At 43.5% G+C, this 59,107-nt stretch overlaps 2 protein-coding genes and 1 non-coding gene across 5 annotated transcripts in view; all 3 read right to left on the reverse strand.

The window, feature by feature from the left end:
• The window catches only part of SLAMF6 (SLAM family member 6), a 33,429-nt gene extending 24,055 nt beyond the window's left edge, over window positions 1–9,374 (reverse strand). Inside the window, exon 1 of one of the 2 annotated variants that reach the window (XM_035009943.1) lies at window positions 9,095–9,374. In XM_035009943.1, the coding sequence (XP_034865834.1) occupies window positions 9,095–9,143 (49 nt within the window). In that variant the 5' untranslated portion in view covers window positions 9,144–9,374. The remainder of the gene's footprint in view (window positions 1–9,094) is intronic. The other variant, XM_035009944.1, reaches the window with a different exon arrangement.
• On the reverse strand, window positions 2,915–3,021 carry LOC118014657. Its single transcript, XR_004680348.1, has one exon. It is a non-coding gene; the product is annotated as a U6 spliceosomal RNA (small nuclear RNA).
• Window positions 9,375–30,696: 21,322 nt separating the features above from the next.
• Window positions 30,697–55,149, reverse strand: CD84 (CD84 molecule). 2 transcript variants are annotated; one of them, XM_035009946.1, is made up of 8 exons: window positions 54,957–55,149; window positions 42,836–43,183; window positions 38,235–38,486; window positions 37,774–37,893; window positions 37,084–37,116; window positions 35,988–36,085; window positions 34,905–34,959; window positions 30,697–33,015 (listed from the first exon to the last, which is right to left on the reverse strand). In XM_035009946.1, exons 1-8 carry the CDS (start codon window positions 55,000–55,002, stop codon window positions 32,969–32,971), a joined length of 999 nt encoding a protein of 332 aa, XP_034865837.1. In that variant the 5' UTR covers window positions 55,003–55,149; the 3' UTR covers window positions 30,697–32,968. The 2 variants fall into 2 exon arrangements, with proteins under 2 accessions (XP_034865837.1, XP_034865836.1); XM_035009945.1 differs by having other exon boundaries at window positions 34,900–34,959; window positions 54,957–55,148.
• Window positions 55,150–59,107: the final 3,958 nt, after the last annotated feature.

The raw sequence follows: 59,107 nt of genomic DNA on the forward strand, positions 1-59,107 counted from the left end.
CTGCCTTTCTCTCTCGCTCTGTCTCTCATGAATTAAAAAAAAAAAAAAAATCTTTAAAAAAAACAAAAAGTAGAAGGGGTGGTGCCTTGGATCCCCGACTCTGGAGTGGGAAAGTCACCTGCACCAGCAACTCGGCAGATGAGGTGCTACAAGCAACAGACGACAGCAAACACACCCGTGAGTCACTCTCTGACCTGAAACTTGTGTTCCAGGGACACGCAGTTAAGTAAAACCCCAGTGGATGGGACACTCAGATCTCAACTACCGTGATTTCAGTCCACACAGCGCTAGTCTGCTGTTCTGTCTCGCTGCCTTGACGAGATTAAGCCACTTTCCCTGTAACCGTTCAGTGAGAAATGCCACCGCTCATTGCTAATACATGGTTAAAATGGATAGTTTTCAAGTCCTCTTTGCCTTGCTCACCAGCTTCCAGAGGCCAGGTACCGTGTTCCAGCCCTTAAGATCTTAGTGTGAACACTATCCTGATATTAATTATTGTCATAGAGGTTCTAGGAATATCTCAAGGTACAGACACACCAGAGCACCCTTGGGAACTGAACTCCCTGGGGAATCTAAGTAAACTCATAGCAGAGGGAAATAAACTAAAAGGCTGTTGGACGTGTCACCAACACCCGCAGACTGAAATCGGATGGCTTATACACCACCCAATCCAGAGGGACCCTAATGTAAGTTTTTTTTTTTCACATCAAGAAATAACTTTATCCAATGGGAATTCAAATGGGAGATATATATATTTTTGAAGATTTTATTTATTTATTTGACTGACAGAGAGAGAGAGCACAAGCAGGGGGAGCGGCAGAAGGAGGGGGAGAAGCAGGTTCTCCACTGAGCAGGGAGCCTGACATGGGGCTCCACCCCAGGACCCTGAGAACATGACCTGAGCTGAAGGCAGATGTTTAACAGACTGAGCCATCTAGGCACCCCTACGTGGGAGATATATTTAACATCAATTCATATATTGGCAACTTATACACTTATTATCAAGTATGACATATTAAAGCACAATATAGTCTCTTGCACTCTCAACCCAACTTCTGGCCTCGCTTATGTGTCACTCCCCTGACTACCAACCGTACACCTAAAGAGACTAGGAAACATTTATTGAAGATGGTTTTCCAGGACGTTGATAAAATGAAAAAGGCAAAATATATCCAATAAAACATAGACAGCAACGGGGCCCAGAATTTACTCTGGAAAGGCTGCCTAAGGCATTACCAAAAAAATACCTATAAATCCCTGATCTGACTTTGTAATTTCATGATCCTAAAAATTTCAATTTAAAGCACAAGGTGACATGACCATGCTAACTGGTATATTATTTCCTCAGTAAAGTCATATGTGAGAAATACTATGTCTGTCCAGGACACTGTCACCCCAATATGTGTTTGTAATACAGTTGGTTATATAAGGTGAGAAAGTCAACTTGGTTATTTTTTAATGCATTTTAAGAACTAACGACACAATGGGAAAAGGACTATTTTTACATAAAACAATATTAAATCAGCATGTGCTGAGGTGAAATGGGGAGGCTGTAAGAATTTTACAAAATAATAATTTAGAAGTTGTAAATGCTTTTGTTCAAAACTGCAAAAAAGGCATCAGTTATCCTCATTTGCTGGAATCACAGTTCTTCCGAATAACAGCATCTACTGATGAACCTGATTAAGAATGAATAAAAAAATTAATTTAAAAATTGGAATGAAAATAAAATACAAATTGGGATGATTCTGACTGAAACCAGAATACAAAATTATGAAAACCAAATCAATCTGACAGTGGTGACGGAAGTACTGTTATTTGGCTAATGAGAACAGGAATGCTCCTGACCAGTGGTTTCCAAGAGCCCCGTGCAGATGATTCAGGTGCCATCAGGAGCTGGTTTAGGAGAGTTAGCCCAGTGAGTAGGACTCTGGACCCTGCTCTGGACCCAGAGAAGCTACTTCTATCTGTTTTACCATACATTGAGAATGTGTGAACATCTTTTTTTTTTTTAAGGCTTCATTGTGTTAAAAAAAAATCCTGAAAACCACAGTAAAATATATATATATATGATATAATGATATAATGATATATATATGATATAACTATATATCATATATATATATGCTGTTTCTAAGCACACAATTGAAAAAAAAGAGAATTGAAATCAGGACATCTGAGACCACAAAGGCTCCAAACTACTGAAAGAATAATCAGTTTTCTTTTCACTTAATTAATGTTAAAATGACTTGTCAACGGAGATATGTTGTGTAGGTACCTAACTAGTAACAGACTACTAGTTAAGTACCTTCAGGTCAATAGCTCATACGCAGAGGCGAGCTAGCTAAGTGGGAAAGTGGGGACGGCTCACATGAGCTGGGCAACCACAAGGGTAAGCAGGTCTCCTCTTAGCCTGACCTTGGCAACAAGCTGTTTCCGAGAAGCCAAAGTTCTTCATGGCTGAGCGCTCATGTCCTTTAGACATTTCAGAGAACAAGCGATATGAGCTGTGGTGTAAGTTTTCAATGAGACTGAAAGGCATATCAGTGAGGTCCGGCTACCTCCACTTAGGGCTGTATGACAAACACACAATTTTTAACATTAAGTTGTTAGAGATGACCGGCCAACATATAAATACGCATAGTACTTGGCACACAGATCCTTTAATAAAATGCTACTGAATCCTTTCTGAAGATGTCCTGTTTGCTAAGTGATACGTTCTAAAGGATAAAAATCAGAAAAAAAAAAAATTTCTGCTCTTAAAAAAAATGTTGGATGTGAAATCCACTCTATTCTAATGCAGCAGTGGCGAATCTTTTTTTAAGTTATAACAGGTTTTATGCTTAATACATACATTTTGGGCTTAGGAAATAACACATAATTACAATGCAAAATTTGATTTCGATTAATACATAAAGATAGGGAATGCTTCACGGATGTGCGTGTCATCCTTGCTCAGAGGCCATGATCATCTTCCCTGTATCATTCCGATTTTAGTGTATGTGATGCCGAAGCAAGAACTAATGTAAGTTTTTTTATGGGCTCCCGAATTCCTTTAAAAATTCTCATTCCAGGGGTGCCTGGGTGGTTCAGTCGGTTAAGTGTCCGACTCTTGGTTTCGGCTCAGGGTTGTAGGATTAAGCCCAGAGTCAGGCTCTGTGTTCAGTGGGGAGTCTGCTTGAGATTTTCTCTTCCTCTCCCTCTGCCCCTCCCATTCATGTTCTCTCTCTCTCTCAAATAAATAAATAAATAAATTTTAAGAATAAAGTAAAATAAAAATTCTCCTTCCATAGCTATACAGCTGGGTCATTCCCATAGAGAAATTCTGTGTGTAAATCTTACCCCTGTTGTTAATGATACTGGGAGGAGAGGGGTGCTATACCCAAATTGTACGTCAGCGCCCGGCCCTGCTGTGGGTGTACCCCTGAGACATCCACAGCCCCTCAACGTCACTGAGGATTGCTTTCCAAGTGAAGCTCATTGGTGTCCAGTGAAGGGATGCGACAACACTAGAGGGACGTGGGAAAGTCAGTGTAAGGCAAGGACAAGACTGACCAAACCTAAGGGGTGCTGGAGACATACCTATTTATATAAACAGGCCCCTGGAAAGGCAGCCATGGGTCCAATCAATTACACAGCCTTGTGGAGCGGACCTTTGTCTCCTGAAGGCAATGGCATCCCCGAGCTGGGGTCCCAAATTGCTTAACTGGTTTAACTCAGTGCAGACTCACTGAGCCTGCACACCCCAGGATATGTTTTTATTTGTGGATCATCCCACCATAGGCACCCAAGGGACTCATCTCCAGCTGGGATTTTTATCTCCCTGCTTCTTGCTGTTGCTCACGTGTCCATTGACGATGTCCAGCTCACTGGGCAATGTACTGTATGCTTCATGGGTCCTGTGAGGATGACCTTACATAATCCTACTCAATCTTCCCATCGGGGAAAGAGAGCCCTGGGACTGATTCTGGCCAGCTTTGGATTGGCCATCACATCAACCGCCCCTTGGGGAGGTTTTATATCATGAAGCCACCCTTCAGGAATTGGCACAATAGAAACATGGGCTAGAAATACAGGCAGTGCCCTCAAGAAATTAAAAATTGTCCTTGACTCCTTAGCTAATGTAGTGTGAGATAATAGACCAGCTCTGGACTACTTGTTAGCAGAAGGAGGGGGGAATCTGTGTAATAACTAATACTTCATGTTGTACCTGGGGTAATAATACCTCAGATGAAGTAGAAGTGGATATTAAAAAACTCTTTGATCAGGGGGCTTGACTGCGTACCTTCGACCAGAGGAGGATCTTCCGATTAAGTCTGGCCGACTATCAAACGGCACGACCCAGTATCACAAATCTCCTCTCTTTCCTGCGGCCACTAATAATCCCGCGACTCATTACTTTTTGGACCTGCATACTTACCTGTTTGGTACAGTTTGTGACCAAGCATACAGAGGCCATACAATTACAGATGGTGGTAACGCAAGGGTATGAACAGCTCAGAGCTGAGCCTGGTGACTCACATATCTCAGACTAGTTAGAAAGAGGTTCTGCACCTCTGCTGATTCCCACGATGATGCCCACATCCAGCAGGAAGTAACTACAGAAGATGATCCATTGTCCCATGCCCCCTCAAGAATGAGAAGCAGAATAAAACTCGAGAAGGGATTTTGTCACCAATGAGATGTCCTAGACTCAGGAAACTCCTTCTCCATAGGCAGAAGCTTCTGCCTATGAATTTTATCTTTTAGAAACTAACTAATGAATTGCTGGAACAGGAAAAGAAACCTTTTGAACACCAACTCCAGGAGAGTGATCATCATCATCATCATCAGAAAGTAAGTGCTGGTAAGAATTAATAAGATAAATAATTATTAAGAAAATAAGTGCTGGAGCAATGTCCACAATAGCCAAACTGTGGAAAGAGCCAAGATGTCCATCGATAGATGAATGGATAAAGAAGAGGTGGTATATATATACAATGGAATATTATGCAGCCATCAAAAGGAATGAGATCTTGCCATTTGCAACGACGTGGATGGAACTGGAGGGTATTATGTTGAGCGAAATAAGTCAAACAGAGAAAGACATGTATCATATGACCTCACTGATATGAGGAATTCTTAATCGCAGGAAAAAAACTGAGGGTTGCTGGAGTGGGGGGTGGGGTGGGAGGGATGGAGTGACTGGGTGATAGACACTGGGGAGGGTATGTGCTCTGGTAAGCGCTGTGAATTGTGCAAGACTGTTGAATCTCAGATCTGTACCTCTGAAACAAATAATGCAATATATGTTAAGGAAAAAAAAGAAGAAGAAGAAGGTAGCAGGAGGGGAAGAATGAAGGGGGGGAATCGGAGGGGTAGACGAACCATGAGAGACGATGGACTCTGAAAAACAAACAGGGTTCTAGAGGGGAGGGGGGTGGGAGGATGGGTTAGCCTGCTGATGGGTATTGAGGAGGGCACGTTCTGCATGGAGCACTGGGTGTTATGCACAAACAATGAATCATGGAACACTACATCTAAAACTAATGATGTAATGTATGGGGATTAACATAAGAATAAAAAAATAAAAATAAATTAAAAAATAAAAAAAAAGAAAAGAAGTGCTGGAGAAATTAAAACCTTCATACATTGCTGGTCAGAATGTAAACTGGATCAGCCACTGTAGAAAACTATTTGTGACTCCTCAGAAGATTAATCCTAGAATTATCATATGATCCAGAATTGGATCAGAATTGAAAACAGGTACTCAAGCAAATACTTACATGCAAATCTTCATCACAGCACCATTTACAAGAGCCAAAAGGTGGAAACAAGCCAAGTGTTCATCTATATAGATGAGTGGATAAATAAAATGTGGTACACACACACACACGGAGTATTATTGAACAATAAGAAGAAATAAAGTGCTGATACATGATACCATATGATGGAACCTCAAAAACATTATGCTAAGTGAAAGAAGTCAGACACAAAGGTCACACATCATACCATTTCACTGGTATGAAATGTCCAGAATAGGTAAACCCACAGAGACAAAAAGCTAGTTGGTATTTGCAAGGGGTGAGCGGGGCTTGGGGGGAGGGGCAAATGGGAAATTACTGCTTAATGGACATAGAGTCTTGTTTTGGGGTGATAAAATGTTTTGGAATGATAAAAGTGGTGGTTGCACAACACTGTGAATGTACTAAATGCTACTGAATTACATACTTTACAATTATTATTTTATGTTTTGTGAATTTTACCTTAATGGAAGAAAGAAAGAAAATCTGCCTGTAGGTGGAGACCCAGCTGAGGCTAGATGGGCATTGGGAGGCTGGAAGCTGAGGGGCACGGGAGGCTGGAGGTCACATGGGACAGACCACGACTCTGAGAAGTGGAAAAGTACAGTTGTCCTTGAGGATAATGTCAAAATGCAAAACAACTCCTTGCCCGTGGTGAGCAACAATAAAGAGGAACAATAAACATTGGAAGGTGTGGATGGTGGGTAAGAGAAGTAGCTAACACTGCCCCCGAGGAAGGGAGCCGTTGGATACAATCTCTTAGCAGAAAAGTTTTGACTCAGGACCTCAGAATCATATGGCTAACTCACATGGATTGGCTCGGCCTATGCTTGCAGGCACTTCTCTCCTCAACATTAGAATACCCGTATCTGCTTCTGGCAAATATACGCAGAGTTAGTCCCTATTTCTCCCTCCCTTCAACCCCAATATGACTAGAATCCCGTGAAATCTAGATCCTTGCTGCTCAGTGTGTGGTCCACGGAGCAACACTGGGGTTACCAGGGAGCTTATTATGAATGCAGAATATTTGTCCGCATTCAGAAGCAGTATTATAAGACTCCCTAGTAATTTGTATGCATGTCAATGCTTGATAAGTTTCCATCTAGGAAGAATAAAACGGAGAAACTAATGAAATTTATTTTCTCCAGGGCATGATGATGCCCGATTCGGGTTATACCTACGGGAATTATTTCTCAATATGGTTTATCTTTTCAGCTAACTTTTTTTAAAAAATAGCAAGTTACAGTGTCTGACCCACTGGAAAGAAGTTTGGATGGCATGAGTCATCTTCCTTCATGCTTGTTTTCAAAATTGACTTGATTTGTGCCAGATCCTTGCCTCAGCAGATTCCTTTCCCTCCCTTAAACTTCTGACCCCAAGCAAAGCAGATCCCCTTGTTTTTCTGTTTCATGGTACCCTGCTGATTTTCTTCCTGGTGTCACATTTTGTAATTATATATACATTCAATTATATGAATGTAGCTATGTGTAAACTAAGTAGCATAGCCAGGTGATTATGAGCACGGACTCTGGAGCCAGGCTCCCTGATGTCCAACCTTGGCAATCATTGCTCCTCTCCTGGGCTTCAGAACACCTGCAAATGCATTCCCATGTGTTTCTTTTTACGGTCCCACCCCAACCCATAATTGTGTGACACGAAGCACGTTACTTAAGTGTCATGTGCCTTCTTTCCTCCTCCCTGAAGTGGGAATAAGGACAGTGTCTATTTCATAGGGTATTTACGAGAGGGATCGATGGAAATGGGGAGGAACAGGGGAATTTTAACCTGAGCACATTCAGAATATTTCATTTTAGGGTGGGTTCGGTTTTGTCAGAGGTAAAAGTGAGGCAAAGATGCAGGGCTTTGCCACCAAGCCAGGGAGTGGCTCTCGAATATATGAACAAATTCTCCCTCTTTCTGCACCTTACCCATATTGCCCAGGGTTCTGTCCTCCTTGCACTTTCTCCTTAGCTTTGTTTATTAGTTCCGTGCCATGACTCCCAAGCCTCCAGCCCCTAGACCTCAATTCCCAGCTGCTCTCTGGAAATCTTCTCATGGATATCACACTGATGTCTTAAAATCAGTAGGTCCCAAACTGAACTCACCTTCTCCATGGCTGCTCCCTCCTCCCCTCCCCTTTTTCACCCAATTTCACCACCTTTGGCTACTCTGTCTGAAATTTCCCTGCCCCTTCCACCGTACTTCATACCCTCCTTCCCTGCTTGCCTTAGTTATCATCGATTTCTGTGCAATATGCCATTTCACTTATTCATCTTGTTTCCCCTGCTCAAATGAACTCGGTAAGGATGGGGGTTTTTGCCTGCTTTGATCACATCACAATACTCCCCAGAAAGTAGAAAACCAACCAGCCTTTCCCCTCACTCCTGCTGCCAGTCAATCTAGTTAATTCTACATCTGTGGTGACTCTCTCACTTCTGTCTTTTCTCTTGTGCTAGGGCTGTGCTTGGTCTCAGAAATGTTGCAACTGTTACAAGAGCTTTCCACCTGCTAGCTAATGAAATTTGGGCAAGTTCTTTAAATCATCTTGGCTCCTCATTTTAAAATGGGGTCAATATAGTACAAACTCCCAGGCCAGTCCTGAGGCTTACGTATATAATGCATGTGCAGCACTTCGCCCAGGGCCCAGAACAGAATACCTTCATGTTTTCCATGTATAATGGACAGGGGGAACCGTTCCTTTCTCTGTGGCACCTAAAGTCCTGTTGGACTGCCCAGACCCTGGTTTGCATGAGAGGATGGGAGATGTCTCTTTTTACAGTAAGCAAAAACTAAGAGGACTATTCTAGTGTCGTCTCTGTGCCCAGAAATTGTGGGTACGCTGAGCCATAGATCTTCAATCTTTTCAATAAGGATAGTGAGGTTCAGGCAGAATCAGTAACCTACCTGAGGTTCCAGAGCAAGATAGTAGCTAATTTGGGAAGAGAACTCACTCTCCTAATCTCAGGACTCTTCATACCACAGCATGCTGGTTGTAAAGCCCAAGTAGTCTGGTCTTAGAAGAAGTTCACCTCCCATGCCCCGCAGAGACTTCCCTCAAAGGCAGACACAGGTGAAACCGTGTCTTAAATACATAAACATCTTAAAATTTTTTAAGTGTGAAGGAGCGAGGGCACCTCATGTGCTAAATTGAGAGGAGGTGGCAGTTTCTCAGGCACAACCGAGAGTGTCCCCCCCCCCCCCCGTCCGATGGCAGAGACAGACAGACAATATGCGCAAGTGACTTAGATCGAGCAAGCAGCACAAAACCAGGGCGTCAGTGAGTGGCTACCTGAATCTGCTGCAGCATTTACCTGGGCTGAAGGAGAAGACAAGCGTGAGGGGCAGAAGCAACCAGAGCATGCTGTCAGCGGCAGAGGCTGGTGCTGGTGGCCTCCCGGTGCCTGGCGTCTGCTCTTCTCTGCTCTGTCATAGATGAGGTTGGTTCTCACAGAGACTTCCCCTTCCTCTCAGAGGTGTGGTAAGCCCTCTGACCACATGCTGCAGGCCTGATTTTATTACTACTCCCTTTACTTTTTTTTCTGAGCGAAGCACAAAGAACTTAAGTGTGCACTGTGAATTGGCATTTTCGTTTTCCATCTAGATTCTTTTCTCATTTTTTGGTTTTTTTTTTTTGTGTGGTGAAATGGCCTAAATGACATGTCGTGGTGTTGTAAGCTGAAAGTTACTGTTTTAGGGGCGCCTGGGCGGCTCAGATGGTTAAGCGTCTGTCTTTGGCTCTCAGGTCGTGATCTCCAGGTCCTAGGATCGAGCCCCACGTCGGGAGTCTGCCTGTCTCCCCACTCCCTGCCATGCTCGTTCTCTCTCTCTCAAATGAATAAATAAAATATATATTTTTTAAAATTACTGTTTTAACTGTTCAATTCAGTGAACCAACATTACAGGCATACCTTGTTTTATTGCGCTGCACTTTATTGAGCATTGCAGACATTGTGCTTTTTACAAACCGAAGTTGTGGGGGAACCCTGGGTCGAGCAAGTCTCTTGGCACCATTTTTCCAACACTTACTTGCTTTGTGCCACATCTGGGCAATGCTCACAATATTTCAAAGTTTTTCATTATTATTATATTTTTACGGTGATCTGTGATCACTGATCTTTGATGTTACTATTTTTTTTAAAGATTTTTATGTATTTACTTGTGAGAGAGAAAGAGAGCATGAGAGAGGGGAGAGGCAGAGGGAGAACCAGAATCCGGCCGGGAGCCCGATGCGAGGCTCGATCCCAGAACCCTGGGATCATGACCTGAGCTGAAGGTGGACGCTTAACCTCCTGAGCCACCCAGGCGCCCCTGATGTTACTACTGTAATTGTCTGGGGGCTCTGTGAGCCACTCCCGTATAAGATGGTGAACTTAATCGATAGATATGTGTGTGCTGATTTTCCCACCGACGGCCATTCCTCCGTCTCTCTCCCTCTCCTCGGGCCTCCCTATTCCCTGCGACACAACAGTATTGAAATTAGGCCAGTTAATAATCCTACGACGAACGGCCCCTAAGTGTTCAGGTAAAAGGAAGAATCACACATCCATTGCTTTAAATCGAAACCTGGCAGGGATTAAGCGTAGTGAGGAAAGCATGTCCAAAGCTGAGACAGACTGAAAGCCTAGGCCTCTTGCACCAGTGAGCCAAGTTGTGAATGCAAAGGAAAACTTGTTGGAGGAAATTAAAAGTGCTATTCCAGTGAACGCACAGGACGATGAGAAAGCTAACTGGTCTGTTGCTGATGTGGAGAAAGTCTGCGTGGTCTGGACCTTCTTTACCTGCCTTTTTTTTTTTTTTTTAAGATTTTATTTATTTATTTGAGAGAGAGGATGAGAGGAGAGAGAGCACATGAGATGTGGGAGGGCCAGAGGGAGAAGCAGACTCCCTGCCGAGCAGGGAGCCCGATGCGGGACTCGATCCCGGGACTCCAGGATCATGACCTGAGCCGAAGGCAGTCGCTTAACCAACTGAGCCACCCAGGCGCCCTCTTTACCTGCCTTTTATCTTCTGTTCAAAACCATGCTCACCTTGAAACTAGGGATCGTTTGGTTGTATCTGCAAGTCTGTCACGGTACATAGTACAATTTCACATACAAGATATCATCTCCTTGGAAAACTTTCCCAAACCTCCTGAAAACCGGGTGAAGTGATTTGCTCTTCTTATTCAAATCATAGCATTTCTCACATGGTTCAGAATGTTTCCTTGGCCTCTCTTCTTTATTTCTTTATAATTTAATTGAGGACACGAAATGGGTTGATTACCATTCTTTTTTTTTTTTTTTTTTTTTAGATTTTATTTATTTTTTTGACAGAGAGAGATATAGCGAGAGCAGGAACACAAACAGGGGGAGCGGGACAGGGAGAAGCAGGCTTCCGGCAGAGCAGGGAGCCCGATGTGGGACTCGATCCCAGGACCCTGGGATCATGACCTGAGCCCAGGGCAGACGCTTAACGACTGAGCCACCCAGGCGCCCAAGATATTATTTATTTATTTGACACAGAGAGACACAGCGAGAGAGGGAACACAAGCAGGAGGAGCGGGAGAGGGAGAAGCAGGCTTCCCGCAGAGCAGGAAGCCCGATGCGGGGCTTGATCCCAGGACCCCGGGATCATGACCTGAGCCGAAGGCAGACACTTAACGACTGAGCCACCCAGGCGCCCCTCTTCTTTATTTCTTTATAATTTAATTGAGGACACGAAATGGGTTGATTACCATTCTTACCCACAGCCTAACACAGTACCTAGGACTATAACAGACACTCAGTAAATATGAAGTTAATGAGTAAATGCAATGCAATGTATTCCTATGTAAGGGCTACAACAATATGTTCTTTTTTCTTTTTTTTTAATTGAAGCGTTGTTGACTATATTGACTATAATTGACTATAAAACCAGTATTATTAAGGGCGCCGGGGTGGCTCAGTCGGTTAAGCGCCCAACTCTTGATTTCAGCTCAGGTCATGATCTCAGGGTTGTGAGATTCAGCCCCGCATCCGGCCGGCTCCTTGCTCAGCGTGGAGTCTACTTGAGATTCTTTCCCTCTGCCCCTCTCCCCGTGCTCTCTCTCTCAAATGCATAAATAATCTTAAAAAAATAAAATAAAACTGGTATTATTAGTGTCAGGTGTACGACATAGTGATTCCACATTTATAGGCATTATGAGATGCTCACCACTGTAAGTATAGTTACTGCCTGTCGTCGCACAAGGTTAGCACAATTTATTGGCTATGTTTCTTCTTTTTAAAGATTTATTTATTTATTTGAGAGAGAGAGCGAGCACGCAAGCAGGGGAGGAGCAGAGGGAGAGGGAGGAGAGAAGCAGACTTCCCACTGAGTGCAGAGCCTAAAGCAGGGCTCAATCCCACGACCCTGAGATCATGACCTGAGCTGAGATCAAGAGTTGGACGCTCAACCGACTGAGCCACCCAGGGGCCCCTACTGACTATATTTCTTATGCTGTACTTTTCATCCCCGTGACTTAGAACTGGAGGTTCGTATGTCTTGATCCCATTCACCTATTTCACTCATGTCCCTACCCCCTTCCCTCTGGCAACCACCAGTTTGTTCTCTGTATTTATCAGCCTGTTTTTATTTGTTTGTTTTGTTTTTTAGATTACATGTATAAGTGAAATCATATGGTATTTATCCCTCCCTGTCTGACTTATTTCACTGAGCCTAATACCCTTTTGGTCCATCCATGTTCTTGCAAATGGCAAGATTTCATTCATTTTTATGACTGAGTAATATCTAATTATATATGTCACATTTTTTATCCATTCATCTATCAGTGGATGTTCACTTCTATATCTTGGTTATTGTAAATAATTCTGCAATAAATGTAGAAGTGCATATATCTTTTTAAACTAGTGTTTTTGTTTCCTTTGGATAAATATCCAGAAATGGAATAGCTGGACCATATGGTATTTCTATTCTTAATTTTTTTGAGGAACCTCCAAACTGTTTTCCATGGTGGCTACACCAGTCTACATTCCCACCAACAGTCATGAGGGTTCCCTTTCTTCCACATCCTCAATAATACTTGTTATTTCTTGTCTTCTGTTACTAGTCACTCTGACTGGTGTGAGGCAACATCTCATTGTGGTTTTGATTTGTTTTTCCCTGCTGATTAGTGATGTTGAGCATCTTTTCACGTATCCAGTGGCTATCTGTATGTCTTTAGAAAAATGTCTACTCGGGGTGTTGGGCTGGGCATGTGTGAAATAGGTGAAGGGGTTTAAGTACACTTACCATGATGAGCATTGAGTAATGTGCGGAATTGTTGAGTCGCTGTACTGGACATCTGAAACTAATATAACACGGTATGTTAACTATACAGGAATTAAAATAAAAACATTTTTGAAAGTAACAAAATATCGTGAATTAATAGAGCATCCCTTTATGTTCCCCCATTCCCAGAGGCAACCACAGTCTTGAATTTGGTTGTTCTCCACATGTTATTTAAATTGTTTACACATTGTGTGTGTTTGTGTGTGTGTATAAGAGGCAACAATAAAATGCCTCAGTTGGAGAAAGGATAAAGAAGAAAAAGAAAAAAAAGAAAAATGTCTATTAATGGGGCGCCTGGGTGGCTCAGTTGGTTAAGCATCTGCCTTTGGCTCAGGTCATGATCCCAGGATCCTGGAATTGAGCCCCTCATGGGGTTCCCTGATCCATGGGGAGCCTGCTTCTCCCTCTCTCTCTGCCTGCCGCTCACCCTGCTTGTGCTCTCTCTCTCTGTCAGATAAATAAATAAAATCTTTAAAAAAATGTCTATTCAGGAGCAGGATAGCCATAAAGTGTGCAGAGCATGGATGCTCTCGTGTGTAGGTGCGTGTCTGTTTCTCTAGCAAGGGTGAGACCACAGCCTCGTCCTTCGCTCACCATTGGACTGTGACCACTGTAAAACTCTCAGGGCTCCACGTGCCACCCAGGGAGGTGGCATTAAGACATGCTTCTACTCAGAGGAGCCACGAAAGGGAACCTTCCCGGAAAGTGGAAGCGCACGGTCATTGGAAGTATAAATGTGGCGACTCCAGTGTGGTCCAAGTGTGTGTATCCTGTGACCCAGCGAGTCCACGCCCTAGGGAAACCTTGTGTGTGTGTACCCAGAGCCACGCACAGCGACCTGCGTTAACAGCACGGAAAATGTGGCACATCCACACCTGTGTGCCTCTGAAACAAGACTGGGCAGCAAACAACACAGAAAAAGACAAGAGTAGGATTCCATTCACATACAATTCCAGTGCAGGCAAAACCAAACAACAGTGTTTAAGGATGAGTCCATTCTGTGGTCAAGCTATAAAGAAATCAAGGGCATGACTAACGAATCGGGACAGCAATTCCCCGTGGATGGGGAGGGCACAGGGATAAGACCGGGGGCTCAGGGGAACAAGTATTGTGTTCCCTTCCCCACGTTATATACTTATGTGTGCTCCACTTAAAATTTTAATTTTAAAGAGGAAAACAGTTCATTCAACCCCATCTTCATCCTGCCAGGCCTTGGTGGAGGTGGAGTCTATTCCAGGCCCAGGCAAAGGCGCTGTTTGGGCAACTTCATTCATTCTGGCTGGAGAACAAAGCAAGGAGGAAAACAACCAGAGACGGGGGGCCAGGGGGGAAGCTACGGGCAACCTGGCCTTGAGCCTATGGGCAAGGAGAAGCCGTGGACAGGTTTCAAGCAGGAAGTGAGTGACAGAATCAGGTTTGTCCTAAAAGGACACAGAAGATGATGTAGCCCCGGCACCTGGCATGTTGTAGGTACTCGAATGTTTCCTTCAACTCTGACTCTCTCCCTCAGACTGGAGAAAGAGGGATTTCAGTGGGGGAGAGGGTGGGCATTCCCACATGCAGGGAGCTTAGGAGGCAAATGCGAAAGGATTTCCCCCTTGAAGACCTCTTTCTTTTGGGGGGTACGCGGGTTCTTTTTCCCTGCACACAACCCCCTGCACCTTAGTATATTCCCAGAGCTGCACAGTCTAGCTGTAGAACATTCTCATCACCCTACAAAGACCCTCAAGCTGAACGCCTCGTTGCCTGGGGGCTGGGGAGACCATCCACACAGAGCTGAGAGGCAGAACATTCCCAAGGTTGCGGGGCACCAGCCTCCCATCTCCCAGTGCTTTAGTCTATTAGAATGAACAAATATGACACTGTAATTTTCAGATTACATATGTAAAATGTTAATTCACTTCGAGTTCCTCTTTACTTGCTCCTTAAGAATGTCTGTCTTGACTGCTGAATCTCAGATCTGTACCTCTGAAACAAATAATGCAATATATGTTAAGAAAAAAAAAAAGAAGAAGGTAGCAGGAGGGGAAGAATGAAGGGGGGGAAATCGGAGGGGTAGATGAACCATGAGAGACGATGGACTCTGAAAAACAAACTGAGGGTTCTAGAGGGGAGGGGGGTGGGAGGATGGGTTAGCCTGGTGATGGGTATTGAGGAGGGCACGTTCTGCATGGAGCACTGGGTGTTATGCACAAACAATGAATCATGGAACACTACATCTAAAAGTAATGATGTAATGCATGGGGATTAACATAACAATAATTTTGTTTTTTAAGATTTTTATTTATTTATTTATTTGAGAGAGAGAGAATGAGAGACAGAGAGCATGAGAGGGAGGAGGGTCAGAGGGAGAAGCAGACTCCCTGCTGAGCAGGGAGCCCGACGCGGGGCTTGATCCCGGGACTCCAGGATCATGACCTGAGCTGAAAGCAGCTGCTTAACCAACTGAGCCACCCAGGTGCCCCAATAAAAAATTTTTTTAAAAAAAGAATGTCTGTCTTGAAAGCTAAACTATGCACTCAAAAGCTGTTTATATTTTATCAGTATTTCTAGATGCTCTGTAGTGGGAAAATTTGGGGGATTGTCTAGCCTGCCATGTGGTCTTAAATACAGGTCCTCCCACCCCCATTAGAATGAAACCATCTCAAACCAGTCACGTCTAGATTATCTTGAGCAGGCATTACACCTTTGTCCCACACTGAGATCAATAAATGAGTCCAAAGGGGAGTGTCTATAAATGACTGTGTAGCAACTATAAATAAGGTTCTTGGCCACAGGACGTTCAGTGCTGCAGACACGCACATGCTTCACTACGGTGGGCACCCTTGCCTAGGACCCTCTAAATGCTTAAAATCAAAGCAAGATCCAGGCCAAAAACCTGTAAATCAAATTCTCAGGAGTATAAACAGCAGATCCTGGAAAATGAGGACTGGGCCACACAGACAACGTACCTCCAGGAAAAGCAGACTCCAGGTGCTGAATCCTACATCCTACTCCCTCACCTTAACTTCTGATGTCTGCTTGTAAGACCAGTGTTTGAATGATCTTACTGGCTTTGACAAACTTACTCTAACTCAAATTCTTGTATCATCTGATTACAAGCAGACTGAGCATCACTGGCAAAACACACATGCCTACATGAATAAGCAATCTAGGTTTTCACTGAAATTGTTTCCCAGATTGACCGACCGCTCGTCCATGTCGCCCACAGGTGATCGAGGATTTAGTGGTTTTTTTAATTTTACAGTTTTAAAGCAGGGTCTAAAACCGTACTCACCGCTTGTTTTGCCTCAAGAATAGTCCTTGTCTTCCTGATGAGAGATGTGTCAAATGATTGGACAGTCACTTACTCCACCACTGCATTTCCACCATAAGGGTTGTACATGTCATCTGGGAACTGAAGACTTACTGGCATTACTATGAATTGCGAACATGCACTTACTCAAATAATGTTAAAGCTGTGCACCTAAGAGAACATACACTCGCCTACTGGCTAATGAAATGCGCTGTCTTAAAGGTTTGATTATGTCAAAATATTCAGAAAAGTGTTCATCTTCAACATATATTCAAATGTTTAAAATAAAATTAAGAGACAAGTTGTTGGCACGTAAAATGGGGGAAGGGAAGTAGGAAAGGGAAATGAAAATTTTCCTAAGTGGTCTCTGGTTAATCACGAACACCTATAAAGTTTAACTCACGGAAGAGCTGCAGGTGAGCAACTCCAAGGGCAGAGAGGAACACGCACTTATCACGTGTCTCTTCAATGTCTGGTTCTGTGCTCAGTGTTCTCCTCCCATGATTTCATAGGGTTGATGGGGACAGTTTCGGTTAGGAAAGAAGACAGTTCTGGCAATGGATGGTGGTGACAGTTGCACAACAATGTAAATGTACTTAATGCTACAGAACTGTACGCTTAAAAATGGTTAAAATGGTAAATTTTACTTTATATATTCTCTGCTCGTTTTTTAAATTGGATTGATTGGGTTTTTTTTTTTTGTATCAAGTTGTATGAGCTCTTTATTTTAATATAAAGTATTTTTAAATGAATGTGTGTACTTTTTTTTAGACATACTCCCATTGCATATTCAATAGATTACAATTTGGTATAAACATAACTTTTTAGGGGCACCTGGGTGGCTCAGTTGGTTAAGCGACTGCCTTGGGCTCAGGTCATGATCCTGGAGTCCTGGGATCGAGTCCCGCATTGGGCTCCCTGCTCGGCAGGGAGTCTTCTTCTCCCTCTGACCCTCCTCCCTCTCCTGCTCTCTGTCTCTCATTCTCTCTCTCATATAAATAAATAAAAAATCTTAAAAAAACAAAAAAACAAAAAAACCAAAAAAAAACGTAACTTTTAAAAAAAGACTTCTTTATTTATCTGAGAGAAAGAGAGAGGAGAGAGAGAGAGAGAGTGTGTGTGTGTGTGTGTGTGTGTATGTGTGTGAACAGGGGGAGGGGCAGAGGGAGAAGGAGAAAGAGAAGAATCTCCAGGAGACTCCCCGCTGAGCAGGGAGCCCAATGCAGGGCTTGATCCCACAACCCTGAAATCATGACCTGAGCCGAAATCAAGAGTCCGATGCTTAACTGACTGAGCCACTGAGGTGCCACAGTATAAACATAACTTTTATATGCACTGGGAAACCAAAAAATTCACTTGACTTACTTTATTGTGATATTCACTTCATTGCAATGCTCTGGAGCTGAACCTGCAATATCTCTGAGATATGCCTGTATCTATTTCCAAAATGTTTTTATTATCTGTGATAATGTGATTTATGAGAAATATGTATTTGGTCACTCATTTCTTATATATATTTCATCTTTGCCCATGGTTCCTGTCTCACAGCTCCCAAGACCCTTGGAATTTCCTCAGTGATTAGAGTAATGGGAATATCTTTTGTTATAATATTTGGTCTCTTGTCCTCAGTTCCTAAAATCTCTTCAGAGCTTTAAGAGAGAAATGGGTGTTTTGTTCATAACAAACCTTTTCCACCACAACTGGATTTATGTTAACAAGTGGCTTTTGGACTTCACCTTAAGATGAGGGTTGGTTGCCAGGGGAACCAGCCATGTGATTAGAGGGCTGGAAACTTTAGTCCTACTTCCTGACCTCCTGGGAGGGGAGGGGCCTGGAGGTTGAATCAGTTACCAATGGTCAGTGAATTAATCGATCATGCCTACATAACAAAATCTCCATGAAAACCCAAAAGGAGGGGGTTCAGAGAGCTTCTGGGTTGGTGAAGATGTGGAGATTTGGGAGAATGGTGACCTCAGAGAGGACCTGGAAGCTCCTTTCCCTTTCTCCACACCTTGCCCTGTGCGTCTCTTCCATTTGGCTGTTCCTGAGTTACATCCTTTCATAATAAACTGGAAATCTAGTAAATGAAGAGTTTCCTTGAATTCTGTGGGCTGCTCTAGCAAATTAGTTGAACCTAAGGAGGGGGTTGTCGGAACCTTCAATCTATAGCCTGTGGGTCAGGAGCCCTGCATTTGTGACTGCCATCTGAAATGGGGGTGGTGGGGCAGACTTGTGGGACTAAACACTGAACCTGTGGAAACTTATGCTATCTCCAGGTAGATGGTGTCAGAATTGAATTGAATTATAGGACACCCAGCTGGTGTTGGGAAATTCCTTGTTTGTTTGGACACCCACCCCCCACCAAAACACACAATGGGATTGGGTGCAAAACCTTTTATTATCCCAAACAGAATCTCTATAACCATTAAGCAATGAATCTCTATTACTCCTTTCCTTCAGCCCCTAGTAACCTAATCTACTTTCTCTCTCTCTGACTTTGCCAATTCTAGATACCTCATATAAGTGGAATTATATTTGCCCTTTAGTGTCTGGCTTATTTCACATAGCATAATGTCTTCAAGGTATATGCATACTATAGGATGTATCAGAATTTCACTCTATTTTTTATGGCTAAATAATATTCCATTTTTTGAATATAACACATTTTCTTTATTCATTCATCTATTTGTGGACACTGGAGTGTTTCCACCTTTTGCACATTGTGAATAATTTTGCGACGAACATTGGAGTATATGTATCTGTTTGAGGCCCTGCTTTCTATTCTCTTGGATATACACCTAGGATTGGAATTGCTGGGTCATATGATAATTCTATGGTTAGCTTTTTGAGGACCCACTAAACTGTTCTCCATTATGGCTGCACCATTTTACATTTGCACCGGCAATGCATAGAAGTTCCAGTTTCTCTACATCTTTGCCAACATTTGTCATTTTGTTTTTTGATAATAATCATCCTCATGGATGTTAAGTAGTATCTCATTGTGGCTTTGATTTGCATTTCTTTAATGATTAGTGATGTTGAGCATCTTTTCATGTGCTTATTGGTCATTTGTATATCTTCTTTGGAGAAGCACCTATTCAAGTTATTTGCCCCTTTTAAAGTTGTTTGGGTTTTATTGTTATTGAGTCGTAGGAGTTCTCTATATATTCTAGATATTAATCTCCTATAAGATACATGATTTGCAAATATTTTCTTCCATTCTGGGATTGTGTCACTTGATAGTGTCTTTTGAGGCACAAAAGTTTTAAATTTCGATGAAGGCCAGTTTACCTGTTTTTTTTCTTCTGTTGTTTATGCTTTTGGTGTTATATTAAAAAAATAATTGCCAAATCCAATATTATAAAGATTTTCCCCTATGTTTTCGCCTAAGAGTTTTTTAGTCTTAGCTCTTATATCTAGGTCTTTGATCCATTTGAATTAATTTTTGTGTATGGAATAAGATAAGGGTCCAACTTCATTCTTTTGCATGTAGAGATCCAGTTTTCCCAACATAATTTGTTGAAAAGACTGTCCTTTCCCTATTGAATGTTCTCAATATCCTTGGCAAAAATCATTTGAACATTTATTCAAGGGTTTGTATCTAGGTGCTCTATTTTATTCCATTGGTCTGTCTTATGCCTGTGCGGCACTATTTTTGATTACTCTAGCTTTCCCATAAGTTTTGAAATCAGGAAGTGTGAGTCAAACAACTTTGTTCTTCCTTTTCAGGATTGTTTGTCCATTCAGGGTCCCTTGACATTCTTATGAAATTTAGGATGTGTTTTTCCATTTCTGCAAAAAACATTGTTGGGATTTGATCAGGGTTGCATTGACTCTGTAGATCATTTTGGATGGTATTGTCACCTTATAATATTAAATCTTTCAATTCATGGACACAGAATGTTTTCCATTTATTTTTGTCTTCTTTAATTTCATTCATTAATGTTTTATAATTTTCTACATTTAAGACTTTTGCCTTCTTGGTTAATTTTATTCCTAAGTATTTTATACTTTTTAATGCTATTGTAAATGCAATTGTTTTCACAATTTCCTATTTGTGTGGTTCATTATTGGTGTATGAAAACAACTGTGTTTTGTGGGTTCATTTTGCATATTGCTACTTTGCTTAACTCATTTATTAGTTCTAATAGGTTTTTTTGTGTGTGTGGAATCTTTAGGGTTTTCTATATATAAGATCATGTCATCTATGAACAGAGATCATTTTACTTCCTCTTTTCCAATTTGGATGCCTTTTATTTCTTTTTCTTGCCTAATTGCTCTGGCTAGAACTCCAAATACTATGTTGATTAGAAATGGTAAAAATCAGCATCCTTGTTTTCTTCTTTATCTTAGGAGGAAAGCTTTTAGTCTTTCACCTTTGAGTATGATATTAGCTGTGAGTTTTTCATATATGGCCTATTATGGGGCTGAATTACAGGTGTGTGACTTATGGATACAATTAATCATTTCAGGGGAAGCCAGGGATAGAGATGGGGTTATCCAGGAACAATCTGGGAAGGACCTTGTTGTCTGATGGTGCGGGCCTCTGTGAATTGCACAGGAGACCAACAAGGCTTTTGGGAATTTTATACCAGCAGAAATGCTGTCAACTTGGACTGAAGGAGACAGAGACAAGACTAGATTAAGGAAGGCCGTGGGATTTCTGGAATTCTACAGGATAGACCAATAAAGTTATCCAGCTGCAAACATGTAATATCACTGCAGAAATGAGAAAAAAGCCAGGGCTGATCCTGCCACCATGGGCTCTAAGGCACAGCTCAGGGGTCAGGGTTGCTTTTGGTTACAGAGGGGTGGGGCCACTGCCGAAGGTGGAGACGATGAACCTGGTGGTCCCAGCAGGCAGAGCCACCCAGGTGGATCCACCAAACAGAGAGTGGAGCCAAAGAGGATTACTACCATGTCTTAAACTCTAATAGAATCTGCCCAGCTAGGTTTTGGACTTGCTTGGGAACTGTGACTCCTTTCCTTTTTTTTATTGAGGTATAATTGACATATAATTATATTAGTTTCAGGTGTGCAACATGATGATTCTCTATTTGTATACAATGGGAAATAATCACCACAATAAGTCTAGTTATCATTGGTCACTATACATGGTTATACATTTTTTTTGTGTTGAGAACTTTTAAGATTTATTCTTAGCAACTTTCAAATATGCAATACATATTATTAACTATAGTTTTCATAACATACATTACATCCCCATGACTTATTTATTTTATAATGGGAAGTTTTTATCTTTTGAAACTCTTCACCCACTTCACCCTCTCCTCATGCCCCCCTTCCCTCTGACAACCACTAATTTGTTATCTCTATCCATGAGCTTGGGGTTTTTTGGGTTGTTATTGTCATAATTTGATTGTGTGTTTTCTTTTGTTTTAGATTCCACATGTAAGGGAAATCATAGCAACATGGTTGGTCCTTGAGGGCATTATGCTAACTGAAATAAGTTAGACAGAGAAAGACAAATTCCACAATTTCACTTGTATATGGACTCTAAAAAAACAAAACAAACAAATGTGACTCCTTTCCTTTTTTCTATTTCTCCCTTCGGAGTGGGCATGTCTATCCTTTGTCTCACCATTATATTGGGGAAGCATATGACTTGTCTGGTTTTACAGATTCACAACTGGAGTTGAATTTTCCCTCAGGATAAGTCATACCTTGAGATTCCCACATACCTGATTTAGATGATATTTAGATGAGATTTTGGACTGAGAGTTGATACTGAATGGGTTAAGACTTTGGGGCTGTTGGGATGGAGTGAACACATTTTACTTGTTAAAAGGACATATTTGGGGGATGCAGAAGGCAGAATGTTATAGGTTGAACTGTGTCCTGCCAAAATGCACATGTTGAAGTCCTAACACCCACTACCTCAGAATGTGACTGTATTTGGAGATAAGATGTTCAAAGAGGTAATTAAGTTAAAATAAGGTCGTATGGGTGGACCTTAATTCAATAAGGTTGATGTCTTTATAAAAAGAAGAGATTAGAACATAGACATGCACAGAGAGAAGATATGTGAAGACACAGGGAGAAGAAAACCATCTATAAGCCAGAGAGAGAGGCCTCACAATAAACTGATCTTGCTGACATCTTAATTGCAGACTTCTAGCCTCTGGGACTGTAAGAAAATACACTTCTGTTGTTTAAACCATCCAGCCTGCGGTACTTTGTTATGGCAGTCTTTGGCAAACTAATACATGGTTTTTATTGTGTGGAAGTAATTTCCTTGTATTCCTAATTTGTTAACTGTTTTTAATCATGAAAAGGGTGTTGAATGTTGTCAAATGTTTTTTCTGCATCAACTGAGATGATCATGTGGTTTTCCCCCCTTTCACTCTATTAATTGTTCTATTGCATTCATTGTTTTTTTTTATGTTGAACCTTCCTTGCCCTCCAGGAATAAATCCAACTTGGTCACGATATATAATCATTTTAATGTGCTGCTGGTTTGTTGGTATTTTGTTGAGGATTTTTGCATCAACATTCATGAGGGATATTATTCTATACTTTTATCAATGGGTGGTACTGGTGAAACACTGGAAAGTGGGAAGAAGGGAGAAATGTTTTTTTCATCTTGGCTTCTGATAATGTCCCCAGCAGTGGCAGCAATAATGGGAAATGAATGCAGTTCCAGGGTTCTTGGTCTAGCAATGCAGTTCCAGCAGTCATTCCAGAAGTCTTGGCAGTGTGGTATTTGTGGGCTCTGGCTCCAATGATGGCAGCCACAGTGGTGGGGCAACTTAGGCTCCCAGATTCTTGTGGCTTTGGTTGGAGTACGGACTCCTGGCATCCTGTGATGGGACAGCACTAGTTCCAAAGGCAAAGTCCTCCAAGAGTGGTAACACCTTCCTGGACTTGGTCAGTAACCTCATCTTCCCTGTTTCACTCCTCAAACCCTTCCATCACTTTTGTTTTCAATTCTTATGTTCAATTTGTGGGGTTTGGATATTTAACATGGTTTCAATTTTTCTGATTGGGTATTGACTGAAACGTCTTCTATTTTTATTCTATTTGCTAATTTTTTTCCTAATCAGTTGTGGTTGTTGAATTTTATCAAATACATTTTTTGGCATCAGTCAAGATGATTATGGTTCTTTTCCCTCCTCTTTAATGTGTTTAAACAATAAATTGCAATAGAAGATTTCTTAAAGATAAATCATCTTTGCATTCTGGGGATAAACCCTACTTGATTGTATTTTTTTTTTCTTTTCATGCATTGCTTGGTTCATTTACTAAAATTTAAATTAAGATTTTTTCTTCTTATTTTTTAAATTAAGATCTTAGTATTTATATGTATAAGTGAGATTATCAGGAGTTGACAACTTTTTTCCTGTAAAAGTCAAGGTAGTGAATATTTTACACTGTGCAACTATACATTCTTCACTGCAACTATTCAACTTGGCTGTTGTAGAATGAAAGCAGCCATTGTCAATACATAAACAGATGACTGTTGTGTGTGTTCCAATAAAACTTTATTTATGAACACTGAAATTTGAATTCCATATAATTTTCACATGTTACCAATATTATTCTTCCAAGTTTTTTTCAACCTTCGGAAATTGTAAAGACTATTCTTAGCCCACAGGTAATATAAAAACACTTGGCAGGCTGGATTTGTACACAGGCTGTTGTTTGCTGATCCCTGGTCTATATTTTTCTTGTTGGAGAATCATCCTCATCTAGTTTGGAATCAGTGTTATATTAATAGTGCTCAATGAACTTTGAAGTTTCTATGCTTTGGAACAGTTAAAATTACATGGGAATTATCCTTTCACTGAAGATGATAGAACTAGTTCATGAGACCACCTAGCCTTGGCACATTTATGGAAATTAGATTACTGAGTATTATTTCCAATTTTTCTCTGGTTAAAGAAGTTCTTCTACTTATAAACTCTCGGCTTGTGAACCACTACAGAAATAAAGGTACACCAGCAGTCCATTGGTTCCTCCTGCCACCAGGATCACATTTGTGTTTGGAAAGACCACTCTGGCTGCGGTGTAGAGAATGGATTGGACTAGGATGAGTGTGGATGTGGGAGGGAAGCTGCTGTTGTCCAGGAAGAGGTGGTGGGGGCCACGACTGCAGCAGCTATTGGCAGATGAAAGAAGAGAAGTGAGATAGACTGCAAAAACATTTAGGAGGTGTGTTAAGGGTTTTCAAGGCTACTTCCATGTTCAGTGATTCACTAGGAGGACTTACAGGATTTGGCATATAGTCCTACTCGTGGCTACGATTTATTACAGGGAATAGATCAAAGCAAGATCAGCAAAGGGAATGGTACGTGGAGTTGTGTCCAGAAGAAACCAGGTGAAGCTTCCAAGAGTCTTATCCCAGTGGAGTCACACAGGACCATTCTTAATTCTTCTAGCAACACATTGTGCCAACATGTGTGAAATGTGGTCCACCTGGAAGCCTGACTCAGCCCAGAATTCCAGGGTTTTTTTTCAACTGTCAGAAATGGAGGCACTGTCTGCCTAGCACATACCAAAATTTCAGAGCCCTAGAAGGAAATCAGATGTTCAGCACAAACCAAATTGTACAAATAGTTTAAGCTCAGTGAACCACTCTTATCAGGGTGCAGTCGAACTCCCCAAATCCAACTTCCCAGACACCAGCCCAGGACAACCCTGTGAGCACGCCTTTCCAAGGATAACAGTCTTAGCCCTATAATGTTAGTTCTTTTCTATGTTTTCTGACCCCTAACTATGTTTCCTGCACAGGAAGTACATTCGATATTTTTCTACTGCATTTCTACCCCAAGGTTAGAGACTTATTAAGGGTCTTAGTGTTTAGGAGTAAATAGCTTTGTCATTGAGACATGTGCCAAAGGATTCTCACGTTCCAGGTGAGGCAGGTGAAGTCCGCACAAACTGCTGCATCTTCATTAGGTTAATCAAAATATGATAACGTTGAAGACTTCCTCTCCAACTTGCACAGGGTCAGGTACTGTGGGTACAAATGGTGAGCAAAACCAGCCATGGTCTGTGCCCTGATGGAGCTCACAGTCTAGTGAGGAAAGAGAGACATTAACTAAATAATCACAAGGAGAAATATTTAAAGACAAAATTTGAAATCTTCTGTGAAGGAAAGACATGTAGTACAATGAGAACAAAGTGTGGGCATCAAACATGGTCTGCAGGAGCAGGGAAAGTTGCTCCCAGGAAGGGGCGTTTGCACTGAGCCTTGTGGGATGAGTGGTAGGGGGCGTTGGTATTGGAGGTGGTGAGGGGAAGGAGGAGAGGTAGAGAAAGAGTCCTAGGGTTAACGCATAAGGATAAAATAAATGAAATGTGCCAGAACCTCAGGGCACTGGAAGAACACCACCAATTTTTTTTTTTTAAATCTTCTCAAGTAGTTCTGTATCTGCTTACAGAGTTTCTACAAAGGGACTCTGAAGTTCTTCAGGGTAGCAGCTTAATTTCAGACCAACAAGAAAGGGATGTGGAGATGTAGCTGGGGGAGCTGGGAGCCCAAGCACATCTGCAAAGAGCTGCTTCGAGCAGAGGATCTGGGGCTTCTCTGATAAGCGGGGAGTTATGGAGGTGTTTTCAGATCTAGAAGCTTCCATTTGAAATCTCACACACCACCTCTTAGCAAGTCCATTCTCCTTCAGGGTTTTACAAAACATCCTGAGGTCCTGTACCCACCGTTGTGAGGGAACCACAGCCCATCCTTCTCACTGAAAAGCCCAGTGCTTTCTCCAAGAGGCACCTTGAGCGACCCACACAACCTCTGCTCTCCATTCCCTAGACCCAGAAACGGAGAATCCCAGTGTCTGGGTCCCAATCTGAGTTCAGTTCAACAAATATTTATTCATATGTTTATGAAGCTCTCCTAGGCACTAGCTTCTATCATGGGTGCAGTGAATGACAAGAGGAATAAAGCAAAGCTCTTGTCCTGGAGGGAGGTGTGACTTAAGTGCCCAGTTTCCTATCTTTGGGATGATGGAGGCAGAGCTGCCTTCCCTTCCTCCAGCCACGTGCCTCTGCTATGCTCTGGTTTATTGTTTCTGGTTGGCCCTCCCAGTGGCTAGCTTTCCATCCTCTCTCGGGGTCCTGGTCACCTCTCTCACGGTAGACTTCCTCGTCCTCAATTTCTGTCTTACTGTTCTCAACCCCACAGTCCCTTTGTGGCTACTCAGGGCCTGAGGCTTCCGACAGCACAGGCCCTTTGTCACGTTGGAGAGTCTTTGCTGTTTCTTTGCTACTTGCTTGGTCTCTTTTCTTGAAAAACAAAACAAAGTAAGACACAAAAAAAATAGGTGCATAGTTTGTGTTTACCTGCTGAAATGGAGCCTGTAGTCTCATTTCTTAGGCACTTAGGAGGTAAAATTTATGGGCAATAAATACTTTATTAATGGAAATTTACAAGCGAGCTATATATTTAGCTTTGAGTTGGCGGGGGTTTCAGAGTTCTACACAAAGAGGGATCCTCGGTTTGGTCCTTGAGTATAAAATAGCTAGAGATGGAAAGGAGAGAAGGTTTTCCAGGCACAGGACACAGCGTGGGCAAAGATGTAGAGCAGGAAAGGATTGGATGGGTTCGTGGACCCACGTACTTCTGTGTGACTGGAGCTTAGGGAGGAAGCAGAAGAAAGGCCCGGACAGTCTGATGGGTCAAATTGCTCAGGAGTCTGGTCCCACAGGAAAAATTTCTCAGTAGAAAAATAAAGTGATAAGGTCAGCATTTTGGAAAGATTGCTCTTTATGTGATAACAGCCCAGGTCACATGTGATAAAGGAATGACCTGGGAGAGTGGACACCGGGAAGGAGGCTAGGCAGATTGAGGGGACATGGTTGAGTTAGACTTGACAAGACCTAGTGACTGCTTAGATGTAGGGCGTCTGGAGTCAAGAATACAAGTTTCCTGCCTTGGGAAGCCGTGGGTAGGGCAGGCACTGAGAACAGTGGCTCGGCGCCCAGCCCCTGGACCTGGGAGGCCAGCAGTGGAGTCCTGGTTTCCATAGTAACTCAGACTAGTTGCTGAGCCTTTCCGTGACTCAGTTTCTTAATTTGTAAAGTGAAGGAGGATTGCATCTTCAGGGATTAGATGATTTTTAATGTTTCTTGTGGGCTTTAGATGAGTTAGTACATATAAAACCTTCGGGTGGGGAATGGCGCATAATAGGCTCCAATAAATGTTAGCTGTTAGGAGTATGGTGGGTCATCAAAACTTAAAGGCACACAGCTGTTTTTAAACTTTTAAATAGTGTTGCACAACTCATAAATTCTTACCTCTTCTTCTGTTTCTGTTATTCTTCTGATATTAATAGTGGAAATTTGCACTATTTTTCTCTCATCTTATAACAACTCATCAGCAGTGTTTATGACCTGGATCCCTTGTTGGCTGTGAAACCAGCTCTGCCCAAAATGCAGACAGTGAGCTCTACTCAAGATTCTTTTTTTTTTTTTTAAGATTTTATTTATTTATTCATGAGAGACAGAGAGAGAGAAGCAGAGGGAGAAGCAGGCTCCCAAGGAGCAGGGAGCCCGATGCGGGACTCGATCCCAGGACCCTGGGATTATGACCTGAGCCGAAGGCAGACGCTTAACCGTCTGAGCCACCCAGGTGCCCTCTACTCAAGATTCTTAATGGGTGTTTCCAATAGAAGAGTTGAGTGGTTATCCAGACAACAATGGAATTAATATATGAATACATTTACTTGGAGCTGCTCTTGGTGTCTTTAAAATATTATTATACGTACATATTCATTCAACAAATATTTGTGGTCCACCTATGAAATGTCAGGAAAAGTGCCAGGTGCTGGGAGTCCAGAGCCAGGTACAGGAAGGCTCAAGTATGTGGTCAAGTGCAAGTGTGTGGCTCTTGGTGACAAGAAGTCTTGAGTTCAAGTCCTGTGTTCCCCAGCTGCCTGATTTTGCCAGGTATTTATTCCCTCAGTCTTAACATAAGCTGGAAGAATTGTTGTTGTTGTGAGTTGTATAAAGCATCTAGTATAGCAGTTGGTATACAAAGAAGCCTTTAATTAACTCTTGCAGTCTCCCTGCCCTCAGGAGCTCTCTGTTTGCATTGTTATTATTCAGACCAGCCCTTGTTCTCTCTGTCTGGCTGGGGAGCCGATGCAGGGGAGGGTAGCATGGTAAGTGAAATGACAGGAGGAACAAGCATTGGTGCAGGAGGACTGGGAGTTAAGCTCAGCACACAACCCTACTTGGCACAATATCTGCTAGTGTTTTGCAAGAACCTGATACAGGCTCAGGACCTGATGAAGGTTCAAGCCTGTAAGATCAGCTTGTAGGCATATTCTTATAGTGCTGCCTCATATTAACTCTACACAGCAGGAGCTATTACTGTCCCCATTTTGCAGGTGGGAACACTGAGGCACAGAAAGGTGAACCTAACTTGCCTGAGGTCACAGAACGAAGAAATCAGGATTCAGACCCAGGCACTCCAGCATCGGAGCCTGCGTTTGGGACCACTCAGTACCCTTCCGCCTTGTGCCTTCTCCTCCAAACTTCATTTTACAGCCAGTAGAGACTGTCTCTAAGGGTTCTTTTTTTTTTTTTTTTTAAGATTTTATTTATTTATTTGAGACAGAGAATGAGAGACAGAGAGCATGAGAGGGAGGAGGGTCAGAGGGAGAAGCAGACTCCCCGCCGAGCAGGGAGCCCGATGCGGGACTCGATCCTGGGACTCCAGGATCATGACCTGAGCCGAAGGCAGTCGCTTAACCAACTGAGCCACCCAGGCGCCCTGTCTCTAAGGGTTCTTGAGAAAATTACTCAACCCAGGAAAATTCAGGGAAAGGTCAAGTAGAAGAAAAGTAATGGATCTGGAAGAAAATACGGTCGAGCCATTTCTTTTCTCCAGGCTGAACCTACGAAACACCAGGCCAGGGGCGCCTGGGTGGCTCAGTGGGTTAAGCTTCTCCCTTGCACTCAGGTCATGATCGCGGGGTCCTGGGATTGAGCCCCGCGTGGGGCTCAGTCCACGGCGGAGCTTGTCCCTCTCTCTCTGCCCCTCCCCCCCGCTTGTGCGCGCGCGCTCTCTCTCTTTTTCTCACTCTCTCAAATAAATAAAATCTTTTAAAAAAGAAAAAAAAAGGAAAAAGGAAAAAAGAATCACCAGGCCAATCAGGCTCCTTCCTTTCTTTGCTGGGTTTCCAAAGTGGCCCAGCCAAGCTCCTCTCTTGTGGGCTGTGCAGTTTAGAGCATTCTATAGCTTTTTTAAAAGCATCACATTTTAAATCGGCTTCACTTTCTTTTTCTGAGAGGCATTCGCTGCACTGTTTCTCCTGTTCCCTGTTCTCTGCTGAAAGCCCATGTGGACCCACAGGTGCCTGGCTTGTGCTGCCTTACCGGCACTTGCCACTAGAGGGCCCTACCCCTAAGATTCCAATTTCAATGCACCTTCGTAAAAACTGGCCCATCTTAGTGTGATGCATGAGATCACACCCATTTCACAGAAGGAGAATCTGAGAACCAAGCCCCTAGAGATGGGGTGAGTAGCTTATATCTTCATAGATCAGAAGAGTCAGAGAAAAGAAAGTGAGAGACAGGAGCTCTGTGGTCCCAAATCCCAAAGGCCACATGAAGAATTCCTGGGTACTAGTTCCTTCCCAGGCTTGTTCTCCTGGAAAACCCAAGGAACTCTTGCCTCTGGTTCTATTCCTCTCCCCTACTTGCCAGTGGGGCTGTAGGACACCAGCAGTTTCACTGGGTGAGCGCACCAGGGAGAAGCAAGGACAGTTCAGAGAAGGACCATGTTCAGGAGTGGTCCCTCAGCTCACACAAAGGTGAGGCATGCTTTTATTTTAGGGGAAGCCCAGCCTGTTCGGTGTCCCTTTGGAACTTCTCCATCCTTATGACAGGTCTCCTTATTTCTTCCTTCATGTTCCTCCCTGGAGTGACTGCCTTTCACTCACACCTGGTTCATGGCTTCAGGTGATGTCTTCGCTGGTCTAACTCTGAGAGTCTTTTCCCTCCAAAATTCCCTCCAAGAACTAGTACTTACACTGACGTCTGCATTCTGACATTTAAATCTTTTTTTTTTTTTTAAGATTTTTATTTATTTGCGAGAGAGAGAATGAGAGACAGAGAGCATGAGAGGGAGGAGGGTCAGAGGGAGAAGCAGACTCCCCGCCGATGCAGGACTCGATCCCGGGACTCCAGGATCATGACCTGAGCCGAAGGCAGTCGCTTAACCAACTGAGCCACCCAGGCGCCCCTGCATTCTGACATTTAACGCTTGCCATAATTGGATTCCACTATGCTTCTTGGCTTCTGTCTATCAATACTTGCAACGTGTACCTTCTATTTGAGCTGGCTGGTCATTTTCAATTCTATTCAATAGCATTTATTGCTCACAGGCAGGGTACAAGGCACAACGTTGGCTGGTGGTGGATGCACAGGGGACTAAAACTCTCATCGCACATGATCACTCTCCATGGTCTTGAAGTCATGGATCTTGCCCTTCAGTATGTACAGTGTGAAGGAAACAAATAATGATCTATACCGTGAGGCAGAAAGAAATGAGTTGCAGTGATATAAGGACCAAGGGGGGGAAAGGAGGGCAAAAAAAGCCATAATTAATTTGACCAGTGATGCCAGGGAGAGCTTCACAGAGGAGGTGACATTTGAGCTGAGCGTTGATGTGTGTGGAAAGGGCTGGGGGTTGGGGGGCACACCAAAGCAGAGGCACTCTGCCATCGTAGGCAAGGGACTGTGAACGTGCTCCGTGCATCTGGGGTGGTGCCCAAAACACATCACGCCGATTCGGCCTCTGCTTCTTTCTTGTGCTTTCCTCGGTTGGATGCCTTCTGTCTTCTCCATTCTCAGCCAGATCCTACCCTTCCTCCAGAGCGCAGCTTCAGCTCCACCTCCTTCGTGAAGCCTTCCCTGACCGTACTAGCTGCTGCCACTCCCCAAAACGTGTAATTCAGCATTTAACTGTAGTGTCCGTGCTTGCCTTGCACAGGGCAGCTAGACCAGGGCAGACATTATGCTCATCTGATACTTTGAGGGTCTTGCATCCCCCGACACAGTGCTAATGGTGGTCAGGGCTAGATGGCTCGATGGAACCATTCACTGAAACTAACACCTTCCTTCTGCCTAAATGCAGCTCACTTCTGCTGCCCAGCCTGGGATTGTTCACGCGGACTTAGGATTTAACTGGCTATGGGTGCTCACACATAAGGGAAACAGTTCTTCATATGATCACTTGAATGTTCTGCTCAGCCATGGGTGATTCCTCCTCAGCGCTGGTAGCAGGGGCGCAGGGGCATCGAACCAAAGCGTGAAGCAGTGACTCTCTGGACTGAACCTTAGTAACAGAGGTGAGGCGAAGCCAGTTTCATCATCTACACCATCATCTGCCAAGTTCCCTCTGAAGAATGACCCACTTCTTTTAAGGTCTCTTGTTTCGATGGTTGGGTTGTACTCAGCTCCCCTAAAGTGTCATAAGTATAGCTGGTCAAGTCCTTTTGGTGAATGGGGTACTGGGGACGGTCTCTTCTTCTTGCCGAGGCTGCTTGGAATAGGTATTAGTCTGGTTCTTCAGAGAAATGGAACCAACAGGAAACAGATATAACAAGGAGCTGGCTTGTGTGCTTATGAAGATTGAGAAATCCCAGGGTCTGCAGCTGGACTGCTGATGGTGTAGTTCTCCAGCATAAGTCCAAAGGCCTGAGAACCAGGAGAGCTGATGGTGCAAGTTCCAGTCCAAGTCCAAGTCCTAAAGCAGGAGGACTGATATCCCAGCTCTAAGATGGCCAGGCAGAGAGAATTAATTCTCCCCTACTCTGTCCTCTTCTTCTTCAGGCTCTTGATGGATCTGGTGATATGCACCCGTATGGGAGCAGGGATTAATCTGCTTTACTCAATCTACCAATCCGAATGTTAATCTCATCCAGAAATGCCCTCATAGATCCCCCCAGAATCGTGTTTAACCAATGTCTGGTCACCCCATAAATGGCCCAGTCAAGTTGAAAGCTTGGCCAGAAAGAAAATCTTATGAGGCTTCCGAAGTAGAGCCTGAAGAAAAATGCCGCAGCTGTCCAGTCCCTACAGAAGGAGCATTCTCCAACCCTCCGTTTGGATAGTGTGTCCGCACAGCCAAGAGCCACAGCTCCCATGGCTTCCCATGCGACAGCATGGCCAGCCAGCCGCCCCTGCACAAAGGTTCCTGGGCAAAGGGGCACGTAGAGACTGAAGTGCAGCCCACACTCTACTCATCAAGCCATGTGCTTGGGAGGGGCCGCATCTGCCTCGGGGGAAGGGTGCTTTTGTCTCATTTGTCTCACGTGCTGTGTGCACTGTGGAGGTTGTGCACCGGGGCTCCCCACGACATTGAGTATGATCAGAGCCTCCTAGGTGGCATGCCATGGCTGGGTACAGGCATGCAAAATACCAATCCTGTCTACATAGGGGGTTGCTGGGAAGGCTCAGCACCTCCAGTCACAAAAAAGTCACAGATTGGGGCGTGATGGTTTGCAATCTCCAGGTAAGACGTGCGCAGAGAAAGTCTGGGTCCGGGGCATCTGCCGGGGTATCGATGGTTGTTGAAGCTCAGTGTCCACAGGGAGAATGCTGGCCGTGAGCTTAGATCACATTTTCATAGGTTCCAGGAGGTTTGCCGTCCTGAGAGCTGGTTTTCCCCATCTGTGCACAAGAGGGAGTTGGAACTGCAGGTTAACTGAGAGATGCTGCTGGGGAAGCCCAGCCCTGGGTGGTGCCCGGGACAGACAGACGGCACAGGGAGATGCCTCAGGCCTCCCTGGTGCTGGTGGAATCTGGGGCAGCAGGGCCTTGCCCTTTGCTGGGTCCCTTGCCTCTGCTCTGGTCACCCGCTTGCAAACCCTTGGGTCATCAACTGCGGAGCCCAGAAAAAAGCAGCAGGAAGGAAAGGGGGTATTTGCATTGATTTTGATTACAGGCTTGAGCAACATCCAGGCTCAAGCTACCTGCCTTCCTTGTTCCTAGCTGAGCCTCAGCTCCTTCTGAACCTCCATAACTGCACTTCACATACTGGCGAGTCAGCGTCCTGTGCTCTAGTTATGTGGACAGACCTAAAGCCCTCCCCACACCCTGCTCCCAAATAAAGTGGACCCAAAAGGATAATAGGAAAAACAATTGAGAGACGATGGACTCTGAAAAACAAACTGAGGGTTCTAGAGGGCAGGGGCGTGGGGGGATGGGCTAGCCTGGTGATGGGTATTAAAGAAGGCACGTTCTGCATGGAGCACTGGGTGTTATGCACAAACAATGAATCATGGAACACTACATCTAAAACTAATGATGTAATGTATGGGGATTAACATAACAATAAAAAATTTAAAAAAACAGAATAACAAAACAAAACAATTCTTCTTAAATTATATAATGACCAATCAATAATCGCCATCAGCCTTGTCTAGAGGACACGCTTTGAGATGCCTCAACCCGGACGCCCTGATTAATCCCTCTGATCCAGTCCTTGCCAGTGTCACCTCCCGTGTCCTCCCCTGTCCTTCAGATCTCGGCTCACACATGCGGCCCCTGCCCCTCACTTCTTCCTTCCCCTTCCCCTCGTCCTTCGTCCCTCCGGTGCCCCTTAGTCTTCTTCTCCTTCCTTCCCTCTCCTGAGCACTGAGGGAGTGAAGGCCCTTCCGTCTCGGGCTCCAGGACACTGGCTTAGCTTCACACCCCAACGACCTGTGCACTGAGTTCGCCTGCAAGTCTCCTGCATCTGCAGCTCACAGATGCCCTCTACCGAATCAGCTTTTACTTCTCAGTTTCCATCCATTTGCAGCCAATTTCCTAATGTTTCCTCCCACTCGTTATTTGTTCTCATGACTTTCCCTTCCCCCTAGACTCCCTGGGTTCCTATGTGTCTTTCATGATGATTTTGCCCAACTATTAAACAGGAACACTGGCAAAACATTTGGTTTGCCAAGAGACCCCAAAGCTGGCTTTCTGACTGTAGCAGAAATGAGGATCCTCATGGACAGTGACAGATGCCCCAGACTGAAAGTCCTACCTTCCGTCCACGCATATTCCAGAGCAGGACACTGAGGCACAGGGTACTGTGAGTGTCGCAGCTCCGTTGCAAATTGTTGTGCGGGCTGCACCCTGTGCAAGTCGGCTGGCGGGGGAAGCGGGACCTGAAATTCGGCCTGGGTTCCACTTGTTGGTCTGGGCACCTGGTGTGGGCCTGTGTCTGTCCAGAGGGGGGCACCTGTTGTCTAGTTTTATTCTGTGAGCCGGCATGGCCCCAGCTGCTCCAGAGGCTGGAGTTTCCACACCGCACTTCGGAGGCCTGGGGGCTCCTGCATTTAGAGGCAGGCCCAGCATCCCAAGCTGGCCAGCTTTTGGATGGCCACGGACCTGGGAGCCGGGCTCTGTGCAGGTGTGAAACACCTGTGGGCCACGGCCCTCAGCAGTTGGTCCTGAGAGGGACAGAGAGGAGCACCGAGGGAACCAGCTGGCCCCTGCTTGGATGGACAGGGTACAGCAGAATGGCTGGAACAGACAGGCAACAGGGATAAGAAGTCAAAAAGGATTTACCTTACCAGTCTGCAATGTGGAATAAACCTTGTTCACTGGCTCCTCCTTGTCAGGGAGCTCCTGTAAAACACCCATCTTCCCCTCAGTGAGGGGCCCAGGCAAAACCTCGCCAGGCCCCCTTCCCGCCTCTGCCCAGCCTGCTGCCCCCCTGCTCCCACTCCCACCAGGTAGCCTCCTCTCCTGGCCTCAGCTCTGGTTCCATCCAGCCTCGGAGAGGGTCAGGTGTGGGGCGGGAGGGGTGGGTAGCCGCTGGGTAAAACCCTCAGGAGCCAAGAGGAGGGGTTTGCACGGTTCAGACTGGGTCTTGCTCCCTGAAGATTTTGGCTCTGTGCACCTCACCGCCCATCAGTCCAAGCACAGTGCTAGACGGACCAGGCAGACCTCTGTTGCCCAGCACTCTTGTCGACCTCGGGGGGAGCAGGCGGGCATGGGACACAGAGGGAAGCTGTGCTTGTAGAAGCCTGGTTCAGGGTGGCGGTGAGGGCGGGGCAGGCAGGTGAAAGGCAGGTGGGAGGAGGGGGTTGCCGCCGCCACACCAGGAAGTTCAAGGGGACCTCTCTTGGGGTGGCTCAGTCAGTGAAGCATCTGCCTTCGGCTCAGGTCATGATCCCAGGGTCCTGGGATCGAGTCCCATATGGGGTTTCCCTGCTCAGCTGGGAGTCTGCTTCTCCCTCTCCCTCTCCCCTTGCTCGTGCTCTCTCTTTCACTCAAATAAAGAAATAAAATCTTTTAAGAAGGGGGGACCTCTCTCGGTTCTGTGCCCTTGTTCCCATGTCGGTGGCCACCTAGCAGCCCTCCCCTTACACCAGGGGCTCCCTTGTTGTTTGTCCCTCGTGGAGGGCAGTCCACTCCTAGTCAGGCCTCTCACCTCACCCAGAGCCAGACCCCCGTGTGGAAGCTGGCGGCCTCCACCCCTAGAGGCTGCCACAGGGTGACCATTGGCCATGTTCCTGTCCTCGTCGGGGGGCTCACGGCCTCATTTCCCTGACATGATGATGCTTGGTTGGACCCTCCAGATCCCCGGCCTGCTGCCCCGACTCCCTTTCCCCGGGGGTGGTGGTGAGGACCCATGAGTGGCATCAGCTCACCTTGGATTGGGGGATTTCATCATAGATTCTGCCCTCTGCTGGCGGGGCATCTCTCGTAACCATGACGTAGGTGTATATTGTTTTCTTTGAGATGGCATCTGTCACAAAGAAACATAGAAGCACGGTGCGTGAGAGGCGGAGAGATTTTAGAGATGACCTCTTCTAAGGTTCTCTTTTTAAGGTAAAGAAACGAAGCCCTAAAAGGTCAAATGGCTATCATCGTCTTGAGACGGATGCTCGGGTCCTGGGACCGCCTCTCCTTCTCGTCGGGATTTCATGTGCTGTGGGAGCCCCGGAGAGGCAAAGCCCGGAGAGACAAGTCCCTGCTCTTAAGAATTCCTGGGCTGGTAAAGGCATCCATCCCAGTGTGTTCCTCTCTTTGCTCCTAACGTGGAACATTTTAGGGTGAAGTCGAAAAGAGATGGCTAGAATTTGGGGCCTTCATGTTTCAGGGCACCAAGACATCCACAAATCACAGTGAGCTGAGCGGTACCCAGAGTTAAGTCCTGTCCCAGACCCTGTGCCAGACCAGGCAGGAGAGCCAGACGGACCCACACCCTGCCTGAGGCCCGGCAGGCAAGCCAGACCGAGTGCTCTCTGTCATCTCGTTGATAGATGGAAAAAGTAGCACTTCTTCCTTCCCAAGAGACTGTGAGGGACTGAAGACAGATGTCTCTTGGAGGAACCCTGAAGATCCCCTATGGCCTGAGTCAGGACTTCTCCCCATCACACAGCCATTTGAGTTAAATTCTCCAGGGAAGAGAATTTAACTCCTCCCGTGCCAAGCCTGGGCCGTCAGTCGTAAGCACAGTGCTGACGTTTACTGAGTCCTTACTCCGTACCAGGCTCCAGGCCAAGTACTTTATGTGGGTAATTCCGTTTAATCCCCTTAATAAGTATGTGCAGCACGTCCTGTATGTCTGGTTTACCACTGACAAAACATGCTTACGGTGGCAGATCACTTGTAACTGATAAACGGCCGAGCTGGGACCTTTGGCCCAGACCGCCTGCAAGGCACAAGCTGAGTCTTAACCAGTCTGCCGTGAACTCATCTCTCCCAGTTGTCATCCGGGGAAACTGGTGGCTGAGAACTTACCAGAGTTCTTACTGAAGGACTTCAAGAAGGAACCTGAGGAATCAGACCCAAAGGAGAGTCAGGAACATGGAAACAGAGGTTTAGCCCCTCTATACCCAGGCTTGTTACTGTGATTGGTGGGAAAGGAAGATTTGGGGAGATCATGGGGTTAGGAGGTATAGGAGGGCACAGTGCTCCTCTGGGGGCCTAAGATTAGGTTGTCTGCATTGCAGATGGCACAACTACAGAAGGATCCAGAGGGATCCAGAGGGATCTAGTGACGCCCATGGAATGCAAAGTTAGTACCTGTCCCTCTGTGACTCTCCAAAGGACATAGTCAAAATATGATGGAATTGGAAGTGGCCCAGGAGACCCTCTAGTTCAAATCCCATTTCACACGTGAGAGCACTGAGCCAGAGAGGGAAAGACACATGTCCAGTGAAGCACAGCTTCTCAATGGCGGTACTGAACTCACACCCAGGTTCTGGGCCCACCAGATACCGATGACACCAGGCACAGATTATGAAGCCCACTCAGGGCACTGTCATCCAGGGGTCTGCACTCTGGAGATGGTGAGGTGGAGGAGGGGGGATTGGAAGAAGACGGATTCCCCGGAACAAAGGACCGCTCTACCCCACCTTGGATAAATGACTTCAGTCCCAGGAAGAAGGAAGGTACATTTCCACATTTTACCTTCTGGAAAAATCCTACCTTGTCCTCTTTTGCACAAAAGGAACAAAAGTACCGAAGGCACAATGAGTATAAAGAGAAAGAGCACCGCCAGCCCGCTCAGCAGCCCAGTGTGGCGAGAATGGAGGCCTGTTGCAGTGTCTGGAAACAGAAGAGACAGTGGGACTTGGCCACACTCAGGGGCATTATCAAAATGGGGTGCCCTCCAGGGGAGTGCCAAATCTCCAAGGGAAACTGGACTTTCTGCTATTCAAAGTCAGCATTAGAAACAGAATCAGAGGGCCAAGTAGGGCCTGCCTCAGAACACCCCAGATGCCTGGCCTATCTCAGAAAGCTCTGGCCTTTTTTCCAGGCCCTCCTGGGAGGAGATGCCCCTGGGGGCGAGGCCTGGCCTCCCCACCCCCGTGGGGAGCAAGGCCCACCCAGGCCTCTCTTCTGAGTGAGTCCTGGAGACTGCAGGAGAGCTGGATGGAGCTGATTACCTGCACAGAGCTGCTGGGCAGAGATGGAGTCTGAGCTGTTGCTCACGGGGTTCCAGGCTGTGCACGTGTAGGTCAGCTCTTGGTTGTCGGGGGTCCAGAAGATTCGAACTACATTCCCCGCTTCCCCCGGGGGACTCCAACTATATGTGACATTCTCTTCTTCTTCCTCCACAGAGCATGTCAAGGTGACATTACATGTGCTGTTCACAGATGTCATTAAACTCTGCGTAATTTTTGGCTTCCCAAGCCGACCTAAGAGGGGAAGACGTGTGTCAGTGGTAAGCTGGAGCTAGCCTGTATCAGGACAGCCAACTGTTAAATTTTCAGAAAGGATTTGTGAAAAATGAAATTATAAAAACTTACAATAAAATAAAAAAATAAATAACATTAATTATATTTTTAAAAGCTAATGCATACTCAACATTCACCACTTTCTATTTTTGGGGGGGTGCCAATTTACTCTTATCTGCACTCTAAAAGTTATTTACATCTACAGTATCTGTCTTTTGTAATGATATACAAAGTCTTCCCAATTCTGCAAGTTTTAAAACCCAGAGGGAGTATTGACACCACAGAAATTGACAAATAATGGGGCGCCTGGGTGGCTCCGTCGGTTAAGCCTCCAACTCTTGATTTCGGCTCAGGTCATGTTCTCAGGGTCATGAGATCAAGCATCACGTGAGGCTCCACGCTGGGCACGGAGCCTGCTTAGGATTCCCTCCCTCTCCCCCTCTCTCCCTTTACCCCCTTCCCCCCAAAAAAGAAATTGGCAAATACTCCAACTTGGGCTGGGTTGACTGCTCTGCGGAGTTTCACTCTAGACAGAAGAAAACAATGGAAGAAAGATAGCTAAGGTTGATTAAACTTAAAAGTTTTTTGGTGAATAGCACCAAAAAAAACTAGGAAATATTCTTCCAGCATTTGAAAACCGTTATCCAACTCAGCAAAGAGGTCTCTCTTGTTAATGTGCAAGCGAAGCTCTGAAATGTATGTTTGTTGAGTTACTTTTTCCTTCTTAGCTCACTTCATGAGACTATCAGCCAGCATTCTCGTTGGCTTCTTCGTCGATGACCCCTGTAGCCTGGGAGGTACGAACGTTCAGCACAACTCAACGAGAGCATTCTGTGCGTGCACCTAGCTCTATGGGGGGCACGATAGAGACCAGGGTATGTTTTATTACCTTTTGTGAAATCGTGTGCCGCACGTCCTTTGTATGACACACGCCATCAAGGACCGGCACACCGTTGCACGAAACAGTCTTTAAAAAAATTTTTTTTTTGGCTCTTTTCTGGTGTGTTTTCATTGAGTTGTTTTATGTTGTTCTAAAGTGCCCTTGGTGAAAAGTTAAAATCTCTTTAAAAGTTCATTTAAAAAAATATTTTTACTAAAGCAATCGAAAGTTAAACTGTCCAAGTTGTAGGCTAGTAAAGGGTTACGGAAGAACAATTATATTTAGGTTGAAGTTAAGAGCTATCTGGGGCCGGCAGAAGGAAAGGGAAGATCTTCCCTTTACCAGCAGATAAGAAAATGCCCACATTCTGAGTTGGTAAATTTAGTTCATTCTTGGCCAGGCTGCTGTGCTAGGCTTTGTTCCTTCTCCCCCAGCCATGTGGGAAGGATTCAGAAGGAACCAGCATGTGGCTTTCTAGTTCCTGTGGTATTTTTAAACTTGTCTGTGCCTGTGAGGAAGTAGAATATGGTAAGGAAGAAGCTGTAAATATTTTTCATTCCAACCACACCAGAAACCCTGGTCTTGAGAGTCTCTTCAAGGGATCTATTCCAGACCAGATTTAGTTATGACTTGTGAAAAACTCCCAGAGAAGTCTGGAGTGACCTCGGTGAGCTATAACAGTGATCTATACAGATGTATAGAGCAAAAAATGAGCGAAAGTGTGTACGTGTGTGTGTGTGCATTTCTTTAGAAACTGGATTTACAAGAATGTCCAACTCTCTGCTTGATATTCACTTATTCTTAGAGAAACTCTTTTTTGCTGGGTGTTGAGGTGGGGGATAGTGGTAAGGAATAGGATCCTATCGCATTTTTCTCAGCAGGAACTGAGACGTTACCTGCATCAGGCTGCTGGGCAGAGAAGGTCGGGGCTGTGGCTGAGAGTGGAGAAGCCACTGGAGACCTGGGTCCGACCAGGCTCTGCTGCTCTCTAGAACGGGGACGCACACAGCTTCACTGAGGATAATTTTCTCCTGCTAGGGTTGTTTGTTGTGAGGACTAAATGGGTTATTGTGCTTAAAGAACTCTCTAATACCCATCCGTCCATCTGTCTTTCTATCATCTATCATCTATCTAGCCACATTAATTATCTGTGGGAAAGACAAAACAAGCCAGCAACAGTGACCACTGTTGAGTGTTGCAATGCACTGCATATTGCTTTTACTCTGTGCATGTACCACCTAAATATGTGTGATCTCTATATATTTTTTAAAAATTAGGTGGTAGAATGCCAGACACATAGAGTTCAGTAAATGTCAGTTCCTGTATCACTACCTTCTCCACTAACTCCCCAAAAGGTATAGATTTTGTTAGGTGGGCAACCCGGCTTTTTAAAACTTGTCTGTGCCTGTGAGGAAGTAGAATATGGTAAAGAAGAAGCTGTAAATATTTTTCATTCCAACCGCACCAGAAGCCCTGGTCTTGTGAGTCTCTTCAAGGGATCTATTCCAGACCAGATCTAGTGATGGCTTGTGAAAAACTCCCAGAGAAGTCTGGAGTGACCCCGGTGAGCTATAACAGTGATCTGTACAGATGTACAGAGCGAAAAATGAGACTTTCCCGTGGTCCGCCCTACCTGCAGATAGTATAACACCTCCCAGAGGTTGAGGGGGTAACACCGAACGTATGAAGAGATGAAAACAGGGGCGCCTGGGCGGCTCAGTCGGTGAAGCATCTGACTCTTGATTTTGGCCTCGGTCATGATCTCGGGGTCCTGGGATCGAGTCCCTTGTTGGGGCTCCATGCTCAGCGGGGAGTCTGCTTCTCTCACTCTCTCTCCTTCTACCCCTCCCCCTGCTTGCATTCTCTCTCTCTAAGATAAATAAATAAATCTTTTAAAAAATGGTTAAAGTGTTGGGCGCCTGGGTGGCTCAGTGGGTTAAGCGACTGCCTTCGGCTCAGGTCATGATCCTGGAGTCCCGGGATCGAGTCCCGCATCGGGCTCCCTGCTCGGCAGGGAGTCTGCTTCTCCCTCTGACCCTCCTCCCTCTCATGCTCTCTGTCTCTCATTCTCTCTGTCTCAAATAAATAAATAAAATCTTTAAAAAAATAAAAAATAAAAAATGGTTAAAGTGTTAAATGTTGCGTTATGTATGTTTTATCACAATAAAAAAAATCTTTTAAAGAAAAATGGATTTACCCTATGTTTTCATTCTTGGGCATTTATCCCGGAGAAGCAAAAAGTCATTTCATGCAGAAACTTGTACATGAATGTGCACAGCAGCTTCATTTGTCATAACCCCAAACTGGAAAGAACTAAAATATCCTTTGATGGGTGAATGCTTGAACAGACTAGTCCATCTATACCATGGAATACTATTCAGCCATAAAAAGATAGATATAAACTACTGATACTGGCAATAATTAAGATGACTCTCAAATAAATTATGCTGCGTGAAAAAAGCCAATCTCAAAAGCATGCCTACTGCATGAGTCCATGTATGTGGCATTTGTGAAATAACATAATGATAGGTATGAAGAACGGATTAAGGTCTTCCGGGAATTGGGGCCCGGGGGTGGGGGGGGAACGCGGGACTCTGAGCGGCTGAGGGAGTCTTGCTGCAATGGTACACTTGAGGGTCTTGATCGCGGTAGTGATCCTATGACGGCGCACATATGAATTAACTATGCAAGCTACATACACATATGCTCACACATAAATGAGAGCCCAGACAACTGTGACATCCGAATAAGCTCCTTATTCCTGCTTTCCTATAGTTACACAAGATGTAACTTGTGTACAAGGGGGACTGGGCGACATGCACAAAGAACCTCCCTGCACGGTTCTTTTTTTTAAATTTTATTTATGTATTTGAAAGAGAGAGTGAGAGAGAGAGAGAAAGCATAAGCAGGATGATGGGCAGAGGGAGAGGGAGAAGCAGATTTCCCGCTAAGCAAGGAGCCCGATGCGGGATGCCGGACTCCATCCGGTGACTCCAGGATGGTGACCTGAGCCGAAGGCAAACGCGTAACCAACTGAGCCACGCAGGCCCCCCTCTCTGCTTGGTTCTTTACACCTCTCTATGCAGCTACACTTATTTTAAAATAAAGAGGTGTTGTGTGTTTTTTTTTTTAAAGAAGTGCTTTCCATACACTATCTCACTTGATCCTCTCGGTGACCAAGGGAAGTGAATAATATGATTAATTATTCACATTTTATAGAAAAGAAAAACCAGGTCCATGGGACAACTTGTTGATTGAAGATTACATAGCTAAAAACAAACAAAATCACATCTTCTTTTTTAGTATTGGTGTATTTACATAAGGATTTATAAGTACAGAAAGATTTAGGGAAACCAATAAAGAAATAAAGGAGTTCTATAGACAGCAAATTTGCAAAACAAAACAAGCCCTTTATCCTCCCATAACTTACGGAAGACCTGAAGCCTGTAGCGCCTGGTGGTGGTGATCATCCCTTCGAGGGTCTTTGTATTTATGTCGGCTTTGTAGATGCCTGAATCTTCCATCCTCAGATTACTGATCTCCAGGTTGTAGTTCTTACGTGAGACATTTATTCGGTCATTATAATTTTGGTGGGTCACAGTAACTTTGGGTACTGTTCCTGAGTCTCCTGGCGTTACAAAAGCAACAGATGTTTCAGAGTTCCAAACAATGTTGACAACTTGCTGTGATTTTTCGATATTTAAGGGGAAAGTGACTGACTCCCCCAGAATCCCAATCACCGTGAAGACGTCTGTGTCACTTCCTTCTGCTTCCAGACCTGGGGACATAAATAGAAAACCATATAGCCATTTCACTGTTGCACCTTTTAAAGTCTCCTGTCTCCCCAGGCTTGAGCCTCCCTGAAGAGCTGCCCAGATGCAGCTCATCCAACCTCTGGAGGGGTTTTTTGTTTTGTTTTTTTTGTGTTTTGTTTTTGGTATTCTACTCTACATATAATATGTTATGATGGCTAAATTTTCTAAGGGATTTTCATTCAAAAACGGAGTTTCCAGTGAATTTCAAGGGATCTATTTCATGAAAAACATTCATCTAGACTTACAGACTGAAAGGTCTAAGGAATTAGAGGGACGAAGACCATACACCTCCAGAAGTTTTGAGAATTAAGTGTCTTTCTTTCCCAAGATCATATTGCCAAGTGATGGAAGAGCTGGGACAAGTGCCTGGCTGCTATAGTCTTTCCAAGAAGAAAGCCACATTTATGCCTTTAATCCCAGAAGATACAGGCAGAGAGTGCTTTGGAAGTTCTGGAGTAAATATTTCCCAAGCTGGTGATTTTTTTTTATAGAGGTCTTTTTTGTTTACTACTCTATCTCCAGCCTCTAGATGAGTACATGACATGTACTGGGTGCTTAGTAAATATTTGTGGAATGAATAATAAATGGAATTCACTTATGTGTTGCCTAGAATCTCTTGGAACACTTCAGAAGTAAGCAAAATTCATTTATTCATTCATACATTTATGAATGAGTGCATGGATTTATTCAAGGTCAGCTTTGTCCCAGATACTACGGCAGGTAATTATTAATCAAATTTCTAATACAAACGTTTGCTGAGCATCTACTCTTTTAAGTGCGATGTAAGGAGTTGGGGGATACAGTGGTGAGTAAAAATTGATATAAAGTTCCTGTTCTCAGGAACTTAAGAGTTGAAGGAAGAGATCCATGTTGATTGGATAACCACAGACGCACAGATACAAAATATATAGGTGACTCTTGAGCAACACAGATTTGAACCCTGTGGGTCCACTTATACATGAATTTTCTCCATAAATACGGTACAGTACTGCCAATGTATTTTCTCTTCTTTACGATTTTCTTAATAACATTTTCTTTTCTCTAGTTTACTTTATTGTAAGAATAAGGTATGTAACACAATGAAACATACAAAATACGTGTTAATTGACTATTTGTTATCTGTAAGACCTCTGGTCAACAGTAGGCTATTCGTAAAGTTTTGGGGGAGCCAAAAATTATACATGGATTTTCAAGTGCATGAGGGGTCAGCAGCCTCAACCCCTGCATTATTCAAGGTCGACTGTATAAGTATTAACGGTGCTTTGAGAAAGAATAGCAAGGGGACTTGACCTGTTCTGGGAAATCCAGAAACACTTTCTAGTAAAACCTGAAGGATGAATGCTTTTAAAATCTAATGTGGGGGGAAATGAGAGGTTTATTTTTTTTCTCTCTTCTCCTCTTTCACCTTATGAAGGTAAACTGATTTAATACCTGGTTTGTAAAATGAAAGGCAATATAATTATAAAATGGCCACCCTTGCCCTCCAGCCCAGTAACCCCTGAATGAGCCCACGGATTGCTAATGCAAACCTCTTTCCTTTCAGACCAACCAAGACTTTGCCTTAGGAGGACCATCCCAGGAGAGCCATGATGACTTAGTTGGGGTGGGTTAAGCACAGAAGAAGACGTAACAGGGTCATGGGGGAGGGGGAAACTAAGAACCCTCATCTACAGACATTTGTTAAGTGCTAACATTGTGCCAGATGCTGGGTTAGGGACTCAGGGAAGAATAGGATGTGGTTACAGTGCTGAGGAGCTCACAGCCTAGAGAATAAGACCGATGTGTATGTAAGTAAAAAATAGCACAATCTGATGAGTGCCAAATGGTAGGAGCAAAAGAAACAAACTCTTGGGTGAACAGAAGGAGAGACTAAGGCTGCCTTCAGTGGCAAGAGTCTTAATTTACCAAAATCCAGCTTCTTGAGCATTAATTCTCTCCAGATGAACTGTTCCATTGGGCCAATGGGGTGTGGTAGAGGGGCACTTGGTGTGTGCCAGCCTGAGTGTGCAGGTGCATGGAGCCTTGAGCTCAGAAGGACTCTGAACGTGCTGTAATGCAGCGAGGCGGCCTTGAAAGTCTTACTATTGTTTGAACAAGGACACCCCCCCACACCTTGTTCATGTTGTACTGGCTTCTGTCAATTAGACAGCTGATCCTGGTGCCAGATAGTCCATGTCTTGTGGGGCTTTTTAAAAGTCAGACCCTGGCACCTAACTGTCATTCTGCTCTGTGGATTCAAGTTAAAAATGCGAAGAGGATGTGGGTTCTCTCCTCAAGCTCCAGGAAGTGTGTAGGCGATTTGTGAAAACAGAACTTCCTAGGGTTCATGGCGGTTCGGCGGCCAAAACGCACAGCGTGTGTCATGTTGTTTTTGACTTCTCCCCCATAGCAAGTCATTCAGGAAGTGATGCTGGTGCATCAAAGGGCGAGGAGACAGGAGCAGTGGAGGTCAGGTCAAACTGGAGAAAGTCCTGCTGCTCTTCTTGCAGCTTGTGTTGTTGGTGAGAATCCTGGGCTGCTGAGGAAAGGCCTAGGGCTCACCAATGCTCCAGATGCAGACTCGGTCGCCTCCAGGCACTCTGACTGTGGTCTGAGTCAGGTGGTGGAAAGACAAGGAGCCTAGTGATGTAGGTGCTAGCACTTCTGCTTAAGAGCTGGCCAACTTTCATAAAGCCACAAAGCCTTTCCATAGCCTCCCTCAGCAGGGAGTCTGCTTCTCCCTCTGACCCTCCTCCCTCTCATGCTCTCTGTATCTCATTGTCTCTCTCTCAAATAAATAAATAAAATCTTAAAAAAAAAAAAAAGATGATGGTGGACAATCTTGGTAAGTAGTTGGAAGGATGAAAGATAAGGAAAGAGAATGGGCAGAAAGTATTGCTTGGGGGTTGTGGCAGAATCTGCCAGTTATTTTCCAATGTTTGTTCTCTCCTTTATTCTTAGTAAGAGAATGCCTAATTTTTAGCAGGGGATATGGTCACCCAGGATAAAGACTACATTGTCCAGCTCTCTGCTACTAACTTTGGTTATATGACTAAGTTCAGGTCAATGGGATGAAAGTGCAAGAGTTGTATATGACTGTTGTGTCTTTAAGAAGAGGGCATTTTGCTTTCTTCATCTCTTCCTTGCTTCTTGCAGGCTGGAATGCTATGACTGCTGCATCTCAGACACACATTCTGGATCAAGAAGAGGAAGCTAAGTACTGAAAATGGTGGAGCAGGAAGACTGAAAAAGTATGTATCCCTCACTACCTTGTCAACTATTCAACCAATGGAACTGCTGACTCCAGACTTTTTCACATGAGCAAGAAATAAACTTCTTTCTTCTTTAGGCCACTCTTATTTTTGAAAACTGTCACTTGCCATTGAACTGAAATCTAAGTAGGTTAGGAATCATCTGCAGAGAGGAGGTGATGGAGGGAGAGGTGAGTTATTCAGGAAAAGCAAGGCTAAAGTCCAAGGCTGCTTTGTGAACAGTCACAGGGAGGCACTATCAAAAGAAACTAAATAGAACAAGTGGCAAGAGAGGCACCAGTAATGGACAATATCATGGAATCCAAGAGAAGAAAGGGTCTCAAGAAGGGGGTTGTCATGGATGTTTAGTGATTCAGAGTGTTCAAGTGGAATAAAAACTGAAAATGGACTCTAGGTTTGTCCATTAGGAGGTTATTGATGGCCCTTGAGAATGTGGTGCAAGTAAGATGATTTGAATGAGGCCAGAGTGAAAGAAAGGGGATGAAATAGAATGGTAGCTAGAGAGGCCAGTAAAACTAATTTACTTGATTTTGTCTTAAAACAGAAGAGATTTCCTGCATATTTATGAGAGAGACCAAGGACATCTAAGGGGGAAAGGACAGTCTCTTCAATAAATGGTGCTGGGAAAACTGGACAGCCACATGCAAAAGAATAAAACTAGACTGCTATTTTATACTGTAAACAAAGATAAACTCAAAATTGGATGAAGACTTGAATGTAAGACCTAAAACCATAAAACTCCTAGAAGAAATCGTAGGTGGCAAGTTCCATCAATCTGAGTGATGCATTTGTAGATCTAGCACTAAAAACAAAGGAAACAAAAGGAAAAATAAACAACTGGGACAACATCAAATTAAAAAGCTTCTGCACAGTGAAGGAAACCGTCATCAAAACAAAAAGGGAACTCACTGAACAGGAGAAGATATTTACAAATCATATATCCGATAAGAGTTAATATCCAGTATATACAAAGAACTCATACAACTCAACAATGAAAAAACTAATGACCTGACTAAAAAATGGTCAGAGGATCTGAATAGACACTTCTCCAAAGAAGACATATAGATGGCCACAAGCACATGAAAAGATGTTCAACATCACTAATCATCAGGAGAAAGCACATCAAAACCACAATAAGATATCATCTTATACCTGTTAGAACGACTATTATCAAAAAGACAAAAAATAACATGTGTTGAAGAAGAAATGGAGAAAAGGGAACCCTCATACACTGCTGGTGGGAATGTAAATTGGTGCAGTCACTATGGAAAACAGTATGGAGATTCCTCAAAAAATTAAGAATACAACTACCCTATGATCCAGCTATTCCACTTGTGGGTACTTAGCTGAAGAATATGAAAACACTAATTCAAAAAGATATATACACCCCTATGTTCATTGCAGCATTATTTACAATAGCCAAGATAGGAAAATAATCTAATTGTTCATCAATAGATGAATGGATAAGGTGGATGTGGTATACACACACACACACACATACACACACAATGGAATATATATAAATAATGTATATAATATATTACATATAATGGAATATATATATATATATAATGGAATACTACTCATCCATAAAGAAGAATTAAATCTTGGGCGCCTGGGTGGCTCAGATGGTTAAGCGTCTGCTTTCGGCTCAGGTCATGATCCCAGGGTCCTGGGATCAAGTCCCGCATCGGGCTCCCTGCTCAGCAGGGAGCCTGCTTCTCCCTCTGCCTCTGCCTCTCTCTCTCCCTGTCTCTCATGAATAAATAAATAAAATCTTTAAAAAAAAAAAAGAATTAAATCTTGCCATTTGCAACAGATGGACCTTGAGGGTATTATGCTGAGCGAAATAAGTCAGAGAAAGACAAATACCATATGATTTCACTCAAATGCAGAATCCAAAAAAAAAAAAAAAAAAAACTACAGAAACAAACTCACAGGTACAGAGAACAGATTGATGGTTACCAGGACGGGTTGGAGGGTGGGTGGGCAAAATGGGTGAAGGTCAACCATATGGTGATTGACAGTAACTAGACTTTTGGTGGTGATCATTTTGTAGAGTATACAGATGTCAAATTATAGTGTTGTACACCTGAAACTTACATACTGTTATATACCAATTTTACTGAGAGAGAGAGAGAGAAAAGAGGTTAGTTGGGGTAGGTGGTAGGTAAGAAGACCATGTAGAAATTTCCCTGATCAGCCCTGCTCTAGGTTAGGTGCTCCTACTCATGGGCTCTCTGGAGCTCTGTTTTTCCTTCATGGTACTTGCTATGTTATGTGGTAGTCATGAACCCATGTGTCTGTTTCTGAGCACTGTGAATGACTTGAGTCCAGGGACCGTAACTTAAAATCCCCAGACCCAGGACAGTACAGGGACACAGACCACTAATGTTTGTCATGGAACAAAGGATGGAGGCAGGAAGTGGAAGGCAGAGATTTTCAATCAGAAGAGGGTCATACCTCGTCTGAAGTGGAAGGGGAAAAGGAGATGATGAGTGAAAGGACAGAGTATTTTGAGGTATTGTTGGGGATGGGGATAGAAGAAAGGCTGCTTGGTTAGGTGAGGGAACACAGGTTTGAGTCAGGTGGCCTGTGCTCAAGTTCAACCCCTGATATTTACTGAGGTCCTTATCTTACTTTACTACAAGATGGGATGTAATAATACCCATCCCATAGAATTGTTTGAGGGCACCTAGAGGTGCTTAATACACAGTGGACATTTTGGAGTAGAGAGGATTAAATAGAAGATAGTCACGCTTGATGACCTGCATCTCTTTAGTAATGTAGAAGGTGATGCTTTCTGCTAAGAGTGAAGAGGTGAGGGTGGGTCTAGGTAGGAAGTGTAAAGATGAGGAGCACAGGTGTTGAATCCAGGTATATTTGAACCTAGCTATGCTATTTTGAGGAAATTACTGAAATTCTCTGATCCTCAGGTTCTTCACCTCTCAAATGTGGATAATTATTAAATACAATTATGAGGCTGTGCAGTTAGTGCAGTGCCTGGCACATATAAATGGTAGTTGCTGTTATTATTTTGATAAATATAAAAATTTTGAGGAAATGCTACTATAAGGAACATTCTAGAGGCCAACAAGACATTGATTAAGGGGATGAAAGGGTTGCTGAGCAACCTTGGGAGGCCAGTGAGGAAGAGGTGACCCACTCTTTTTTTTTAAAAGATTTTATTTATTTATTTGACAGAGAGAGACACAGCGAGAGAGGGAACCCAAGCAGGGGGAGTGGGAGAGGGAGAAGCAGGCTTCCCACTGAGCAGGGAGCCCAATGCGGGGCTCGATCCCAGGACCCTGGGATCATGACCTGAGCTGAAGGCAGATGCTTAACGACTGAGCCACCCAGGTGCCCCGAAGTGACCCACTCTTACAACATCTCTCAGTGACTGTGATTTCCTGACTTCCATATACCAGACCACAGAAGGGAGGGGTGAGAAAGACAACACTAGAGGAGAAGCAAAGGCAAGAAAAGGCTGGAACCCTAGGGTGTGGACTTGGGTGTTCACTTAGTGAAGAAGAACCTGACTGCGTGAGCTTGAGACCTTGGGAAAGTTAGCAACCTCTCTGTGCTCCGTTTTATCAGTTTTAAAATGAAGCTAATAGTGGCGCTTACCTCATAGACGTGTTATGAGAGTTAAAGGAGTTAATATTTGTAAATTTCTTAGAACGGTGTCTGGCATATACTAGGCACTTGTATGTGTGTGCTATATAAAACAAAGACCCGTGGTTAGAGAGATGAAAATAATACCCCAGTGAGCTCTGAAGGGAAAAAGGAAAGTAGGAGCACTGGAGTCCTGAGCAGGGAGCCGAAACCGAGAGCAGAGATGAGGAAGAGCATGTTGCTGCTAACAGCCACCTGAACCCGCCCCCTCTCCCAGCTTCTTTAGGATCCTTCAAGTAAGCGTTTCTTGTGCTTTGAGGGCACTAGCTAACCTTCCCCTCCTCTCCTTCCACCCACTGTCTCCTAGATCAATAAGTGGGGGGAATGACCTCCCTAAATACAGCAGGCACAGAAGGGTGGCTGGAGATGACTACACCCTGCACCCGTCAGGAGAGAATGGGTTACAGTGCGTTACACTGAGTGAAGGCGAGTAAAGGACAAAGAGGAAGCAAAGGGTTGAGTAGCCAGTTTTGTGTCATTCTCCATGAGGGTGGAAAGTCCTTGGTCACAAGGGTTTAAGTAAAGGAACCTACCACCCCCACACAATAGTATGTATACTAATGTCTATTAGATTTTTTTACTTTCTTTTTTCCCTAAAGATTTATTTATTTATGGGGGGGAGGGGCAGAGGGAGAAAGAGAATCCTGAAGCAGATTCCCCGACGAGTGCAGAGCACAATGTGGGGCTCGATCCCAGGACCCTGAGATCATGACCTGAGCTGAAATCAGCAGTTGGTCATTTAACAGACTCAACCACCCAGAAGCCCCAACTTTCTTATCACCTTTTTTGAGATCTGGGTTGACTTGAATCCGTTTCTTCAAAACAAAAACAAATGCACACACAAATTCTCAAAACCGAGATGGGATCCTGGCCAGCCTCTACTTCCCTCTATTGGTGTATAATCAAGAATTGAGTATAACAAAGAAAATATGGGTACATAGCGCCACCAACATCAGTCTCCCAACTGATTGCTCATACCTCTTTCTTTTCCAGCTTCCACACAGGTGAGCCTAGTAATCCCAAACTTGCAGGTTCATTCTTCTCTAAGGTTCAAGACAAGAAAGATTTGATTCAGGAAACACTTGACTAGCCTATGTCTACCACTGAGACTTGGAGCTCTTGTGAAGGCATGCTGGCTGCTTGGTCAGTCACCATGCTGATCTCCAGGCCTGCTTCAGCGCATCAGGCTGCTGAGGTGGGTCTCTACTGCCTCCTACAAGTCTTGTGTTAGCACACTGATGCTCTTTCCCAGCCTCTATTTGGAAACAGGATTTTTGAGCTGATGTCTTGATATCCAGTTTCCCCCATACATAACATATTTTTCCATTTCTATAAGTGGGCTTCTGCTTTTTAGACCTTTCTGAATGTCTGCAGTAATAGTCTGCTCAAACCTCTTTCTAGAACAGAGGCTTTATCTTTATCTCAAAGGCCCCTCTCTACAAGGACTTTGGACTGGTAGCAAATTGGATCTCACCAGGACCCCTGCAGCCATGAAATCCTGTGTCTAACCCCCAGGACGATGGTCAGGACCTACGTATCTGTGGACAGATATCCAGGTGGGCCCACTCACCTCTTGGACTTCTCAGTATTGACTTCTGGAATCCTTCTACTGTGCTATACATTCAACAGGACATCAAGACCTTGTTGATACTGGACCTTTGTTTATTTTGAAAAAAAAAACTAATTCAAATCCACTCACATCATATTGATATGACTGATACTTGAACCATGTCTGGATATGCTCATTTCCTTGGATATTCTGCTTCAGTGCCCTGCTTAAACTTCTATGGTTGGCAAAGACCTGCCCACCAGCCCCATTCTCTGCCTGAATGATTCCATTTCAGCATCAAGGGCATCAAAGGCAAAGGCAGCCTTTTTCAGTGGTTAAGTTTAACGACATTGGAGTTCAAATCCTATTTCCTCCACTTTTCGGCTAAACGACCTCTAGTTTCCTGTGTTTCATATGTAAAACTGGGGTATTGAAAGTGCTCATCTCATACAATATTGTGAGGATTAAGGTGAATAATAAATATTACTACTTAGAGAAATGCCAAACATGTCATGATTGCTCCATAAATGGTTAGTTATTACTATTATTGCTGGGGGATAGGAAATGGGAGCCAGGTGAATGGTTGAAGAAACTAAAGCAAGAAAAGTGTACAGAAAAAGAAGAATTAAAAGAGTGTGAGAAAGAACATATAGAAGACAATGGGCATGAAGCAAAAGTGGTGGATTCTTCTGTCTTCCACCCTAGAGGGTGCATGGCTAGACCCTTGCAGAAGTAGTCAGAATCATAGTCACAAGTTAGGATGAGAAAGCGGAATTTGGAGCATATGACTGTGAGTCTTGGTTCTTTGAGAAAACTTTTCCAACGTGGACGAGTCATGAGTTTGTGTACTCAGACTTCTCTTATTTCAGTGATTTCAAAGGCATTCTATTGGACATGTCATTTGGCCATTTAACCGACTCAGGCCCCCAGGCGCCCCAACTTTTTTATCACCAACTTCTCCCATTCAGTAGGTTGTCATTTAATTTTATGATTGTTTCCTTCACTGTGCAGAAGCCTTTTATTCTGATGTAGTCCCAATAGTTTATTTTTGTTTTTGTTGCCTATGCCTCAGGAGACATATCTAGAAAAAGGTTGCTAGGATCAGTGTTATAGAGAAATTAACTGGCTGTGCTCTCTTCCAGGATTTTTATGGTTACAAGTCTCATATTTAGGTCTTTAATCCATTTTGAGTTTATTTTTGTGTATGGTGTAAGAAAATGGTTCTGTTTCATTGTTTTGCATGTAGCTGTCCAGTTTTCCCAACATCATTTGTTGAAGAGACTGTCTTTTTCCCATTGCATATTCTTGCCTCCTTTGTTGAAGATTAATTGACCATATAATCATGGGTTTATTTCTGGGCTCTCTATTCTGTTCCATTGATCTATGTGTCTATTTTTGTGCCAGTGTCATACTGTTTTGATGACTACAGCTTTGTAGTATATCTTGACATCTGGGATTGTGATGCCTCCAGTTCTATTTTATTTTATTTTTTTCAGGATTGCTTTGGCTATTCAGGGTCTTTTGTGGTTCCATATAAATTTTACGGTTGTTTGTTTTAGTTCTGTGAAAAAATGCTGTTGGTATTTTAATAAGGATCACATTAAATCTGCATGCACTAACACTTTAAAGAGCCTCAAGAAACTGAAAACCCAATGAGAGGAAGCCAAGAAGAGTAGAGCAGAAAGAGCTCCATCCTTGGGATTAGAGGAACCAGCATCGCTTTGCAACCTTACAAATATCAGGTTGTGAAATTTCGGGTGAATTGTTTAACTTGAGTCTTAGTTTATACTTTTTCTGTGTGTAATGGGATTAATAGTATCTATTTTTGCTTACTTCAATGGCTTTAGTGTGAATCCCATACGAATATAGGCATAAAAATCGCAGAATGCTTTGCAAATTAAGTGACATCAAATGTCACCCTCCAGCCCTTCTCTGGAAGATTGGGGACATCCTTAGATTTTCACTTAGCTTCTATCCAACTCTCTTCCCCATCTACTTTCATTTTCTGTCTACCATGTCAGGGGGGGTTAGCACAGGATCCCAAAAGTTGTCCTGCCTAGTCGTTGCAATCTCCATGAAGTTCAAATTAAAGGAGCCACATCTTTAAGTGATCAAGGGAACCAGAGAGACCAAGGTGTATTGATTCTACCTTTTTAGGAAATCTCAACCCACTAGATTCTCTGTGTTCTAACACATAGCAGGAATTTGCTAGTGAGTTTTTCAGAGTGGGTAGGAGAGACTATAAGTAGATTTAGAAATGCCAAGCATAGGGGTGCCTGGGTGGCTCAGTCAGTTAAGTGTCTGCTTTTGGCTCAGGTCATGATCTTAGGGCCCTGGGATCAAGCCCCACATTGGGCTCCCTGCTCAGTGGGGAGTCTGCTTCTCCCTCTCCCTCTCCCTCCTGCTCCCCCTGCTTGTGCTCTCTCTCTCTCTCTGTCAAATGAATAAATAAAAGCTTAAAAAAAAACAAGTAAATAAATAAAATCTTTAAAAAAAAGAAATGCCTAGCATAGTCAATTTTTATATACAGAAGGTAATTGTTTGGATTTAATGAGAGACTGTGAAGACAAAACACCCCAGAGCTGTGTTGATGTTACATAGTTTTCTCTGTACTAACAACAACCAGTATCCATGTGTCCTTATAGTTTACTGTTCAGCTGTAAGTAAGAAAAGTAGTTTCAAGTTCTCCATTTCTTTTTTGAGACCTAACTTATTGTAAAATGGAGATAACAATCTCTTCCTCATTTACTTTGGAGAGTTTTTGAAGGATAGAAGCAGAATAATAATTCTGAATGTGCTTTGAAAATAAAGGGGGCTTATAGAGATGAAGATCTTACAATGATAATTATAGGTATGCATTACTCTAACCTGATACAGTAATGAAATATAATTTGGAAAGGCCTATCTCTCTCAAAAACTATACACCAGAATCTAAAGCCAAAAAGAAATGCTTTTAAGTTATTCAAGGTTTTAGATGATATATTCTTTTGCTGTGCTTTCTCAGTGGGCCTACCAAGTGCTGACTCTCCTGAGCAAAAGGGTTTGCAGAGTGGGCACAAATAAAATTCAGAAACATAACCTCAAAAGCTGAAAAACAGTTAGGTTTGGATCTTAAGTCTCTCCCCAGACAGTTGGATACCTTCTGAAACCCAGGGTGTACTTGTTAAAATAGATGGGGAAGGCATTTCAATGTCTTCCTTACGGGCAATTTCTAAAACTTAATAGAAAACTAGGAGGGCATCAACAAGAGTCAGAACTCACAGGTTTGCAGGAAAAGGAGCCAGATCCACAGGCAGCGCTGAGCCATGTCCTTCTAGGCTGTAATCTTGTGTGAACAAGAAGGCGTTCCTCCAACAAAAAGCCAGTTGCAAGTAAGTTTCCCTGCTCAGTTTATAGCCACCGCTAAGAAAGGAAGTATGAGCGAGCGGATTGGAGAAACGTTGGTCTATATATTATGATGATAATATTTTCCTATTATATAATACAAAATGCCTAGCATTAATTAATTATTTATTCAGCAAATATGTATTGAATGCTTACTGCGTGCCAGGCACTCTTCTGCAAACTGGCACTATACAGAACAACAAAGCAACGGATCCCTCTCTTTTCATGGAGCTCATGTTCTTGTTGGGGAGATCAACAATTAAATAGGCAATTCCTATATCGTATGATAAGTGTTGCAAGAGAGGAAATACAGGGAACTGGGAGAGCAGTAGGGGACTCTAACCCAGGCAAGGAGAGTGTGAGAAAGGCTTTCTAAAGGAACTGACAGCCTGGCTGAGGCAGACTTGAAGAGCAAGTTAGCATTATTAGGTGAAATGTGGTAGGGGGATAGGGAATAGGAAGAATGTACTGACACAACAGGAACCTGATAAATGGTAGCAACTCACATTATAGAATTACAGCTATATAACTATATTACATATAATTCTACTATATATAGTTGTATTATATAATTATATTGATTATATAAATTATTATGTGTATTGTAGACTATATAACATAATGAGTATAATTATATTATGATCGAACTACATGTAATACAGGATTGTTCTTTAGTCGAGGCCTCCACTCCCTGTTAGAAGAATAATAGGGGCCTTATATATGTGTGGGGTGTCAGGGAGAGGTGATGGGAATAAATATTTGGGCCCAGGAGCCAAGCGGTTTAAATTTGAACCCAGTTGTTTCAGGGAGTGTTGGGGGAAGCTGAGGACATGGCCTCTGAGACCTAAGGGCAGTAAGATTGTGTAAAGGTTTTCCCACTGAGAAGTGTCCTTGGCCAACTCCTGGGCCTCCAAAATCATTCACGGAACTATCCTGCTCATCATTCTCCTTATATACTTGCTCAAAATTGAGTAGTTGAATACCTTTATCTACGTAAAGGTAGTATGTGGTGAACCAGGCAGCTGTTTGGGACCAAAAAACATTGAAAATAAAAATGAAGTTTCCCAAATTAATTTATTCATTTCATAAGGTTGAACCATATTACTTCCTAAAATATGTAATTGCTACAGGTGCAAAACCACACATCTATCATCTATTCATTGCACAGAGAAGGAAGAAAGAAGAAAGAATATGAAGTTGCCAAGAGCTGCTGAAAACCCAACTTTGTGTTCTCTTTCTTCCTTTTTCCTTCTCTATAGGAATGTTCAATCCTCTCTGGCCATTTACAGCTGTTGCTTGGTCTCATGTCTATGTCTTTAGGAATTCTAGATTGGTATCTTACTCAAGGACGTATCTCCTGTTGAACCTGGGCCAGTGTCTTTTCTCTGTCTTTCAGCCTTAGATCACCAGATAACTAGTATATTTTTATCAAGAAGATACTAACTTTTGGGCGCCTGGGTGGCTCAGTTGGTTGAGCGACTGCCTTCGGCTCAGGTCATGATCCTGGAGTCCCTGGATCGAGTACCGCATCGGGCTCCCTGCTCGGCGAGGAGCCTGCTTCTCCCTCTAACCCTCCCCCATCTCATGTACTCTCTCTCTCTCTCATTCTCGCTCTCTCAAATAAATAAATAAATCTTAAAAAAAAAAAAAGAAGATACTAACTTTTGAGACTTCTTCTCTTGATATGATGCAGAAAGATACAAAAGTCCTCCCATTCCATAATAACAACAACAAAAACAAAATAAGAGGGGCGCCTGGGTGGCTCAGTCGTTAAGCGTCTGCCTTCGGCTCAGGTCATGATCCCAGGGTCCTGGGATCGAGTCCCATATCGGGCTCCCTGCTCCACGGGAAGCCTGCTTCTCCCTCTGCTACTACCCCTGCTTGTGTTCCTGCTCTCACTATGTCTCTCTCTGTCAAATAAATAAATAAAATCTTAAAAAAAAAACAAAAAAACAAAATAAGAATCATACTCTTCTATGGGACATGCATTGAATGGTGTTTGCAAAAAACCCTTGATGGACTGAATTCCAGTGAAACATGTGCCCTTTGTAGTTGAGCAGAGAACTAAATAGCTCAAGACTTGGGGCAGGAAACTGGTCTGGGGTTCAGACCAGAAGACACAGACTTTGAGAAGAAGGACAAGTTTAGATGAAACTGGCAAGACAGGATGGAATTTAGAAGCCTCCAATGCAAAACCAAATAGTTTTGCCCAACAATTCCCATCCCCTCCAGAATTTTGCTGAGAAAGTGGCACTGAGGAGGGACTGGAAATCAGAGACACACTGTAAGATACCCCATATTTCATAATAGTTGGATTCTAGAGTTTTAATATAAAAGTAGACAAAAAAATACTGAAACTACAGCCCAACCCTGTCCCACCTCAAATATTAGCAAGCTCTAAAAGGCACTGGTGGTTAAGGAGGTGAAGGGTTAGGTTAATTACAGATGAATTCAACCTAACACTGTTGACCTATTCCAGCTCAATTTCATTCTAAGGGAAATATTAATGATCAGCTTCTCCCTCAAACAGCCATGCAGAGGGAAGGGGTTACATTCCCAAGAAAATAAATAAAGCAAAGCAGAATAAAATATATTATACTTGAATACATATTATCCTTTGTTTCAAATTCTATTTTGTCTCATATAAGTATAGCTACTTCAGCTTTCTTTTGGTTTCCATTTGTATGGAATATCTTTTTCCATCCCTTCCCCTTCAGTCTGTGTATGTCCTTACATCTAAAGTTATGTACATCCAATTACATAATGATAAAGGGGTCAACCTGACAAGAGGATATAAATTTGTAAGTATTTATGCATCTAACATAGGAGCACGTAAATATATAAAGCAAATATGAATAGATCTAAAGGGAGAAACTGACAGCAAGGCAATAATAGTAGGGATCTCTAATACCCCATTTACATCAACACATAGATCATCCAGACAGAAAATGATAAGGAGACATCAGCCTTAAATGACCCACTAGACCAAATGGACTTAACAGATATATACACAGAACATTCCATCCAAAAACAAGAGAACATACATTCTTCCTAGGTACACATGGAACATTTTCCAGAATAGGTCATAGGTTAGGCCACAAAGCAAGTCTTAATGAATTAAAGAGAATTGAATTCATATCAATATCTTTTCTGACCACAAAGGTATGAAACTAGAAATTATGCAAAGAAAACTGGAAAATTCTCAAATATGTGGAGATTAAACAACATGCTACTGAATAATTAATGGATCAAAGAAGCAATAAAAAATTTTAAGATACCTTGCAATAAATTAAAATGGAAATATGACATACCAAAATTTGTGGGTTGCAGCAAAAAGCAGTTCTAAGAGGGAAGTTCATAGCAGTAAATACCTACCTCCAAAAAAAAAAAAAAAAAAGCAAATAAATAACTTTCCACCTCAAAGAACTAGAAAAGGAAGCACAAGTGATGCCCAAAGTTAGTGGAAGGAAGGAAGTAATAAAGGCTAGAGCAGAAATAAATGAAATAGGGGTGAAAAAGAAAATAGGGGGGAAGATCAATGAAAAGAAGAGCTGGTCTTCGAAAAGATAAACAGAACTGAAAAGGCTCTCACCAATAAAAAAGAGAGAGGGGTCAAATAAATAAAATCAGAAATAAACCTACACATATATGGTCACATAATTTATAACAAAGGAGCCAAGAATCTACAATGGGGAAAGGACAGTCTCTTCACTAAATGGTGCTGGGAAAACTGAATATCCACATGCAAAAAGTGAAACAGACCACTATCTTACACCATAGACAGACTAACTCAAAATAGATGAAAGACTTGAATACCACAAGACCCTCAGAAGAAAACATAGGCAGTGAGCTTCTTGACATAAGTCTTGGTGATGATTTTTTTATTCTGGCACCAAAATCAAAAGCAACAAAAGCAAAAACAAATGGGACTACATTAAACTAAAAAGCTTCCGTGCAACAAAGGAAGCCATCAGAAAAATGTAAAAGCAACTACTGAATGGAGAAAATATTTGCAGATTATATATCTG

Source organism: Mirounga leonina, unplaced genomic scaffold (assembly GCF_011800145.1).
Source record: "Mirounga leonina isolate KUSES-001 unplaced genomic scaffold, KU_Mleo_1.0 Mir_154, whole genome shotgun sequence".
NCBI lineage: Eukaryota > Metazoa > Chordata > Mammalia > Carnivora > Phocidae > Mirounga > Mirounga leonina.

What these genes read in the sequence shown, in the direction of transcription:
- CD84 (XM_035009945.1), bottom strand. Translation starts at nt 55,002, where the DNA reads ATGGCTCAGCGCTGCCTGTGGATCTGGCTCCTTTTCCTGCAAACCT. An exon ending in GTCCTTCAGTAAGAACTCTG is followed by an intron (nt 36,086 to 37,083) that starts GTAAGTTCTCAG and finishes TCTTTGTGACAG; the next exon opens with ATGCCATCTCAAAGAAAACA. An exon ending in ATGAAATCCCCCAATCCAAG is followed by an intron (nt 34,960 to 35,987) that starts GTGAGCTGATGC and finishes GGTGTTTTACAG; the next exon opens with GAGCTCCCTGACAAGGAGGA.